Raw genomic sequence first — 72089 nt, 5'->3', positions numbered from 1 at the left:
GTCCATCCACAGGAGTGATCATTTAACCGGACTTAGCACTCATGCGATTCACCGGAGTCTCTGTCATCAAAGCTGACACTTGATTAGGATAAGAAGGAACGAAACTTGACATGGAAGAGATGATTTGGAGGAATATATGACTCTGCAGAGTTTGTACAAAATTTTTCCCACAGTCAACGGATTTCCGTAGTCACGAAGGACTAGTTCCGTTTACGGTATTTCAGAAGAAAACACAGCTAACCGGTACACACCCATCCTACCTCTCGATGCTAGGAATCACCCTAGTCATCGTCCAAGAAAAACTTTTGAGACGGGGAGATCACAATCTCGAATAGCATGGGATCAAATTTATATACGCGCGCTCTAAGGGGTGCCCCCCTCTCGGTCCCAACCGGAAACACCCATGCCCCCTGACCGGATGACTGGCTTTAATCCAGGGCCATGGAACCATCATCACGGCCTCTCCTCTTTGGTGTGTACCATGAAAGCGGTTTGGAACTTACTAAACCATATTCCTTGCGGAAAACATGTGGTAGTACAAGGAAGGAAATGATAGGTACTGGACCGATATGGTTTGACACTGAAGTCACATAGTCTGGCGTAAGACTGGCATGCTACAACACTGCCGTCGTACCCATCCTCATGCCAACACATGGCCATTCATATTCACATTCATCCACGTATGGATCATCGAACTCACTTACCTCATTATCACATAAAATAACGTTCATCGGTATACTCACCGGCATGCCATGAAACTAACTAAATGCAAAACATGCCAAGACACTCATCATATCAAAAGTTCAAACATGCTTGCCTGGTTCAGAGTAGTCGGAGCCTAGCTCGGTGAAGTTCGCGGCTCCGTCACCTCCTTCGGTATCTACGTTTAAAGAAGATATATGCGCTAACGTAAATACCAAGGAGAGCACAGAAGGTAAACCAAATATTTTTCAAATAAATCTGATAAAAAACTAGACAAAATTTTAAAGAGAACAGAAAAAGAATCAATCAAAAATACTTTTCTGATTAAAAGTTATAAGGGTTTTTGTCCAGGGACTTATCTGTAATGAAACAGAAGATTTCCAGGGGCTAGTTTATAAAAGCAGAAAACGCTTCGGTAGCGATTACGCCAGCCCGAAGAGAAAACGTATTTGGCAGAAGGCGTTTTCAGATAACGCTTCGTTTAGAAAGGACAGAGAGGCTGACAGCGGGTCCCACTTGTCATGTTTAAATTTTCAAATGGGAGGGACGAGGCTCGTCGGCGCCCGAGAGCTGCTGTGGTCGCCGGCGGCGATCCACGGCGAGGCATGGGGATCAGAGGTTACCAATGTGCTCACCGTGTCCTTCCGCAACGGTGGGTGGTGGTGTTGGTCGCCGGTGAGCAGCACGTCGACGGCGGTCTCAACTCCGGCGGACGGTGGTTCGGGCGTGGATGGAGCTCGTCGGAGAGGGCTGCAAAGATTAAATTGAGGTGGGGGTTAGACTACTGGGTGCAAGAGAGGGCTACGGACGAGGTTTGGGCGCCGGAGGTGGCCTCACCGAAGTGAATCGAGCTGGAGGCCGAGGCGGGGCGAGGCGGCCGGAGCTGGGGGAGGAGACCTCCTCGAGGTCCCCCTAGTGGCCTGGCGGGGTGTTGGTGAGTAGTGGAGGTGCTGCGTGCACGAGAGTGAGCTCGGGACCCCTTTATATAGGCGGTCCGAGGCGGTTGCCGTGAACGAGGATCACCGGCGAGCGATTACGGTGGCGCAGTGCTCGGTCGGGGTGGTTAGGGGGTCGAGCATCATCACGGAGGTCCAACGGGTCCGTTTTGGTGTTGAACTGGCCGGGGTTTGGGTGTTAAGGGCGAGCTCGACGGAACGGTGATGGTGCGGGCCCGTCGGCGGCGGAGAGCGCGTTCCGTGCTTGCCGGCCACGGTGGCTGTGCTACGGGCGTGCGCTGGCGTGCATGAGGCCACGCGGAGAGCCAGGGAGCGATGGGCGGCGCGGAACGGCGTTCTGCCGTGGTGTGCCTCCTGTCGGCCGCCACGGGAGGTCCCGACGCCGCAGAAGACGCCGGCGAGGGCGAGCCAGCGCGCTACCGACGCCAGGAAGGCTCCACGCACGCGTGTGCAGCTTCGGACAAGAGGAAGAGGCGGCGAGGAACGTGCCAAGGGCACTGTGGCCGCGTGACTGAAACTGACGGACTGAAGATGACACTGAAAACTGAATTTTCTGAACTATGAACAGTAACAGTGCCCACCAGGTGTTCGACCGAATGAAATTGGCCTCTGGTGATTTTTCCTTGAGCTGATTTTTGGTGGAGTGGCTTCTCCTTGCTCAAATAGGCTGCCTGAATTTTGGTGGAATTTTTGGAGGAGTGTAGATATGAATTTCACCAAATTTGGCAAATCTGGTCCAAACTTGCAGAGACTGAATTTTGAAAAATTTGAAAAGAGGAGGAGTGGATCAAGATGGTTCTGGGTTGTGGGTTCAAAGGACAATCCAGGAGAATTGGTTTGAGGTCAAAACTCAAATGCAATAGGGCACTTGCTTTGAAAATCTCTCAGGCTCCAAATAATTTTCAGAATTGAATTGAGGGAAAAATAATTGGAATAAAAATCCAAAACCAGTTTGGATTAGTTGGGACAGAGAATTTAGGTTGATCACAAGTTGTAGGGGAGGTTTTGGAGGGGTTTTACCACATGGGCAAGAATGCCAAGTCATGGTGGTTCCAAGATATGAAAATCCCAAATTTCATGGAGTTTCTTTTTAAAAGAAAAAGATTAAACTCCCAAAAATAATTTTGAGAGAGAACCAACAGAGAAGAAGTTTCAAAAGGTCAAACACCAAAGTTTGAAGCCAGAATAAAAACCTTGCCAAAGAAAAGAAAGTTTCTTAAGAGGAAGGTTTTCTGGAAAAAATTTAAATGGCCTCTTTTCAAAAACCACAAAGTTTTTGCTGAAAACCAAAGTAAAAATTTTGGAGTGTCACAACACCTACCCCCTTAGGAAAAATCTCGTCCCCGAGATTTCAGCTGATCCTTAAATAAGTGTGGATGCTCTGTCCGAAGAAAATCCTCGCTTTCCCAGGTTGCTTCACTGTCGGTGTGATTGCTCCACTGGACTTTGAAAAACTTGATGGTTTTCTGTCGGGTCCTCCTTTCAGACTCCTCTAATATTCTTATGGGACGTTCTCGATAAGTGAGGTCTGGCTGTATGTCAATGTTCTCATGAGATACTTGTTTCTCTGGGTTGCTTACGCACTTCCTTAATTGAGAGACGTGGAACACGTCGTGAATGTCGGACAAGTCTTCGGGTAAGTCTAGCTGGTAGGCTACAGTGCCTCTTCGTGCCACTATGCAAAATGGTCCAATGAATCTTGGTGCTAATTTTCCTTTAATCTTAAACCGTTGCAATCCTCTCATCGGGGATACTCTCAAGTATACGAATTCACCGGGTTCGAAGCTGACCCTACGATGTTTCTGATCATAATAACTTTTCTGTCGACTTTGAGCGGTCTTAAGTCGGTCCCTGATTAGCTTGACTTTTTCCTCGGCTTCTCTGAGCATATCTGGTCCGAAGATGCGGCTGTCTCCGGTCTCTGACCAATTTAACGGGGTACGACATCTCCTTCCGTATAGGGCTTCGAAAGGAGCCATTTGCAGGCTGGCCTGGTAACTGTTGTTGTATGCGAACTCGGCATATGGCAGGCTGTCCTCCCAACTGGTTCCATAGGTGAGGACACATGCTCTCAGCATGTCTTCTAAAACTTGGTTTACGCGTTCTGTTTGTCCATCAGTCTGAGGATGGTATGCGGTACTGAAGGCTAGTTGGGTTCCCAGAGCCTGTTGTAATTGCTCCCAAAATCTTGAGACGAACTGAGTGCCTCTGTCGGAAATTATAGTCTTCGGGACACCGTGCAGACAGACTATGCGGGAAAGATAAATCCTGGCAAGCCTCTGAGTGGTGTAGGTTGTCTTTACTGGAATAAAGTGTGCTACTTTGGTCAACCTGTCAGTGATGACCCATATGGCATCATTCCCGTGTCGTGACCGAGGTAATCCGACAATAAAATCCATCCCTATTTCATCCCATTTCCACTCAGGTATTTTGTTAGGTTGCAGTAGTCCGGCTGGTCTCTGATGTTCAGCTTTTATGCGTTGACACGAGTCGCAGCATGCAATGAAAGCGGCTATGTCCCTCTTCATACCGTGCCACCAAAATCTTTCCTGAATATCCTTATACATTTTGGTTCCTCCAGGGTGGATCGAATATGGAGTGGTGTGTGCTTCAGTTAAAACTTGCTGTTTAAGGTCTTCTATGTTTGGCACGCATAGCCTTTCTCCGTACCATAATATTCCTTCATTGTCTATGACGAATTCCGAGGCCTTGCCCATACTCAACTTCCTTTTAATTCCTTCAATGCTGGGGTGACCGGACTGAGCCTCTTTAATTTTCTCCACAAGGTGTGGTTGTATTTCCAAGTTTGATATGGTGCCTTCTGCTACCATTATCAAGTTGAGCTTGACAAATTCTTGATGGAATTCGGGCCTCAAGCTGTGCAGATAGTTCCCGTCGGAGCTGGGGTTCCGACTCAGGGCATCGGCCACTACGTTTGCTTTCCCTGGATGGTAATGGATACCAACATCATAATCCTTTACCAATTCTAACCAGCGGCGTTGCCGTAAATTTAGTTCTGGCTGCGTAAAAATGTATTTGAGGCTTTTGTGATCCGTATATATCTCACATCGATTCCCAAGTAGAAAATGCCTCCATTCCTTGAGTGCATGAATAACTGCTGCCATTTCTAAATCATGAGTGGGATAATTTTCCTCGTGTTTGCGAAGTTGCCTTGAAGCGTAGGCGACAACCTTGCCTTCTTGCATCAACACGCATCCGAGACCCTTTCTGGATGCGTCACAAAATACTTCAAAATTCTTGTGTATATCGGGTACAATTAATACTGGTGCTGTTGTTAATTTCCGCTTTAGCTCTTGGAAACTTTTCTCGCAGGCTTCTGTCCATTCAAACTTCTTATCTTTCTTGAGTAACTGTGTCATAGGCTTGGATATGGTGGAAAATCCTTCAATAAATCTGCGGTAATACCCTGCCATTCCCAAGAAACTTCGTATGTCTGTTACGCTGGCTGGTGACTTCCAGTCAAGTACGGCCTTGACTTTCTCTGGGTCCACTGCTATACCGTCTTGAGTCAGCACGTGGCCTAGAAAACCTACTTGTCTTAGCCAAAATTCGCACTTGCTGAACTTGGCATACAATTGGTGTTTCCTTAGCTCTCCTAGTACAATCCTGAGATGTTCTGCGTGCTCTTCTGGTGTTTTGGAGTATACCAGAATATCGTCGATGAATACTACGACGAATTTGTCCATAAACTTCATAAATACTTTGTTCATGAGGTGAACAAAATATGCCGGGGCGTTAGTTAATCCAAATGGCATCACTGTGAACTCGTACAGTCCATATCTGGAGGTGAAGGCTGTTTTGGGGATATCTTCCGTTCGTACCTTCAATTGATGGTATCCTGACCTTAAGTCAATCTTTGAGAATACCTTGGCCTGAGCAAGTTGATCAAACAAATCATTTATCCTTGGCATCGGGTATTTGTTTTTGACTGTGACCATGTTAAGTGCTCGATAGTCGATACACAATCTCAGCGTTCCATCCTTCTTCTTGGCAAATAAAATTGGTGATCCCCAAGGTGAGGAGCTGGCCCGAATGTACCCTTTATCCAGTAATTCCTTTATCTGCTTCTTCAATTCGATCAACTCGGATGGTGCCATTCTGTATGGTTTCTTGTATATGGGGGTGGTTCCTGGTGCTAGCTCAATGCGGAATTCTATTTCTCGATCTGGTGGCATGCCTGGCAGCTCTTCAGGGAATACATCTGGAAATTCACACACTACTGGAACCTTGTTTAGCTCAGAAACGTCCACCTTATTTAATCTCGGTTGCCGGGGTCTTTTTCCTTCCTTGGCTGATACTCTTATTGTCTTCCCTTGGTGGTGTGTGAGAATCACGGTCCTGTTGAAACAGTCTATAAAACCTTTATTGGTGGTTAGCCAATCCATCCCTAGGATGACATCCAGTCCTTTATTTTCCAATACAATAAGATTTGCGTAAAACTCCAATCCTTCAAACTCAATGACCACATTCTGACAGTAATTCTGAGAAACTTGCTGAATCCCGGGGGACTTGATTATTATGGATTTCTCCAAAGGAAGCATCGAAAAATTATTTTGCAAAGCAAAACTTTTCGAGATGAAAGAGTGAGAAGCTCCAGAATCAAACAAAACCATTGCAGGTATTGTGTTGACAGGAAACGTACCGAGTACGATATCCGAAGCATTTTGTGCCTCCTCTTTGGTTACGTGGTTCAGATGACCCTTCCTGTGGTTATTGTTGGGATTGAAATTGTTTCGTTTGGGCGCTGAATTATTGCTGTCGTTGTTCGGCTTTGGGGTTGAATTCCTTGGCTTGGGGCACTGTTTGGCATAGTGCCCTTCTTCTCCACAAGCGTAACAAGTAACGCCGGGGCGATAGGTGAATTCCTTGTCCCTTGCATGAAAATTCTTGATTGGGCGTGAGACATTGGATGAGAATTTGGGTGTCCCACCCTTTTTAAAATCTATCTTGCTTCGGTGATTGCGAGTGTGGTTAGTCTGGTCCCTTTTTCGCTTGCGGATATCTTCCAGACTGCGTCTCTCATTTTCCAGAGTAATGGCCTTGTCCACCAGCGTTTTAAAATCAGGAAAAGTGTGCACGACCAGTTGGCATTTAAGTGCGGGCGCCAGACCGTCAAGGAATTTCTCCATCTTCTTGATTTCAGTCATACGCTCCTCATTGGCGTAGCGGGATAATAGGGTAAATTGACTGTTGTAATCTGACACTGTCATGTTCCTTTGTTTGAGGTCATCAAATTCTCTCTTCTTGATTTTCATAATACTCTTAGGAATATGTGCACCACGGAAACCTTCCTTGAAATCATCCCAGGTTATGTCATTTTCGTTGGGATGCATGTGCAGAAAATTCTCCCACCACGATGCGGCTGCTCCTGTGAGATAGTGTGGAGCATATAGTACTTTCTCGAGATCTGAACACTTTGCAATAATTAATTTCCTCTCCATATCTCGAAGCCAGTCCTCGGCTTCAAGAGGCTTGTCAGTGTGAGAAAATGTTTGAGGACGTGTCTTCTGTAGCTCAGATAACTTGGAATGTTGCTGATACTGTCCATGGTGATTTCCCATGTTGATGACTTGGTTCATTATTTCACGATGTTGTTGCTGACTCTGTTCATAAAGGCGGCACATTTGTGAAAGTGCCGATTCATTTCCCGGTTGGCTTGACTGTCCCTGAGTGAACTCGTTGCTGGGTTGTGCATCATAATTTTCCTCTGATGGAATTGGCATGGAGCGAGTCCAAGGACGAGACATTTTTCACTCTGGGGATATATTTTGTAAAACCCATAAGAAAAGCGGAAAGAGTCGCAAAAACAAATCCATAAAATGCATAAAGCTGGCAAATAGAATTAAATAACTCAGCTTACTTAAGAAAAATAAAACGACTTGCGCACGGAGAAGGACTGCTCATTACACATCTTACACGCGGGCGGTAATTATACAGTACATCACTCAGGATATGCGTACCTAATCCTGACATGTTATTAAGGCTAGTGCACTTCTCCAGATCCTACATGATGCGAAAACAGGCTACTTCTCCCAGCCTATGCACATATCTTACAAAGCGGTACAACACACGGCAGCTAAGCGTACTCAGGCAGAAATGTTGACGACCTCCCTTGCCCTGCCGAGGGCGAGGCGTAGCGAGGTTGGGGACTCGACCTCCTCCTCGCTAATGGGCTCCATACGTGTAGTGTTGCGCAGAGCGGGCGGAGCGGTCGCCAGGGGCGGAGCAACACGTACAGGAGTGGGCGCGAAGGTTGGTGTAGTGCGCGCTGGAGTGGGTGCAATGACTTGGTTAAATTCTTCGGTAGAAGGCAGGCGACGAGTAGGCGTAAAAGATGCTGATGACGAGACAAAAGTCGGTGGCGGAGCGATGGGTAGGAGCTCCCTCCTGTTGGCAGCACAGCCATGGACTGAGTCCATGCGGGTAGCTACGAAGTCGTCCACCAGGTTGTCGAAGGCTGCCTCCAGGGCCCGGAGATACTCAATGAGCATCTCAAAAGCCTCGTCTCGTTCTCCTCTGGGGCAGGAGTATGCGTAGTGACAGGTGTAAGGCACATGGCACGGAAGATAACGGTAACGACGAGTCTTCATCACGGGAAGGACATCCCTGAGACGAGCTATCGCCTCGCGGGCTGCCATCTGCATAGCATGCCTCTCCGTAGGCATGGCTCTTCCCACGAACCGGAAGCGGCGTAACTCACCACGCCCTCCCCTGAACTGCACCGCGGCCTGGTGCATGGTCAGACTGTCGTTGACTCGGTGCTGGTAGAGTGTGAAGACTGGGCGCACGGATGGCCCCATCGCGACCTGAACGATGGAAGAAAGAAGCTTGACGAACCCATCGGGTACGTTGGCGAAGGTCTGAGACTCGCAGCTGACGTCGGCCATCTACAAAAGTAGGCAAAATTCTGCAGGGTCAGATCATAAATTTATGCTGACTGACAGAAAATGACTACCATTGCAAAAATATAAATTAGCTCTATCAGGCTAATAACCAATTAGCGATCGCACCTAGTGGCTTCCTACAGTCAGCCTGGCTCTGGTACCAAGCTTGTCACGACCGGTTTTCCAATAAAAATATTTATTGAAAAGCCAATCTTTTAAGTCCAGTATGAGAGAAATCCTCCACACTGGCAGACAAATTCTTGATACAATAAGCCAGTAGCATAAAATATATTACAGGGTCGAACTACGGTTGCTCAACCAAATTATTACAAGCACGCCAATAATCATACATAATGGCGGACAGAACACAGTGGTGTGGAGACATACTACTGACTCAAGGATAGGCTGGTGGTGGAAAAACACAGCGGGGAGAGAAATACAAGACTCTACGTCTGTCATCTCATCGAGCGTCGAGGAGAGGCTCGATGAATTTATTTGGTAGCGGAAGCGGATATAAAACAGTGGCCAAATCCAGGGTCGCACAAGACTGACTGGGACTCCTCTAAGTGTCGGGCTCGCTATCGAACTCTTCATCCATGAGATCGCCTTCGTCAGCATCTGGCCAAATCAACAAGCCAGTGAGTACTTTGAAAGTACTCGCAAGACAGTTCGGACGTAAGATATAACAAATGCATGCATGGATGCAACATGATTAATTCCTTAATGCACAATAAATAAAACTGGCATAACGGGTAAGTAAAAAGGGAAAACGGCGGTAGTCCGCCTGAAATTCCACAGAACATAAATAAGGACCGATCGGGTGTCTGAAGCGACGCCTCGAAAGGTGAACAAATAAAAATAAGGAAAATGATGCCACAGTCGGGCATCTTAGCGACACCACATAAAGGGCTTTTAAAAGAAATGCCACGGTCGGACGTCTGAGCGACATCGCAGAAAGGGCTTTAAAAGAAATGCCACAGTCGGACGTCTGAGCGACATCGCAGAAAGGGCTTTAAAAGAAATGCCACAGTCGGACGTCTGAGCGACATCACATAAAGGGCTTTAAAAGAAATGCCACAGTCGGACGTCTGAGCGACATCGCAGAAAGGGCTTTAAAAGAAATGCCACAGTCGGACGTCTGAGCGACATCACATAAAGGGCTTTAAAAGAAATGCCACAGTCGGACGTCTGAGCGACATCACAGAAAGGGCTTTAAAAGAAATGCCACAGTCGGACGTCTGAGCGACATCACAGAAAGGGCTTTAAAAAGAAATGCCACAGTCGGACGTCTGAGCGACATCACATAAAGGGCTTTTATTCACAAGTAAATAATACTCATAATAAACATTCAATTCATGAAAACAAACGGGTTAGTCCATCCACAGGAGTGATCATTTAACCGGACTTAGCACTCATGCGATTCACCGGAGTCTCTGTCATCAAAGCTGACAATTGATTAGGATAAGAAGGAACGAAACTTGACATGGAAGAGATGATTTGGAGGAATATATGACTCTGCAGAGTTTGTACAAAATTTTTCCCACAGTCAACGGATTTCCGTAGTCACGAAGGACTAGTTCCGTTTACGGTATTTCAGAAGAAAACACAGCTAACCGGTACACACCCATCCTACCTCTCGATGCTAGGAATCACCCTAGTCATCGTCCAAGAAAAACTTTTGAGACGGGGAGATCACAATCTCGAATAGCATGGGATCAAATTTATATACGCGCGCTCTAAGGGGTGCCCCCCTCTCGGTCCCAACCGGAAACACCCATGCCCCCTGACCGGATGACTGGCTTTAATCCAGGGCCATGGAACCATCATCACGGCCTCTCCTCTTTGGTGTGTACCATGAAAGCGGTTTGGAACTTACTAAACCATATTCCTTGCGGAAAACATGTGGTAGTACAAGGAAGGAAATGATAGGTACTGGACCGATATGGTTTGACACTGAAGTCACATAGTCTGGCGTAAGACTGGCATGCTACAACACTGCCGTCGTACCCATCCTCATGCCAACACATGGCCATTCATATTCACATTCATCCACGTATGGATCATCGAACTCACTTACCTCATTATCACATAAAATAACGTTCATCGGTATACTCACCGGCATGCCATGAAACTAACTAAATGCAAAACATGCCAAGACACTCATCATATCAAAAGTTCAAACATGCTTGCCTGGTTCAGAGTAGTCGGAGCCTAGCTCGGTGAAGTTCGCGGCTCCGTCACCTCCTTCGGTATCTACGTTTAAAGAAGATATATGCGCTAACGTAAATACCAAGGAGAGCACAGAAGGTAAACCAAATATTTTTCAAATAAATCTGATAAAAAACTAGACAAAATTTTAAAGAGAACAGAAAAAGAATCAATCAAAAATACTTTTCTGATTAAAAGTTATAAGGGTTTTTGTCCAGGGACTTATCTGTAATGAAACAGAAGATTTCCAGGGGCTAGTTTATAAAAGCAGAAAACGCTTCGGTAGCGATTACGCCAGCCCGAAGAGAAAACGTATTTGGCAGAAGGCGTTTTCAGATAACGCTTCGTTTAGAAAGGACAGAGAGGCTGACAGCGGGTCCCACTTGTCATGTTTAAATTTTCAAATGGGAGGGACGAGGCTCGTCGGCGCCCGAGAGCTGCTGTGGTCGCCGGCGGCGATCCACGGCGAGGCATGGGGATCAGAGGTTACCAATGTGCTCACCGTGTCCTTCCGCAACGGTGGGTGGTGGTGTTGGTCGCCGGTGAGCAGCACGTCGACGGCGGTCTCAACTCCGGCGGACGGTGGTTCGGGCGTGGATGGAGCTCGTCGGAGAGGGCTGCAAAGATTAAATTGAGGTGGGGGTTAGACTACTGGGTGCAAGAGAGGGCTACGGACGAGGTTTGGGCGCCGGAGGTGGCCTCACCGAAGTGAATCGAGCTGGAGGCCGAGGCGGGGCGAGGCGGCCGGAGCTGGGGGAGGAGACCTCCTCGAGGTCCCCCTAGTGGCCTGGCGGGGTGTTGGTGAGTAGTGGAGGTGCTGCGTGCACGAGAGTGAGCTCGGGACCCCTTTATATAGGCGGTCCGAGGCGGTTGCCGTGAACGAGGATCACCGGCGAGCGATTACGGTGGCGCAGTGCTCGGTCGGGGTGGTTAGGGGGTCGAGCATCATCACGGAGGTCCAACGGGTCCGTTTTGGTGTTGAACTGGCCGGGGTTTGGGTGTTAAGGGCGAGCTCGACGGAACGGTGATGGTGCGGGCCCGTCGGCGGCGGAGAGCGCGTTCCGTGCTTGCCGGCCACGGTGGCTGTGCTACGGGCGTGCGCTGGCGTGCATGAGGCCACGCGGAGAGCCAGGGAGCGATGGGCGGCGCGGAACGGCGTTCTGCCGTGGTGTGCCTCCTGTCGGCCGCCACGGGAGGTCCCGACGCCGCAGAAGACGCCGGCGAGGGCGAGCCAGCGCGCTACCGACGCCAGGAAGGCTCCACGCACGCGTGTGCAGCTTCGGACAAGAGGAAGAGGCGGCGAGGAACGTGCCAAGGGCACTGTGGCCGCGTGACTGAAACTGACGGACTGAAGATGACACTGAAAACTGAATTTTCTGAACTATGAACAGTAACAGTGCCCACCAGGTGTTCGACCGAATGAAATTGGCCTCTGGTGATTTTTCCTTGAGCTGATTTTTGGTGGAGTGGCTTCTCCTTGCTCAAATAGGCTGCCTGAATTTTGGTGGAATTTTTGGAGGAGTGTAGATATGAATTTCACCAAATTTGGCAAATCTGGTCCAAACTTGCAGAGACTGAATTTTGAAAAATTTGAAAAGAGGAGGAGTGGATCAAGATGGTTCTGGGTTGTGGGTTCAAAGGACAATCCAGGAGAATTGGTTTGAGGTCAAAACTCAAATGCAATAGGGCACTTGCTTTGAAAATCTCTCAGGCTCCAAATAATTTTCAGAATTGAATTGAGGGAAAAATAATTGGAATAAAAATCCAAAACCAGTTTGGATTAGTTGGGACAGAGAATTTAGGTTGATCACAAGTTGTAGGGGAGGTTTTGGAGGGGTTTTACCACATGGGCAAGAATGCCAAGTCATGGTGGTTCCAAGATATGAAAATCCCAAATTTCATGGAGTTTCTTTTTAAAAGAAAAAGATTAAACTCCCAAAAATAATTTTGAGAGAGAACCAACAGAGAAGAAGTTTCAAAAGGTCAAACACCAAAGTTTGAAGCCAGAATAAAAACCTTGCCAAAGAAAAGAAAGTTTTTTTTAAGAGGAAGGTTTTCTGAAAAAAATTTAAATGGCCTCTTTTCAAAAACCACAAAGTTTTTGCTGAAAACCAAAGTAAAATTTTTGGAGTGTCACACTTGGTAGCAGTCAGAGAGGAGCGCTGGATCAGAACCACGGTAGCAGCCGGGATAAGGCGGAACAGGGACAAGGAAGGTCCACAGGAACCACCATCATGACTAAGGAGGATCAGCCGCCGCAGAGGGGTGCACCAGAGGCGGAAGAGGCCCCTCTTCTAGATGGCCAGTCTCAGGAGGCCCCATTGCCTCAAGGGGCGCCGCGGTCTCCGAAGGGGGCCACTAGCACTGACGCACTCCACCTCGTTGAGCACCCAGTGTACTTCGTCAGCACAGTGCTGCGGGATGCAAGAGCACGGTACCCCATGCGTCAAAAACTCCTCCTCGCGCTATTGGTGGCTTCACGCAAACTGCGGCATTATTTTCAGGGTCACCCCATCAAGGTCGTCTCGTCATACCCCCTCGAGAGGGTGCTCAGGAGCCCCAATTCAGCTGGAAGGGTCACTGAGTGGAACATAGAGCTGCAAGCGTTTCAGCTCGAATTCAGCACGACCAGAGTCATCAAGGGAGCAGCGTTGGCAGATTTTGTGGCGGAATGGGCGGAGACGCCAGGCCTCAAGGCCGACGAGGATCGGTCCTTGTCCCCAGGAAGCGAGGCGCCAGAAGGCTGGGTCATGTACTTCGATGGGGCATTCTCCAGACACGGCGCAGGGGCTGGGGTGGTGCTTATATCGCCCACCCAAGACAAGCTCTATTACGCCGTGCAGCTTTGTTTCTAGCAAGGCGAAAAGGTCTCCAACAACATAGCTGTGGTCACCACGCCGGTTCAAAGTCTCTGGTGGCTAAAGTGTTTCGCCATGGTTTCTATTGGTTAACTGCTCATGCTGATGCGAAGGATCTGGTCAGACGATGTGATGGTTGCCAAAGGTTTTCAAGACGTGCTCATGTACCGGCTCAAGAATTGAGGATGATTCCAATTACTTGGCCGTTTGCGACTTGGGGGCTGGATATGGTTGGGCCTTTCAAAAGGTCCAAAGATAAGAAGACCCACCTCCTGGTGGCGGTGGACAAGTTTACAAAGTGGGTGGAGGCAGAACCTGTTAGCAAGTGTGATGCGGCCACGACGGTTCAGTTCATCAAAAAGGTGATTTTCCGGTTTGGCTTTCCGCATAGTATTATCACAGATAATGGTACCAATTTATCCAAAGGTGCTATGAAGGAGTTCTGCGAACGGGAGCACATCCGGCTCGATGTTTCATCAGTGGCACATCCACAGTCCAATGGTCAAGCAGAAAGAGCTAATCAAGAGATCTTGAGAGGCATCAAGCCCCGGCTCATGGATCCTTTGCAGAGAATGCCGGGTCGTTGGGTAGAAGAATTACCATCCGTGTTATGGAGCATCAATACAACACCCAACAGATCAACAGGATACACACCGTTCTTCATGGTTTATGGAGCGGAGGCGGTTCTCCCCAGCGATATCCGTCATGACTCACCTCGTGTCACGGCTTATGTTGAAGCGGACAACGAGACAGCACGGCAAGATGCTTTGGACTGGTTGGATGAAGAGCGTGACATCGCAGCCGCCCGGTCGGTGATTTACCAGCAGGATCTTCATCGTTATCACAGTCGCCGAGTCAGAACCAGAGCCTTCCAGGAAGGAGATTTGGTGCTTCGGCTCATCCAAGATCAGACTGATATGCATAAGCTATCCCCACCTTGGGAGGGGCCTTTCGTGGTCAGCAAGAATCTGCACAATGGGTCGTACTATCTGATCGATATTCGAGAGCATAAGGACTCACGTACATCAGAGGAAGAGACTAACAGGCCGTGGAATATAGCTCATCTTCGGCCTTACTATACCTGAGCCATTGGCTATACTTATGTACATACAATGTATATATATTATGATTAAGTATAATAAACCGGAATCTCAGCTAAAGCGGGGTATCTGTTCTTTTACATCATGTGAGGTTACACGGAGTTGCTCTAAAGCGGCCTCCGGTTTACCCCTTGAGTTCGCTTTGCTAAAAGCATCATGTTATATCACTTGGAGGATTGGTCGTGTCCGAACCAATACCATGCCTCTTGATAGGCGAAAGCCACCAGATCACTTGGGGACTTGGTCATGTCTGAACCAGTCATGCCTCTTGATCGGCCTAAGGCCACAGAATCACTTGGGGGCTTGGTCGAACCCGAACCATGACCACGCCATTTGGTCGGCATAAATGCCACAAGAATCACTTGGGGACCTGGCTAACTAGAACCATAGTTACACCTAACGGGAGCTTGGTCATGTTTGGCCATGGTTACGCCATTTGATCAGCTTAAATAAATCTTTTTTGGCAAACGTTTTTGTCATTGCTTTTGCTTCATACTTCCCTTTGAAGGTTTTTTTTTGCTTTTTATTGTGTTCTTTAAACCGACAAAGTTTTTTAACCAATCAATTGACGGAACACAGTTCACGTCAATCCGGAGATTATTTGTCCGGTTTGATCCTTGTTGTTAACATCCTCTTATGGAGTAACACGGTGTTCACTATAACCCGACACGGTTTACATGGTAACCAATGTCATATACATATACAGGAGTTGTTATTTCCTCCAACAGTGTGGGTTTGCAAAAGCTCCGCTTCAAGGTTGGCCAAGCCAACTTCACACTCAATGGTGGCAGGTATTATGTATCTCAATTTTTTTTATCATATACTTAAAATTTTGTTTTGGATGTTTTGACTGTATATATACAAACATCATATTCCACCTGACGGTACAACCGCGGTGGCACTTAACGAATTTCTTATTTCAGAAAGTATTTTGGAAAGTTCATTACCACAGGAAGAACAAGTTATGCGCGAAGGCATATCAACATCAAAGGTATCAGCTAGCCTATTACAAGGCAACATGGTGCCCATAATAACGTAATTGTTTTTCACAAAGGAGAGACAGTTTTAAAACCGGCTTCCGGTTTAAGCTTGGCCACCAGCCTGGCCTGATGGTTGTGGGTCATCCTGCGCCGCTTCAGCTTACGTTTCTCTACCCAGTGGTTGGAATCCACAGTTGTCCAGTCGATTCCCATCAATGCTTGAAAAAACAGCTTCGTCATGGATTAGCGAAGACGGGTCAATATCGGGAGCGTAAGTATGCTTACGGATTGGAGGGATCAGGTTTTCTGATTCATGGATTGGTGCAGCTATTCGCTTGTTCTGCCTATCATATTGGGCTTGATAATGAGACAAATCTGCTTCCTCAGCCAGTTGACAAGCTAACGGACGTACCTCCCGGTTTATGGCTCGCAGATCCGCTTCACCAAATTCTGACCCGTCTTCCTTCAAACTGGGATAACCCTGAGCCGCTTCAATAGGATCAAAATCCGGCACCCAGGCTTTTGCCCAAATTAAAGCATTGATTGCACCAGTTCGAGCAACAGATTTCTTCAGCTCTTCAACCCGGGCAGGAACCACTCACAGTTTCATCAAAGTATCTTGAATCAAAGTGGGCGCCGGTTTGTTATGAGACGCGGTACAGATGATCCACTGGGCACCAGTATACAATTGTTCAACCAAGGTATAGGCGGCTTTCAATTTCTTCCGCACATCTGACCCCAAGTGACCAATGCGTGCCCCTGAAATACCATAAAAGGTTAATAAACCGGCGACTCTGTAAGAAGGCAGAACCGATTCAGAAGGCAAGCTGGCTTACCAAAGATAGTAGTGGTCATGGCATGAACGTGCCGCTTTATGCTGGACAGTTCATCCGTCACTGGTTTCAATGCAGCCTCGGCATCCTCTGCTCGTTTGATCAAAGCAGACTTTTCAGTGGCCCAATCCGCCCGTTTCTTCTTGAAGTTCTCCTTAAGTTGTTCCATGGCGCTTAAGGCACTGGCCAATTCCTCTTTTGCCTTGGAGGTTTTAGCCTGTTGGGTTTTCAGGTTTTCTCACAGATCGATGACGTGGCTTTCTTTCGCCTTCAACTCCGCCTGCAGGCATACAGATATATGTTTCAACAAATCGGTAGAAGGATTCAAGTACCAACCACATAACAAGTTATGCGCTTAGCACTTGGGGGCTAATGCATATTCGATCTTCATCTTTCAATTGTTTACAAAGTCCCAAGCTCAATACAAGTATTCAACTTGGCACTTGGGGGCTAATGGCTATTTGATCATATGTATTCTGATGCGGCAGTTTCAATTACTTAAAGTACCGGTTTAACTACGCTAAGTTGAACCGGCCCTTGGGGACTACATCAGCAAATTTCAAAGCATCAAGATTCATATTATTAAGTCCCGGTTTGAAAGAATATTTCAAATCGGCCCTTAGGGGCTAGGAGAGTCAGCAAGAATGAAAGCATACAAGCAGGAAGGAGCATATGGAAGTTACCTCATATTTATCCTTCATCATGTTAACCAGACCAGCTTCATAGTCACGGCTGGTATACAGCCGGTTCAGATAGCCGGAATGGATATCTTGGGCGTTCAGAGCAGCGTAAGCCGTCAGATCAGCATTCCACTTGCCTTTGCCAAAAGCAGCTAATTCTTCCTTGGCAGAATGTTTGGATAAAGCGACAGGATTGCTTGGCTCAGTATGGCCAGTGCCAGTAATGACCACTTCATCATCATTGGTACCGCCGGTTTGCACTAGAGCTGTTGGCTTGTCAGTAGGTTTTGCGGGACCGGTGGAGCTTTCAACCCGGAGGGAACCTGTGGGCTGATGGATACGACCTGAGGTATCAGTAGGTATTTCCTCAGCAGTAAGATCATCATCTGGCTGCGGTGGATCATTGGGAATATCCTCAGGAATAGCCGCTTCAAGATTGGGTGTGGTGCCTAGTTCAAGAATGACATCTTCTTCGGCCGCTTTATCCAGGCGGGCCTTCTTGCTCGGCCTAGGTTTGGCCCTGAGAAGAATAACAAAATTAAATACAACATATGTTCTAAGGCAATATACTACAAACATCACAATAAATATAGCTTACCCAAGCACCGTTTTGAGCGGTGGGAGCTGAGTAGCCGACGACTCGCCAAAAGATGAGTGGGAAATAACCTGATAATCGGAGTCAGATGGATTAAGAGGTTGACAAAAGTAGCCCGCTTTAGGACAAGCACTGACAAGCGAATTAGAGACCTCAGAATGACGTTTCCGAACCGGACTGTTCGGTAAACCGGCGGAGGTAACTACCTGGCCGCTGTGCCGGGTGGTGCGGCGAGCTTCATGTTGTTGAGTCTTCATAAGAAGTTTAGGATCCAAATAAGCAAGAGGATGAGAAAATTTAACTTTCTGGTTTGCCTGACGGATTTTTTGTGAAGGAAAAGTTTCTGAATCGGAAGAGAGAATAATCACCTCTGCAACATCCGCATGGCTGGCTTCGGCATCATCCTGACAAATATCATCATCAATAAGATGCATGAAAAATAAACCAAGTGAGTCAAGCTCTACCTCAAAGTCCGGATTATCCACCTCGTCATCAGGGGCCGGATGAGAAGATGCAGTGGTTCTTTTTCGGTGGGCAATCTTCTTCACAGCTTTAGTTTTTTGCCGGGTTGCTCTTTCCGGTTTATCTGTTTTCTCTGGTTTCTCCTGCGGCAGCTTTTTGCTCCAAAACGGATCATCGCCCTGGTTATGCAGACACTGATATTAAAAACAATGACCAGACATATCAATAACAGATTCAACAAAGAGAAAAATCAACGTCTTACAGCTGGCGGTTTGTTGGTGGCATAGAAGGGAAGCAGGCCGGTTCTAGCGTAGGTGTGCTCCAGTTCATTCAGTATCTTACGCACAACCTCTGTGATTTCTTCACCGGAGAGCTGGAGTCTTGAATGTCGCAGTGGGTCATCCACACTATTAGTATATTCGCACATCAAACTGGAGCGCTGACTAAGGGGTAGTATGATCCATGATATCCAACAGCGAGCAAGGTCAACCCCTGTTAAACCGTTGGCCATAAAGGCCCTGAGCTTTGACAGCTGAGGAGCATATTTTCTTCTCTCCTGGGTAGTCAACCGTTGAGGAAAAGGATGGGTATTGCTGAGCCGCTCCGGACGAAAGCCAGGCAAGGGATTCTCACCAGCAGGGGAGGTGTCTTTGCAGTAGAACCATGTCTGATTCCACTCCTTGGGGTGACTGTGCAGCTTGGCGTGAGGGTATGTGACCTCTTTCCTTTTTTGAATCGCCATGCCACCCAACTCCATATTAGAGCCATCAGTAAACTCAGTACGGTGGTTTAGATGGAAAAGATCTCTGAATAATTCCACTGTGGGCTCCTCTTGAAAGAACACCTCACAGAGCACTTGGAAGTGGCACATATTTGTTACAGAGTTGGGGACAGTGTCTTGCGGATGGAGTTGGAAATCAGCTAGAACATCCCGGTAGAATTTAGAACCGGGCAGTTTAAAACCCCGGGCTAAGTGGTCTACGAAAACAACAACCTCTCCTTCTCGAGGTGTGAGGGGCATTCTTTGCCAGGAGCCCTCCAATGGACGGTGTCTTTGCTGCCCAAGGCGCCAATCAGGACTAAATCGTCTAGTTGATCCTCTGTGACACGAGAAGGGACCCAATTGCACTCATACACTTGCTTGGCCATGATGAAATCTACAAAGTACATTGATATGTGCAATGTTAAACCGGAAGCAGATCTATCTAAACCGGAGTTTATGAAGCAACAGCATCCCGGCGGTTCAACAAGGGGACTAATGATATATGATAGATTGCTTTTTCAAAGGTGATCCGCCTATGTGGTAAAAAGGATACAGATCTAAGGCAAGAATGACTAAGGAAGGTAAAAACAGATTTCATAAGGTCGCAGTGAAATTTTGGATCTACCGTAAGACAGGAAAATAAAAGGATTTAGACCTAAGGTTGATCTCAAAGCAATTCACAAGGGACCAGATCAGTGTTTTATGTGCATAAAGGTTTGCTTTGGTAACAGAAGATAAGCCATTACAGAGAATACATCAGGTTTGAAGTTTTATTCATGGGCTAAAGAAGAAACAAAGGAAGAACAGCGCCAGAGTCTCGATGAACTTCGACGAACGAGGAAACCCTAGAACAGATCTGCGGGGGAAAGGAAAGAAGATTTACCAGAGCTGAGGAAGAAGCGGAAGGTCGCCGCGATGCTCTGGTGTGCTCAGGTTGATGCAGCGGCCAAGGTTGATGCAGAGGTCGACGGTGGGGGCGGAGCTCCGAAGCTGGGCGACGCGAGGAAGATGAAGCAGAAGGGGTCGGAGGGAGAGAAAGGAAATGACCCTTCGGTCCTATTTATAAAGAAAGGGATATGTCAGGCGCGAGAATCAAGGAGCCGCGAGGTTGGAAACAAAGCTGCGGCCTTAATTGTCGCAGGCTTGTTAACAGGATAAGGTTCTTTATAACCAGTGACGTCACACCAGTCTACCGCGAGCAAAGAAGATGACATCACGGCGGTTCAACAAAATACAAGAAGATGTTGAAGATGAAGGTTTTTGCTAAGGATTGACATGAACCTGTTCAAATCAATTTGGGGCCTAATGTTGGGGATATTACTACTGGGCGTAAACCGGCCAGGACAAGCCGGGTTAACTTCATTAGTAGTTGAGTGTGATAAAAGCCCATGAGGGCAGATGAGGGCTAAAGGCCCATAATCGGTTTAAGGCCTATAGCTATAAACCGGCGTCGGTATGTAACTTGTGTTATAAGTTAGGAATAGTGGAGACCAAACCGGACGCATCTATGAGCCGGTATCGGGACTCTGTAAACCGACGGGCATCCCCATGTATATAAGGGGACGACCCGGCGGCGGTTCAAGGACAGACAACAACTCGAGACATAGGCGAAGCTTATTTGCTCCCTAGTCATCGAAACACCCATCAATTCCGTCACAACTAGACGTAGGCTTTTACCTTCATTGAAGGGGCCGAACTAGTATAAACTCTCTTGCGTCCTTGTGTCCGCTTTAACCCCTTCAAGCTAACCCGTAGCGATGGCTCCACGACTAAGTCCTTTCTCTAGGACATCTGCCGTGACAAAACCACGACAATAGCGGAGTATGAAGGTTTAATAGCAGGCATGAAGGCCGCAGCTGCCCTAGGGGTGAAACGCCTCACCATCAAGGGCAATTTGCAGCTCCTTGTCAATTTCTCCAATAAAGTGTACGAGCCGAAGGATGAGCACATGGAGGCCTACCTTGCAGAGGTCCGCAGGATGGAGAAGCAGTTCTGGGGGTTGGAGTTGCAGCATGTGCCCCGTGGCACCAATCAGGAAGCCGATGACATCGCCAAACGCGCATCTAGGCGGTTACCTCAGGAGCCTGGTGTTTTCGAGGAGCGGCTCTTCAAGCCTTCAGCCTTACCGTCATTATCAAACACGGCTCAGCCCAGGGAGGAGCTCCCTCAGCCACCTGCCTCAGGAGCTCCGGCTTGTGGCCCGGCCTCGGGAGCACGCCTGCTCCTGACGATGGAACCTCAGGAGGGATGTTGGATCACGGAGCTCCGGAGCTACCTAACACAAGGGACCCTGCCGGAGAAGGAGGAGGAAGCAGAGCAAGTGGCGCGCCAGGCCACGGCATACTGCATCAAAGATGGAGAGCTCTACCAGAAGCGGCCAAACGACGTATCCCTGCGCTGCATCTCCAGGGAGCAAGGGAAGGAACTACTAGAAGATATACACGACGGAGACTGCGGACATCATTCGTTATCACGGACCCTCGTTGGCAAGGCATTTCGCAGTGGGTTTTACTGGCCCACCACACTCAATGATGCCGTTGAACTAGTGAAGGCTTGTGAGGTCTGCCAGTTCCACGCCAAGCAGATCCATCAGCCGGCAGGGGGCTTGCAGACTATCCCCCTTTCATGGCCATTCGCAGTCTGGGGGCTCGACATCTTTGGTCCGTTTCCTCGGGCGCCAGGGGGCTACCGCTACCTTTACGTTGTCGTGGACAAGTTCACCAAGTGGGCTGAAGTGGAGGCTGTCCGCACCATTCCCGCGGGTTCCACAGTCAAGTTCATCAAGGGCATCGTGAGCCGGTTTGGGGTGCCGAATCGCATCATCACGGACAACGGTTTGGAGTTCACCAGTAACCTCTTCAAAACATACTGTGCTAACCTTGGAACGCAGATATGCTACGCTTCAGTGGCGCACCCCCGAAGCAACGGCCAGGCCGAGTGAACCAACGCGGAGGTCCTGAGGGGCCTCAAGACCAGGACGTTCAAGAAGAAGCTGGAGGCTTGTGGCAGAGGTTGGTATGACGAACTGCAGTCCATGTTGTGGTCCATCCGCACCACCGCGACCAAGCCGACTGGAGAGACCCCGTTCTTCCTGGTCTACGGAGCAGAAGCAGTCCTCACTCACGAGGTCAGACGTCGTTCCGCGCGCGTCCTGGCGTTCGACGAGGCGCAGCAGGATGCCATGCGGGGGACGAACCTCGTGCTGGGGGAGGAGCGTCGCCGGGAAGCCCTCGCTGCGAGCGGCGAGGTACCAACAAGCACTGCGGCGATATCACTGCCGCAACATCCGCCCCAGGACTCTTGAGGTAGGAGACCTCGTGCTCAGGCGGGTTCTCTCCAGGGAGGGATTGCACAAGCTCTCTCCCATGTGGGAGGGCCCATTCAAGGTCGTTCATGTTTCCAGGCCCGCCTCCGCGCGCTTGGAGACTCAAGAGGGAGTGCCGGTCCAGAATGCATGGAACATCCAGCACCTCTGGAGGTTCTACCCCTGAAAAGGCCCGGAGCCTGTGAAGCAAGGCGAGTACTTGTGAAGCTATCGCGTTTTGGAAAAGGCCCAGAGCCTATGAAGCAAGGCGAGTGCCTGTGAAGCTATCGCGTTTTGGAAAAGGCCCGGAGCCTGTGAAGCAAGGCGAGTGCCTGTGAAGCTATCGCGTTTTGGAAAAGGCCCGGGGCCTGTGAAGCAAGGCGAGTGCCTGTGAAGCTATCGCGCTTTGGAAAAGGCCCGGAGCCTATGAAGCAAGGCGAGTGCCTGTGAAGATATCGCGTTTTGGAAAAGGCCCGGAGCCTGTGAAGAAGGCCAACGCCTATGAAGCTCGCCGCCGTGACACTCTCACGTAATAATGAGTTGGGCTTGTACACGCCCCGGAGTCTCAGGAGCGCCGGCCTCAGGCCCTGGGGCTCCCTCCCACGCCCAGTGGCAGCACTTAGCTCCGCGCTAGTGAGAAGACGTCGAAAACTAGACTAGGTGCCGGACGCGGCTTTTCATTTGCTTTCCGCAGTTAGCTTGTTCCTCTTCGTTTGGAGTTTTATTGAAGTTGTTGCCGTCTTTGGCTTGTGGTTCTTCGGCCTTTCGCTCTCCTGCCTTGGTTTTTCTTGTGCAAGGCCTCGCGAGGGGGAGAGCCGAGCGCCCTCATGAGTGTTCCTATCCTAGTCACTCAAAGAGTTCACGACATGGGCCCCTTACAGGAGCACCCCTCCAGTCCGTGCCCCACGGGCACCGCGACATAGACAAAGGGCCTGGGTCGGTCGCCCCCCCCACGGCCGGGGCCGGGAACTATCCACGCTCGGGCACATAGCCGGAAGGTACGGTAACGAAAGCAAAACGATGATTAACAAGCAATAACCCAAACACGCCCCCGCGGGGCTCCGCACTATTGTCTTTGTTACGCAGGAAAAAGGGAAAAGGAAGAACAAATCCGGCACAGCTCGCCTCACACCGGCCCGCAGGGAAGGCCCGAGCTGCCTTCTGAGCTCAGGCGGACTCCCTCTCGCGCTTCACCAGGGCGCGGCGGCGGGCGGACATGTTGCCACCCCCCAAGCAGATACGATGATGTGGAGGCTGATCGCGGCCACCGCTAGAGGAGTCGCCGCGTGAAGAAGAACCGGAGAAGCTTGGGGAACCCCAAACGCCGCCAGCCGTGCGAGCGCTGCTCTCTCCATCATCACCGGAGCTGGGTTCCCAGCCGCGGTCGTCACCCTCGGGGCAACACCCTGCGCGGCGACCATCTTCCCCAAACACCCTCACCTAGAGGGTGGCGTCGCTGTCGAACTTGAAGTGTAGTGGGCACCGACGGCTTAGGCCACGCACGCGGGAAAACTTCTGCCAACCGCGGGCCAGGGACAGGCTCCCGGCCGCAGAGACCTCCAGAGAGACCCATGAGGCCCGGCTGCAGCAGCCGTCGGCCTGGAGCCAGAGGTCGCCCGGGGCGCCGACCGCGAGCTCGCCGAGGAGGAAGCGAGGAAGCGGAAGCCGGGTGCTAGCCGGCTCCGCCGACCACATGATGAACGCCGGCATCACTTCAGCAGCATGAACGCGTGACCTGGGGGGACGCGCACCCGGAGCGCGCCCCCCGGCTGCAGCAATCCGCCCGTCGTCGTGCTGAAGGTCGCCTCCACGGCCGCGGGGAGCCACCGTGGTGGCCATAGGATGCTTGCGAGGGTGCCTGTCGGTGTCAAAACCGGCGGATCTCGGGTAGGGGGTCTCGAACTGTGCGTCTAGGACGGATGGTAACAGGAGGCAGGGGACACGATGTTTTACCCAGGTTCGGGCCCTCTTGATGGAGGTAAAACCCTACGTCCTGCTTGATTAATATTGATGATATGGGTAGTACAAGAGTAGATCTACCACGAGATCGGAGAGGCTAAACCCTAGAAGCTAGCCTATGGTATGATTGTATGTATATGATCTATCGACTAGCCTAGCCTCAGTTTATATAATGCACCAGAGGCCTAGGATAACAAGAGTCCTAGCCAAATACGCCGGTGGGGAGGAGTCCTTGTCTTGATCGCCAAGTCTCGTGGAATATTCCTTGTATGCGACAGCTGTCCGAACTGGCCCATGAGTATACGGCCATGGGGGTCCTCGGCCCAATCTAATAGATCGGGAGATGACGTGGTGAGTACCCCGTAGTCCAGGACACCGTCAGTAGCCCCCTGAACTGGTCTTCAAGTTAGGGATGCTCCTCGATTCTTCCGAACTATTCTTCATCTTCGGTTGAAGGTCTTGAAAACTGGTTCAACAAATCTTCTCATCTTCGATCTTGAGGATCACCGAAATGCATTCGGCGAATTTACACGTCGGGTATCCGAGGAGCCCCTTTAAGTTTCTGGCCTTTATCAATGCCTTGTTATTTTTATGCCACACCTCGGGTTTGAAATTGTTCCCGGGCGTCAGCGTCCTCTTGCGTCCGAGCTCCAACACCGGACCGCATTCGAGGTATCTTTTGCAGCCGAGCACTAACGCCGGACCACTTCCCAGCTTTAACGCCGGAATGTATCCGAGCTCCAACGTCGGACTATGTATCCGAGCTCCAACGCCGGACTATATCCGAGCTCCAACGCCGGACAGTGTCCCAGCTCCAACGCCGGACTATATCCGAGGTGTCATATCACCTTGGTTCAAAAAAGTTGAAGGAGTTTAGCCGAGCTTAATGCCGGAAATGCCCTCTATGGAGCCAGCCACTAGCGCCCGAGCTTTATGCCGGACTGCTTCCGAGGTGGTGCACCACCCCGACTGTGGGCCGATTTTTTGTCAATATTTTTTAATATTGCAATTTATTCTCTGCCGAGATATATGGCCAGTAGCCCTCAAGGTGTGTATCGGTCTAAAACCCGAGATGCACCTGAAGGATGACGTAAGACTGCTGATCCCAGTAGCCGCTGAGACTCAGGTTGATTTGCAAAATCGGCCTGAGGATCAAGTCCTAGCTCGGCAGAATACTTCAGGACACAAAAAGCGGCGTGCTTAGTCCTCGAGACTCAGGTTGGGTGCGGCCAACCAACCCGAGGATCAAAATCTCCTCGGCAACTGTATTGCACTTAAAATTTTCTGCATTGAACAGGCAATGCAGTAGCCCCCGAGACACTAGTCGGGTGGCAACACCAGATCAGGGGATCGATGTGCCCCTTTAATATTTGTAATAATAAGGCCGAAGCCCAGTAGCCCCCGAGCCTTAATGCGGGCACGGGTGGCCTAATTAAGGATCGATATCCATAGTAAAATCACAAATTATGTGTAATGACTCTATGTATCCAAGTACTTTACGTCATTAATGCTTGGATCCGCATTGTACAAAACTTTGTTGACCGACCATCGGCTTCCGCCTCCTCGGCTAGTAGCCGAGGAGTGTTTGTCCTACTTTATAAAGCCTTTATGAGGGCAAAGATTTACGACAAACAAGGCAATCTGGCCATACGGTTTTATGAACAAAGGTACGCAGAGAGATATGTTATATTACTGTTTAACATAAGAAAATGTCTTCCAAAGAAAATAGTCCCGCTATCGGTTCCTTTCTTTGGGTTGTCATGCTAAGCATGATCATGCAGCCTCAGCTCTAATGTAAGAGCATAATATCGAGGATTTAGTTTGGGAGGCCAGTTAATAGCCCCCGGTAGTGTTCGGCGACAGTCGGGGTCAAGCCGTAAACACTTCGGCCAATGTTATGAAGGGCCCATCATTTAACATAGTCATCGGATCGCTGACCAGTTTACGCTTATTTGTGAAAGTCAGTTTTCGGCTTTCTCCACTGAGGTGCTTAACCATGTGAGCTGGAAGCATAATCGCAGTGGTTCTCCCTTTGCACGCCTAGCCGAACAAAACAGAACGTAGGAAGCAAGTGCACGAGCCGGGCAACCCAACTATTGACCGAAGACACAATTCGAAACCGATGCATATATAGCAATATCTGAGAATGTTTTTGCCGAATCCCTAAAGGTGTCCGGCGTTGCACTGCGAGACTAATGCTGGAAAAGCACAAATAGTTTAAAAGTGCCAAAAAGCTTGGAAAACCAAGAAACGTCAGTAAAAACATGACGTCCGAACAATATCAAGTGTTCGGTGCCAATCCGAAAGTTGGTCTTAGAAAAAAGAAGTGCTTCTGTCGTGCTTTAACATGATATATCCTATCTCAAGACTTCGAGCGGGCCAGCCTACGGCTTCAACCTCCTATCCCGAGGGCGGAGTACTTCTCATCAGGCCAGTTTAGCAAACTAAACTCTAGCGGCTTTGAGAGAGAAATTAGGCTCCCCGGCTAGTGACCGCACACTCGTGTCAAAAAAGGAGTGATAAATAATAATAATAAAACTTTGCAACGACTAAGAAGAAGAACACTTATTATAAAATGGCTCAAATAAACTTAAGAGCCCCCAAGTGACTTGAGTAAAATAATGATTCCATGTACCGAAGTACTTATATCATATCTATGTTCAACCGAACTTTAAACGCGTCTTAACCGACCGTCGGCTTCTCCCTCTTCGGTCAAGGATCGAAAAGTGTTATGTACTCCATCTGTCGAGAATATCAACGGTGTTTCCAATAACCAGGCAATCAGGCCATAAGGCTGTAACAGACAAAGCGCGCTCAAGGAACTTATGCTATATTACTGCAAAGTGTAAGAAGCATCTTCGAAGAAAATAGTACCCCCACTGATACCTTTCTTCGGCGCTCATTGTTATTATGAGACTTGTGCAATAGATTTTTTGTACTCATGAGTTCCGTTGTGTGCCGACCATCATTGAAAACTATAAGAGCGCTATTTTTCGGCTTCACCCAGTCTGAGGTCCGGCTCGGTTAACCCGATCGTGACAATCGCAGAGGTGCTCCCTTTACTCCCTAGCCGAACAATCGGGAACGTAGGCGTAAACACAGGAGCGAGGCAACCCAGCTTGCAAATCGCTTAAGTCAATATGGTGCATATTGTGGCGTAATACACGAACAAGGAACGAAGCCATACAAGTATAATCATATGTAACAGGAAAAGCTTCATAAAGGAAGCCCCCAAGTAAACGGGGTATTTGAATTTATGCGTCACAAACAAAGTTTGGACAAGGAAAAAATTTTACAAGCAACTTTTTTCCGAAAAAGTATAATGCTTGGTCGAACCGAGCACAAGTTAGAAATTAAAGCTTTGAGCATGAAAGCGACTTAGCTGGTTAATGTGTTCGGTATTGATGACGCGGTCCGAGCTTGATGCGGGGCAAGGTTCCATCCCCCAGCTGGTCCCGAGGTGGCGGAGCGAAGAGCTCGACACGCCGAAGTGGTGACATAGAACGATCAATGCAGACCGACAGAGTGACGCCGAAGTCCCCGGATCATTTTCCCGTGCACAAAAAATAGTGCAAGCCGGAGATAATAGTAATAATGATAATTAAAAAAATGTTGCATAATAAATAATTTATGCAAAGTGAGGAATAGAAGAAATATGGCCTGGCGCTGAAGCCAATGTCGATGCAGGACGTCGGCGTGATGTAGTAAAGGCGTGGCAAAGCCTGAATTCACAGGTCGGTCCGAGCTCCGGATGCGGCGTTCGCCGGACTATGTACGGAAACTGATCGAACGACCACGCGACCGTCGTTAATGCGGTCACCATTTGATAGACCTGTGTACATATCATGGACCAACCAGAGTAATAATTCCTTGGGAAAAATGAACCCAAACAAGTAAAAAAATACTGGGATTAATAACACCTGGTTTATTTGTTGTAGCAATCCGAAGGAAGGTGATTCCCAAAATTGGGACTCGCTCCGCACACCCATTGCCTGATGGGCGATAAAACGACGGCATGGCAATGCTGGTAAAGGTTGGCTCGCCGAGGCAAAGCCCTCGGTCCAGCTAACGTGACGGAGCTGGTCAGCTAGTGACACCAAAGTGTCCAGAGTAGGTTGATGAAGAGATGGCGAAGCCCCCGATCCAGCCGAGATGTTGAAGTAGGTCGGCGTGATGGACACCAGCTTGAAGAAGCAATAGTGCGGCCCTGTCGATGCAGGTCGTGACGTGGTCGACGCCGGCTTGATGAAGCGACCGTGCGTCGATGCCGGTATGCCCGCTCCGTGTAATCCGTGGGGCGGCGATGTTGATGATGATTTATCCTTCGCGATGCCGGACTCTTGTTCGGCTTGCCGAGATGATGATCCAAATAAGTTGAGCTCGGCTAAAGTGACGACGTGTCTAGCGCAGGTCGGCAGCCGTGGAGTAATATTGCCGGACTGGTTTGACACCAGCATGATGTTGAAGATCATGTTCAAAAGATCTTAAAGTTAGTGGGGTGTGTTCGGGAACAAAACACAATACCCCATACAAAACTTCCTTCAAAAGGGATGTCCGAAATCCCGTTCATAAAAAAGATGAACTTGGGTCAGATTCGTTTTCACGCAGAAAATAGATCCGAAAAGTGATGCATTAATCGGAAGGTTCCCGGAGTTTGGACGGTCGGATCAAGCTGAAATTTTGAGAGGTGGTAGATATAGGAATTCCGCAGCCGATCAACGGTTGGATCTTCTAAAGGACGTCCGAGGTAGAAGCTGGACACCACGCCCTAAACTCATCCAAATTCCCATCCAGATTTGACACGGCTCCGGTATATCGTGGATTGCCAGAGATTCCTCCATCGGAACTCGACGAAATTTTCCAGGGTTGTTAGACTCAATTCCGCACAATTCCACCAAAGCGATCGTCAAAGCGATACTTGAGGAGGTGGTGGCGGCAGATACGAGTTCGCTGTCCAAAAAAATCAGCACGGTCGCTTGAGGGCAATGTTGACGTTGAGCCCCCGAGCTCCATAGATGATTCCTCCGTGATATTGATAGAGATCGGAGTTGATGTTTGACGAAGACCCTCGTATGAACATGGTGATCCGAACACGGGGCGCAATTCTTGGTCGAACCAAGGTGACCAGTCGAACTGGTGACAAAGACGCCGAAGTCGCAGTTGATCTGCAGGCAAGCCATCGGTCCTTTTGTCGATCACACAGCGGAACTCTCAATGAAAGCACCAATGTCGGTGTCAAAACTGGCGGATCTCGGGTAGGGGGTCCCGAACTATGCGTCTAGGCCGGATGGTAACAGGAGGCAGGGGACACGATGTTTTACCTATGTTCGGGCCCTCTTGATGGAGGTAAAATCCTACGTCCTGCTTGATTAATATTGATGATATGGGTAGTACAAGAGTAGATCTACCACGAGATCGGAGAGGCTAAACCCTAGATGCTAGCCTATGGTATGATTGTATGTATATGATCTATCGACTAGCCTAGCCTCGGTTTAGATAATGCACCAGAGGCCTAGGATAACAAGAGTCCTAGCCGAATACGCCGGTGGGGAGGAGTCCTTGTCTTGATCGCCAAGTCTCGTGGAATATTCCTTGTATGCGGCAGCTGTCCGAACTGGCCCATGAGTATACGGACATGGGGGTCCTCGGCCCAATCTGATAGATCGGGAGATGACGTGGTGAGTACCCCCTAGTCCAGGACACCGTCAGCGCCCTCGGCCGCGCTTGGGTGGGGGAGACACGGGCTCAACCCGGCAAGCCTTCCCCTTCTCGGCGGTTGAGAACCTCCTCGACGGGGCCATGAAGAAAAAGGAGAAGCAAGGGGGGATGAACTGGAAGGGCGCGCGCCGGTCCATACTTATGGCTAGCGATGGCCAACCAACGGCCCCCATGATCGCAGGTAATTATGACCCGCTTTGCATGCAGGGACTTGTCCAATCCATGCAGTTGCTGAGGCGTCGTGAGGAAGTGGAGACGCCCACGTCCAATCAACCGCCATGCGGCGCCCAAGGCCGCAGGCTGTTAGGGCCCGCGGCGCTTCGCTCTTGCCCTTCCGCCTCCCTACACGGCCAAGTCCGGGCGCGCCTTGGGCCCGGGGGCTACTGTCGGCGTTCTGGGAACGGGGGTCTCCAGACTTGTCTGCCTGCGGCCTGCGGCGTGGCTCAAAGGGGGGCCCAGCACGGCCCATCTTCACCAACACAAACTCAAGACCCTCGCGAGGGGCCAAGCCTCGCGGGGCAGACGACACGGAGCATCCTCAGGCACGGCCTCGTCAGGCTGGCTCACGAGGAGGCGGAGAGATCAAGGCGGGGTACCTCACGAGGTGCCCGTGATGCAAGCCATGACGACTCAGGGTGCCAGGCGGGTGCCAGCCCGCGCAGCGTCCTCCTTTCCTCTTTGGTGCAAAGGGGGCAAGCGCAGCTGCGGAGTACCGAGGCATCAGGCAAAGGTTGCCATTTCGTTGCAACGAGACCAAGACCAGGAGGACTACAAGATGGAGGTCACCGTGGAGCCCAGGACAGTGTCATCACCAGAGCTTTGCGCAGGCGAAGACTACTTTTGTCAGGATAGTTGATACTTGCGGTCCCCCTTTAAATTAGCCCGCCATTGTTGGCTCCCTTCCCGCTCAATATTTGGGGAGAGGACCAGGGCCACTATAAATAGGACCGGCCCCCCGCATAGCAAGGGGTTCGGCTGAGTCTCCTTCAAGGGCTCGAGAAGTAGAGAGGTGGTAAGCAGAGAGAGAGAGAGATAGAGAAAGGTGGCTGAACTCCCCCCAGCAGTTCATCGCCCCAGCCAAGAATAGACCCTCGCGAGGCTGTTCTTCCTTGTACTGTCCATCATCATCAGCCCAAGAGGCAATCCACCACACCACACACTGGAGTAGGGTATTACACCACAACGGTGGCCCGAACCAGTATAAACCCTGTGTCCCTTGTGTTGTTCTTTTCATAGCTTTGATCCTAGCGTGGCGGAGGGGTGCAGGAAGGTAGGAGGCGAAATCTCCGCGCGCACCCCAGTGTTCGAACCTCAAGGGTCTGCCGGAACCCGGAATCCGACAGTCTATTTGATGAAACACAAGTCTGAAACCTTTGAAAAGTTCAAGGAATTTCAGAATGAGGTAGAGAATCAACGTGACCGAAAGATAAAATTCTTACAATCAGATCGTGGGGGAGAATATTTAAGTCACGAATTTGGTACGCACTTAAGGAAATGTGGAATCGTTTCACAACTCACGCCGCCTGGAACACCTCAGCGTAACGGTGTGTCCGAACGTCGTAATCGCACTCTATTGGATATGGTGCGATCTATGATGTCACTCACTGATTTACCGCTATCATTTTGGGGATACGCTCTAGAGACAGCTACATTCACTTTAAATAGGGCACCGTCTAAATCCGTTGAGATGACACCATATGAATTATGGTTTGGGAAAAAACCTAAGCTATCGTTTCTAAAAGTTTGGGGATGCGACGCTTATCTCAAGAAACTTCAACCTGAAAAGCTCGAACCCAAGTCGGAAAAATGTGTATTCATAGGATACCCTAAGGAAACCATTGGGTATATCTTCTACCTCAGATCCGAAGGCAAGATCTTTGTTGCCAAGAACGGGTCCTTTCTGGAGAAAGAGTTTCTCTCGAGAGAAGTAAGTGGGAGGAAAGTAGAACTCGATGAAGTACTGCCTCTTGAACCGGAAAGTAGTGAAGCTCAGGAAGATGTTCCTGTGGTGCCTGCACCGACTAGAGAGGAAGTTAATGATAATGATCAAAGTACTTCGGATCAAGTTGCTACTGAACTTCGAAGGTCCACAAGGACACGTTCCACACCAGAATGGTATGGCAACCCTGTCCTGGAAATCATGTTATTAGACAACAGTGAACCTTCGAACTATGAAGAAGCAATGGTGGGCCCAGATTCCAACAAATGGCTTGAAGCCATGCAATCCAAGATAGGATCCATGTATGAAAACAAAGAATGGACTTTGACAGACTTGCCCGATGATCGGCGAGCGATAGAGAATAAATGGATCTTTAAGAAGAAGACGGGCATGGATGGTAATGTTACCATCTATAAGGCTCAACTTCTCGCTAAGGGTTATCGACAAGTTCAAGGGGTTGACTAAGATGAGACCTTCTCACCCGTAGCGAAGCTGAAGTCCGTCCAAATCATGTTAGCAATTGCCGCATACTATGATTATGAGATATGGCAAATGGAAGTCAAAACGGCATTCTTTAATGGCTTTCTTAAGGAAGAATTGTATATGATGCAGCTGGAAGGTTTTGTCGATCCTAAGAATGCTAACAAGGTATGCAAGCTCCAGCGCTCCATCTATGGGCTGGTGCAAACATCTTGGAGTTGGAACATTCGCTTTAATAAAATGATCAAAGCGTTTGGGTTTATGCAGACTTATGGAGAAGCCTGCATTTACAAGAAAGTGAGTGGGAGCTCTTTCTCATATTATATGTGGATGACATACTTTTGATGGGAAATGATATAGAACTTTTGGACAATATTAAGGCCTACTTGAATAAGTGTTTTTCAATGAAGGACCTTGGAGAAGCTGCTTACATATTAGGCATCAAGATCTATAGAGATAGATCGAGATGCCTCATAGGTCTTTCACAAAGCAGATACCTTGATAAGATATTGAAGAAGTTCAATATGGATCAGTCCAAGAAGGGGTTCTTGCCTGTGTTGCAAGGTGTGAAATTGAGCTCAGCTCAATGTCCGACCACGGCAGAAGATAGAGAAAAGATGAGTGTCATCCCCTATGCCTCAGCCATAGGGTCTATCATGTATGCCATGCTGTGTACCAGACCTGATGTAAATCTTGCCGTAAGTTTGGTAGGAAGGTACCAAAGTAATCCCGACATGGAACACTGGACAGCGGTCAAGAACAACCTGAAGTACCTGAAAAGGACTAAGGATATGTTTCTCGTATATGGAGGTGACAAGGAGCTCGTCGTAAAGGGTTACGTCGACGCTAGCTTCGACACAGATCTGGATGACTCTAAGTCACAAACCGGATACATATATATTTTGAATGGTGAGGCAGTAAGCTGGTGAAGTTGCAAGCAAAGCGTCGTGGTGGGATCTACATGTGAAGCGGAGTACATGGCAGCCTCGGAGGCAACGCATGAAGCAATCTGGATGAAGGAGTTCATCACCGACCTAGGAGTCATACCCAATGCGTCGGGGCCGATCACTCTCTTCTGTGATAACACTGGAGCTATTGCCCTTGCCAAGGAGCCCAGGTTTCACAAGAAGACCAGGCACATCAAGCGTCGCTTCAACTCCATTCGTGAAAATGTTCAAGATGGAGACATAGATATTTGCAAAGTACATACGGATCTGAATGTCGCAGATCCGTTGACTAAACCTCTTCCACGAGCAAAACATGATCAACACCAGAACTCTATGGGTGTTCGATTCATCACAATGTAACTAGATTATTGACTCTAGTGCAAGTGGGAGACTGTTGGAAATATGCCCTAGAGGCAATAATAAAATGATTATTATTATATTTCCTTGTTCATGATGATTGTCTATTATTCATGATATAATTGTGTTATCTGGAAATCATAATACATGTGTGAATACATAGACCATAACATGTGCCTAGTGAGCCTCTAGTTAACTAGCTCATTGATCAATAGATAGTCATGGTTTCCTGACTATGGACATTGGATGTCATTGATAACGGGATCACATAATTAGGAGAATGATGTGATGGACAAGACACAATCCTAAGCATAGCACAAGATCGTGTAGTTCGTTTTGCTAGAGCTTTTCCAATGTCAAGTATCATTTCCTTAGACCATGAGATCGTGTAACTCCAGGATGCCCTAGGAGTGCTTTAGGTGTACCAAACGTCACAACGTAACTGGTGACTATAAAGTTATACTACAGGTATCCCTGAAAGCATCTTTTGGGTTGACACGGATCGAGACTGAGATGTGTCACTCCGTATGACGGAGAGGTATCACTAGGCCCACTCGGTAATGCATCATCATAATGAGCTCAATGTGACCAAGTGTTTGGTCACGGGATCATGCATTACAGTACGAGTAAAGTGACTTGCCGATAACGAGATTGAACGAGGTATTGGGATACCGACGATCGAATCTCGGGCAAGTAACATACCGATTGACAAAGGGAATTAAATATGGGATTGATTGAATCCTTGACATCGTGGTTCATTCGATGAGATCATCAAGGAGCATGTGGGAGCCAACATGGGTATCCAGATCCTGCTGTTGGTTATTGACCGGAGAGTCGTCTCGGTCATGTCTGCGTGTCTCCCGAACCCGTAGGGTCTACACACTTAAGGTTCGGTGACGCTAGGGTTGTAGAGATATTAGTATGCGGTAACCCGAAAGTTGTCCGGACTCCCGGATGATATCCCGGACGTCGCAAGGAGTTCCGGAATGGTCCGGAGGTAAAGATTTATATATAGGAAGTCCAGTTTCGGCCACCGGGAAAGTTTCGGGGGTAATCGGTATTGTACCGGGACCACCGAAAGGGTCCCGGGGGTCCACCGGGTGGGGCCACCTATCCCGGAGGGCCCGATGGGATGAAGTGGGAGGGGAACCAGCCCCTGGTGGGCTGGTGTGCCCCCCATGGGCCTCCCCCTGCGCCTAGGGTTGGAAACCCTAGGGGTGGGGGCGCCCCACTTGGCTTGGGGGGCAAGTCCCCCTTGGCTGCCGCCCCCCCTTGGAGATCCCATCTCCTAGGTCCGGCGCCCCACTAGGGGTCCTATATATAGTGGGGAGGAGGGAGGTCAGCCGCACCAAGTCCCTGGCCCCTCCCTATCCCCTCGTAACACCTCTCTCTCTCTCGTTGGAGCTTAGCGAAGCCCTACCGAGATCATCGCTGCTTCCACCACCACGCCGTCGTGCTGCTGGATCTCCATCAACCTCTCCTTCCCCTTGCTGGATCAAGAAGGAGGAGACGTCTTCCCAACCGTACGTGTGTTGAACGCGGAGGTGTCATCCGTTCGGCACTTGGTCATCGGTGATTTGGATCACGACGAGTACGCCTCCATCAACCCCGTTCTCTTGAACGTTTCCGCTCGCGATCTACAAGGGTATGTAGATGCACTCCCCTTTCCCTCATTGCTAGATGACTCCATAGATTGATCTTGGTGATGCGTAGAAAATTTTAGAGTTCTCCTACGTTCCCCAACAGAATCATGTGATGGACAAGACCCAATCCTAAGCAAAGCGCAAGATCGTGTAGTTCGTCTGCTAAAAGCTTTTCTAATGTCAAGTATCTTTTCCTTAGACAATGAGATTGTGCAACTCCCGGATACTGTAGGAATACTTTGGGTGTGCCAAACATCACAACGTAACTGGGTGACTATAAAGGTGCACTACGGGTATCTCTGACAGTGTCTGTTGGGTTTGCACGAATCAAGACTGGGATTTGTCACTCCGTATGACAGAGAGGTATCTCTGGGCCCACTCGGTAAGACAGCATCATAATGAGCTCAATGTGACTAAGGGTTGGTCACAAGATGATGTGTTACGGAACGAGTAAAGTGACTTGCCGGTAACGAGATTGAACGAGGCATTGGGATACCGATGATCGAATCTCGGGCAAGTACCGTACCGGTTGACAAAGGGAATTGTATATGGGATTGCTTGAATCCTCGACATCATGGTTCATCCGATGAGATCATCGTGGAACATGTGGGAGCCAACATGGGTATCCAGATCCCGTTGTTGGTTATTGGCCGGAGAGTTGTCTCGGTCATGTCTGCATGGTTCCCGAACCCGTAGGGTCTACACACTTAAGGTTTGATGACGCTAGGGTTATTAGGAAGACTTGTATGTGATTACCGAATGTTCTTCGGAGTCCCAGATGAGATCCCGGATGGCACGAGGAGTTCCGGAATGGTCCGGAGGTGAAGATTTATATGTGGGGAGTTGTCATACGGTCACCAGAAAGGTTCGGGGGCGTATCGGTATTATACCGGGGCCACCGGAGGGGTTTCGGGGGTCCACCGGGAGCGGCCACCTCTCTCGGAGCGCATCCCCCCTTGGGCCCATGTGCCTAGGGTTGGGGGGGGAACCCTAGAGGGGGCACCACCCTTGCTTGGGGGGCAAGCCACCCCCCTTGGCCGCCGCCCCCCTCTAGATCTCATCTAGAGGGGGCCGGCCCCCTTCCCCCTTCCCCTATAAATAGAGGGGCAAGGGGAGGGTTGCACACCACATCAAAGGCGCAGCCCCTCCCCTCCCCAACACCTCTCCTCCTCCGTTAAGAGCTCGGCGAAGCCCTGCCGGAGTACTGCCGCTCCACCACCACCACACCGTCGTGCTGCTGTTGGAGCTCTCTTCCTCAATCTCTCCCTCCTCCTTACTGGATCAAGGCGCGGGAGACGTCTCCGCTCTGTACGTGTGTTGAACGCGGAGGTGCCGTCCGTTCGGTGCTAGGATCATCGGTGATTTGGATCACGTCGAGTACGACTCCATCAACCCCGTTCTCTTGAACGCTTCCGCTCGCGGTCTACAAGGGTATGTAGATGCACTCCTCTCCCTCTCGTTGCTAGATAACTCCATAGATTGATCTTGGTGACCCATAGAAAATTTTAAATTTCTGCTACGATCCCCAACAGTGGCATCATGAGCTAGGTCTATGTGTAGTTTCTATGCACGAGTATAACACAAGTTGTTGTGGGCGTCGATTTTGTCAATTTACTTGCCGTTACTAGTCTTATCTTGATTCGGCGGCATCGTGGGATGAAGCGGCCCGGACTGACCTTACACGTACGCTTACGTGAGACTGGTTCCAGCGACTGACATGAAGTAGTTGCATAAGGTGGCTAGCGGGTGTCTGTCTCTCCCACTTTAGTCGGATCGGACTCGATGAAAAGGGTCCTTATGAAGGGTAAATAGAAATTGGCATATCACGTTGTGGTTTTGGCGTAGGTAAGAAACGTTCTTGTAACATCCCAAAAATTTCGATTTGGAATGTTATACATAGTCATCCATGCATATCATATTTTATTTGCTTTTCATCTAGCGATCCTCGAAATCCTAAGCAACTCAAGGACCCTCGGAGAGAGTTGGGGATTTTCCAGGTTTCCAAATTTGATTTTATCAGATTTTGAAACGAGGATTTTGGTTTTAATTATTTTTTCTCCGAAAATATTTCATACTAAAATATATGAGAGGAGATAATATGACTTCTCCAAGATAATTGAAATATTGGAGGAAAAATATTAAAATCAAATATTTGTTTCATTTTGATTTTATTGCGATTTTGTTTGCATTTGAGAAATTGCACGTTCTTCAAAATTGCATTTTAGGGCCAAGAAAATGTTCATCTCGTTCTAAATATTTTATTTAGACGGTGAAAATTTGTTTTGGCATTTTTAGATTTTTATTTCTTTTTCTAGGATTTATTTCCATCGGCGGAATTATTTAAAAAAAAGAGTTCCGCCAGGCCGCCGCCGCCGCCTCCTGCGCGCGCGCTACCGCCGCCGCTCGGACCGGAGTCCGAGTCGGACTCCGCCTGCCGCCGTGCCATGCCCCCTCCTCCAAGTCGCGCCGCCGACCCGCCCTTTATATACGCCCGCCCAGAGCCCCAACACCACACCGCCACTGCCACCGCCGCCCGCGCCACCGCCGCCGCAGCCCCGCGCCGCCGCCGCCGCTTGCCGCCGCTGCCCCCGCCTCGCCGGAGCCCCCTTGCCGGAGGTAGCCGCAGGACCCGCCGCCGGTTTTTTCAAACCGTTCGGTTTTTTGAGAAAACCCTATATCCGTTTTTTTGGATTCGCCGATTTTTTTCGGTTCTTCTAGTTAGCGGACGTTCGTCCGTACGTTCATTTTAACGAACGGTTTTCGCCTGTCAAATCCAGCTAACAAACGCTCGTCCGTTAGTCTGTTCGTCAGTTTTCTTTTATTGGATTTATTCCGTGATTTTTCTGATCGTGATTTTTGATCCGATCTTAGTTTCTATTTTTCTTTTCGCTCGTTAGTCGGAATCAGGCGATTCAAGCGCCTAGTGTTTCATCTCGAAACCCTCTTACCGTTTAAACAATTCAAATAAGTTTTTGCTACTGTAAAATTTGACCTAGGTTCAGATTAGCAAACAAAGCTTCTTTCTTTCGCTGTTTGAGTTTCGTTGCTCCGTTTGATTTGATTCTTTTTGCGAACCGGAGTTCTTAAGTTGAACCTTCTGGTCAACCCCTCTTATTTAAGTTTTACCCGTGCTTCTTTGCTAGTTGCTTATGTAAGTTATTGTTTGTTTGCGATAGAACACCCGAAGTGCGAAGCGTGCTACTACGAGTCCCTAGGTTTCGCAGACCGTCAGCAAGGCAAGTAACACTTTGATCATATCCCTTTTATCACCCAGTTTTTATGCGTTAGTTCCAATCCTCAAACATTGCATGATTAGGATGTCATTAACATGTGGGTTGGGAAGTAGTTGATGAGGTAGAACCTATTACCCTGTTACATTCAAACCCTTGGGAGTTACTTCTACGCGTTGCTTATATTGCTATGCTAGCTATGCTATGCTCGTAGACGTGGTTCGGGTTTGAGTGAAATCCATGACAGATGTGAGATTGTTAATTAATGGTTCAACTTAAGATGGCAACTTAAATTAACATCTGGGTGGATTGAGGCACCTGGAGTACCCAGTGTTGCCTGTATTTTTTTGGAAATCCCGGAGTACCCGTGTGATCTTCCTATGGACCGCCACCCAGGCTCAAAGGGAACTGAGATGATTCATGCTAGAAACTTCCGTGTGCAGCCACAAGCTATTATGAGCTCTAGCATAGTTGAGTAAGTTACGTGAAGCTCTTGAAGAGGCAGATCAGCAGGTAGTGGGATGTAGGTTTGGTATGGTCTGTCCGGAGTAGAGAGTTAATGTTTCTGAAAGACTATGTCTCGGTCATCCGTTTCCCAAACACCTTGTAGTATGGGAAATCCAGCAGAGGCGATCGAGTCTTGTGGGGAAAAGTGCGCAAACCTCTGCAGAGTGTATAATCTAATCATGGTTAGTCGTGTCCCCGGTTATGGACAATTCTTGAGTATCTAGTATTTGAGTTATCACATGTATCTCATCATTTATTAAATAATATTGTTCGGATGTTAATCACTTTAATTGGGATTGAGTTGGAGGAACCTTCTCAATGTTGTTTCAACTACCATGATAGAAAAATTAAAATCTATTCCTTTGTTGTAGGGAAAAATTGGCTTTACGCAAAAACTATAACCGTAGAGCTTTCCACCAGCCAAATATGCATGTAGTGATAGCATTATTCTGTTCTTGCTCTACTGTGTTATTTTGCCAGCATATTCCATGTGCTGACCCGTTTTCCGGCTGCAACGTATTATATTGCAGACTTTTCAGACAAGGAGTAAGGTCGTTAGGTCGTTGTCGTGCAGCTCAGTTATGCCATTGGAGTTGATGGACTCACTTTATCTTCCAAGCCTTCCGCTATTATCGTATTAGATGGCCTTAAGCCATGTTATTGTATTAAGTTCTCTCTTGAGACATTCGATGTAATAAGTGTGTCATTGCCACTCTGTTATAAATCCTTCGAGTATTGTGTGTGTCAGCATTACCGATCCAGGGATGACACTGAAGCATAGAGACTTGACCATCTGAGGTCAGGTCGCTACAAGATGGTATCAGAGCACACGCTGAGTGTAGGACACGACCACTAAGATAAACCCTAGGTCACACTTCTCTTCTCATTTCTGACTTCTCTCCATTTTCTACCCTTTTGGATGGCGGAGATGACGAACAAGTTTGCACAACCGGATGAAGACACACCTTTTGGACGCCACTTGCAGGAAGTCACTAGGTACTTGAACATTGGAATACCAAGCTTCACCGGAACGTACAACGCCACTTTACCTGAAGAGGAGCGTTGGATGGTTCAAGTACAAGTTCCAGGAAAGACGTTCTCGCCAACTTCTAAACCCATAGAGTTTTCTTTTGAACCACCCACCTGGAGTCTAGGCAAGAGCATGGCCGCCCACATTACCATGGGACGCATTGGAGAGGTCTACAACAGGGAGCTTAAGGACACTATCTACCAAATACGTGGGCGCCGAGACGAGCAATGGGAAGTAATCAGCACCAGGAAGGATAGATCCATTGCAGCTTTCATCCAGGAGTTAAACCAGCACATTCGACGTCAGGAGAACTAGACGTGTGCGGACATGATGGACTTGAAGAAGGCGAAGGCTAGAATCATCGAGCTGGAGGAAGAACTCAAGTTTACACGCGATGGATATGAGGAGGAAATCAAGACACTACTGGAGAAGAATGACGACTTAGTCAATGTTGGAAATATGCCCTAGAGGCAATAATAAATTAGTTATTATTATATTATATTTCATTGTTCATGATAATCGTTTATTATCCATGCTAGAATTGTATTGATAGGAAACTCAGATACATGTGTGGATACATAGACAACACCATGTCCCTAGTAAGCCTCTAGTTGACTAGCTCGTTGATCAATAGATGGTTACGGTTTCCTGACCATGGACATTGGATGTCGTTGATAACGGGATCACATCATTAGGAGAATGATGTGATGGACAAGACCCAATCCTAAGCCTAGCACAAGATCGTGTAGTTCGTATGCTAAAGCTTTTCTAATGTCAAGTATCATTTCCTTAGACCATGAGATTGTGCACCTCCCGGATACCGTAGGAGTGCTTTGGGTGTGACAAACATCACAACGTAATTGGGTGGCTATAAAGGTGCACTACGGGTATCTCCGAAAGTGTCTATTGGGTTGGCACGAATCGAGACTGGGATTTGTCACTCCGTGTAACGGAGAGGTATCTCTGGGCCCACTCGGTAGGACATCATCATAATGTGCACAATGTGACCAAGGAGTTGATCACGGGATGATGTGTTATGGAACGAGTAAAGAGACTTGCCGGTAACGAGATTGAACAAGGTATCGGGATACCGATGATCGAATCTCGGGAAAGTATCGTACCGATAGACAAAGGGAATTGTATACGGGATTGATTGAATCCTTGACATCATGGTTCATCCGATGAGATCATTGTGGAGCATGTGGGAACCAACATGGGTATCTAGATCCCACTGTTGGTTATTGACCGGAGAGTTGTCTCGGCCATGTCTGCATGACTCCCGAGCCCGTAGGGTCTACACACTTAAGGTTCGATGACGCTAGGGTTATAGGGAATAGATGTACGTGGTTACCGAATGTTGTTCGGAGTCCCGGATGAGATCCCAGACGTCACGAGGAGTTCCGGAATGGTCCGGAGGTAAAGATTTATATATGGGAAGTCATCATACGGTCACCGGAATAATTCGGGGGGTTACCGGTATTGTACCGGGACCACGGAAGGGGTTCCGGGGGTCCACTGGGAGGGTCTACATGCCCCGGAGGGCCCTATGGGCTGTGTGTGGAGAGGTATCAGCCCCTTAGTGGGCTGGGCGCGTCCCCCCTTAGGGCGCATGCGCCTAGGGTTTGGGGGAACCCTAAAGGGGGGCCGCCCCTTGCCTTGGGGGGTAAGGCAACCCCCCCTGGTCATCGCCCCCTCCTCAGATTGGATCTGAGGGGACCAGGCCCCCTCTCCCTTGCCCCTATATATATGTGGGGGGTCGGAGGGCAGCCGCACCCAAGTTCTGGCGCAGCCCTTCCCCTCTCCCAAGTCCTCCTCCTCTCTCGCGGTGCTTGGCAAAGCCCTGCAGGATTGCCACGCTCCTCCTTCACCACCATGCCGTCGTGCTGCTGCTGGATGGAGTCTTCCCCAACCTCTCCTTCTACCCTTGCTGGATCAAGGCATGGGAGACGTCACCGGGCTGCACGTATGTTGAACGTGGAGGCGCCGTTGTTCGACGCTTAGATCGGAATCAACCGCGATCTGAATCGCTGCGAGTACGACTCCTTCATCCACGTTCTTGCAACGCTTCCGCTTAGCGATCTACAAGGGTATGCAGATGCACTCCCCTTCCCCTCGTTGCTAGATTACTCCATAGATTGATCTTGGTGATGCGTAGAAAATTTTAAATTTCTGCTACGATCCCCAACAGTGGCATCATGAGCTATGTCTATGCGTAGTTTCTATGCACGAGTAGAACACAAGTTGTTGTGGGCGTCGATTCTGTCAATTTACTTGCCGTTACTAGTCTTATCTTGATTCGGCGGCATCGTGGGATGAAGCGGCCCGGACCGACCTTACATGTACTCTTATGTGAGACAGGTTCCACCGACTGACATGCACTAGTTGCATAAGGTGGCTAGCGGGTGTCTGTCTCTCCCATTTTAGTCGGATCGGATTCGATGAAAAGGGTCCTTATGAAGGGTAAATAGAAATTGGCATATCATGTTGTGGTTTTGGCGTAGGTAAGAAACATTCTTGCTAGAAACCTATAGCAGCCACGTAAAAATTTGCAACATCAATTAGAGGACGTCTAACTTGTTTTTGCAGCATATGCCTTGTGATGTGATATGGCTAAAAGGATGTGATGAATGATATATGTGATGTATGAGATTGATCATGTTCTTGTAATAGGAATCACGACTTGCATGTCGATGAATATGACAACCGGCAAGAGCCATAGGAGTTGTCTTAATTTATTTATGACCTGCGTGTCAACTTAAACGTCACGTAATTACTTTACTTTATTGCTAAACCGTTAGCCATAGTAGTAGAAGTAATAGTTGATGAGATGACTTCATGAAGACACGATGATGGAGATCATGATGATGGAGATCATGGTGTCATGCCGGTGACGATGATGATCATGGCGTCCCGAAGATGGAGATCAAAAGGAGCAGAATGATATTGGCCATATCATGTCACTATTTGATTGCATGTGATGTTTATCATGTTTTACATCTTATTTGCATAGAACGATGGTAGCTTAAATAAGATGATCCCTCGCAATAATTTCAAGAAAGTGTTCCCCCTAACTGTGCACCGTTGTGAAGGTTCGTTGTTTCAAAGCACCATGTGATGATCGGGTGTGATAGATTCTAACTTTCGAATACAACGGATGTAAGCCAGATTTACACACGCAATACACTTAGGTTGACTTGACGAGCCTAGCATGTACAGACATGGCCTCAGAACACGGAAGACCGAAAGGTCGAACATGAGTCTTATAGAAGATACGATCAACATGAAGATGTTCACCGATGATGACTAGTCCGTCTCACGTGATGATCGGACATGGCCTAGTTGACTCGGATCATGTATCACTTAGATGACTAGAGGGATGTCTATCTGAGTGGGAGTTCATTAAATAATTTGATTAGATGGACTTAATTATCATGAACATAGTCTAAATTGTCTTTGCAAATATGTTGTAGATAAATAGCTCGCGTTGTAGCTCCCTGTTTCAATACGTTCCTAGAGGAAGACTAAGTTGAAAGATATGGTAAGCAATGATGCGGACTGGGTCCGTAGTCCGAGGAGTGTCCTCGCTGCTACATAGAAGGCTTACGTCTTTGATGCATCGCTCGATGTGCAAACCCCTACAACGTCGTCTGTGGATGTTGTGAACACCTGACAGACACATCCTGATGACTACTTGATAGTTTAGTGCACCATACTTTACAGCTTAGAATCGGGATTCCAATGACATTTTGAACGCCATAAGACATATGAGATGTTCCAAGAGCTGAAATTGGGATTTTAGGCTCATGCTCGTGTTGAGAGGTATGAGACCTCTGACAAGTTCTTTTTCCAACAAGATGGAGGAGAATAGCTCAGCTAGTGAGCATGTGCTCAGAATGTCTGGGTGCTACAATCACTTAAATCAAGTGGGAGTTAAATTTCCAGATAAGATAATGATTGATAGAGTTCTCAAGCCACTATCACTAAGCTACTAGATCTTCGTGATGAACTATGACATGCAAGGGATGGAGTTGATCCCGGAGCTGTTCGCGGTGCTTAAGACCGCAAAAGGTAGAAATCAAGAAGGAGCATCAAGTGTTGATGGTTTAACAAGACCACTGGTTTCAAGAAGGGCAAGGGCTAGAAGGGAAACTTCATGGATGGCAAACCAGTTGCCGCTCCAGTGAAGGAACCCAAGGTTGAACCCAAACCCAAGACTAAGTGCTTCTATTGTAAGGGGAACGGTCACTGGTAGCGGAATTACCCCAAATGCATGGTAGATAAGAAGGCTGGCAACTTCAACAAAGTATATACGTATTATTAATGTGTACCTCACTAGTACTCCTGGTAGCACCTGGGTATTGGATACCGGTTCAGTTGCTATTATTGGTGACTTGAAGCAAAATCTACGGACTAAATGGAGACTGGCTAAGGGCGTGGTGACGATGTGTGTTGGAAGTGTTTCCAAAGTTGATGAGATCACCATCGCACGCTCCATATGCCTTCGGGATTAGTATTGAAGCTAGATAAATGTTATCAGGTGTCTACGTTGAGCATGAATATGATTAGATCATGTGCATTGCAATACGGTTATTCATTTAAGTTAGAGAATAGTGGTTATTCTGTTTACATGAATAATACCTTTCATGGTCATGCACCCTATGTGAATGGTTCAGTGAATCTCGGTCGTGGTAATACACATGTTCACGCCAAAAGATGTAGATAGTACCACTTTCTTGTGGCACTGCCACTTAGGTCATATTGGCGTAAGATGCATGAAGAAACTCTGTGTCGATGGATGTTTGGAGTCACTTGATTTTGAATCGCTTGACACATGCGAGCCATGCCTCATGGGCAGGATGACTAAGACCCCGTTTTCAGGTACAATGAAACGGGCAAGTGACTTGTTGGAAATCATACATGCTGATGCGTGTGATCCAATGAGAATTGAAGCGTGCGGTGGATATTGCTATTTTCTCATCTTCACTGACGATTTGAGTAGATATAGGTATATTTACTTAATGAAGCACAAGTCTGAAACATTTGAAAAGTTCAAGCAATTTCAGAGTGAAGTTAAGAACCATCATAACAAGAAGATCAAATTCCTATGATCTGATCGATGAGAATTTCTGAGTTATGAGTTTGGCAATCACTTAAGACATTGTGGAATTGTTTCACAGTTGAAGCCACCTGGAACACCATAGGGTAATGGTGTGTCCGGAAGTCGTAATTGAACCTTATGAGATATGGTGCTATCTATGATGTCTCTTACCGATCTACCATTTTCATTTTGAGGATATGCGTTAGAGACAGCTGCATTCACTTTAGATAGGACACCATCTAAGTCCGTTGAGATGACGTCGTATGAATATGGTTTGGCAAGAAACCAAAGTTGTCGTTTCTTAATGTTTGGGGCTGCGATGCTTAAGGCTTCAGCCGGAGAAGCTCGAACCCAAAAGCGGACAAACACATCTTCATAGGATACCCAAAGGTAACAGTTGGGTACACCTTCTATCTCAGATCCGAGGGCAAATTGTTTGTCGCTAAGAACGGGTCCTTTCTCGAGAAGGAGTTTCTCTCAAAAGAATTGAGTGGGAGGAAGATAGAACTTGATGAGGTTGTTGAACCTTTACTTCAACCAGAGAGTGATGCAACACAGAAAGATGTTTTATGTGGCGCCTACGTCTGTTGAATAGGAAGTTAATGATAGTGATCATGATGCTTCGGATCAAGTTGCTATCGAACCTCGTAGGTCGACAAGGATATGTACTACTCCTGAGTGGTACGGTAATCCTGTCTTAGATATCATGTTGTTAGACAACAATGAACCTACGAGCTATGGAGAAGCAACGGTGGTCCCGTATTCCGACAAATGGTTAGAAGCCATGAAATCCGAGATAGGATCCATGTATCAGAACAAAGTATGGACTTTGCAGGACTTGCCCGATGATCGGCAAGCCATTGAGATAAATGGATATTTAAGAAGAAGACGGACGTGGGCGGTAATGTTACCGTCTATGAAGCTCAACTTGTGGGAAAGAGTCTTTTCACAAGTTCAAGGAGTTGACTACGATGATAATTTCTCACCCGTAGCGATGCTTAAGTCCGTCGGAATCATGTTAGCATTAGCTGTATTTTTCGATTATGAAATCTGACAGATGGATGTCAAAAACAAGTTTTCTTACCAGTTTTTGTAAGAAAGAGTTGTATATGATACAATCAAAGTTTGTCGATCCTAAGGATGCTAAAAGGTATGCTGGCTCTAGCGATCCTTCTATGGACTAGAGCAAGCATCTCGGAGTCAGAATATATGCTTTGATGGAGTGATCAAAGCTTTTAGGTTTATACAATGTTTGCTAGAAACTTGTATTTACAAGAAATTGAGTGGGAGCACTACAACATTTCTGATAAGTATATGTGGATGACATATTGTTGATCCGAAATAATGTAGAATTTCTGGAAAGCATAAACGGTTGTTTGAAGAGTGTTTTTCAAAGGAAGACCTGGATAAAGCTGCTTACATATTGGGCATCAAGATCTATAGAGATAGATCAAGACGCCTGATGATACTTTCAAAGAACGCACACCTTGACATGATTTTGAAGGAGTTCAAAATAGATCAGTCAAAGAAGGGATTCTTACCTGAGTTGTAAGGTGTGAAGTTGAGTAAGACTCAAAGCTTGACCACGGCAGAAGAAAGAGGAAGGACGAAGGTCGTCCCCTATGCTTTTGTCATAGGCTCTATACGGTATGCCATGCTGAGTACCGCACCTGATGTGTGTCTTGCCACATGTCTGGCAAGAGGGTGCAAAGATGATCTAGGAGTGGATCACCAGATAGCGGTCAAAATTATCCTTAGAGGAAAAAGGAAATGTTTCTCGGTTATGCAGGTGATAAAGAGTTCGACCTAAAGAGTTACGTTGATGCAAGCTTAACACCTATCCAGATAGCTCTGAATAGAGATACCGGATACGTATAATGGAGCAACAATTTGGAATAGCTCCAAGTGGAACGTGGTAGCAGCATCTACGATATGACATAAAGTTTTGCAAAATACATAGGGATCTGAATATTGCAAACCCGTTGACTACAACCTCTCTCACAAGCATAACATGATCAAACCTAGAACTCATTGAGTGTTAATCACATAGTGATGTGAACTACATTATTGACTCTAGTAAACTCTTTGGATGTTGGTCACATGGCGATGTGACCTATGAGTGTTAATCACATGGCGATGTGAACTAGATTATTGACTCTAGTGCAAGTGGGAGACTGTTGGAAATATGCCCTAGAGGCAATAATAAATTAGTTATTATTATATTATATTTCATTGTCCATGATAATCGTTTATTATCCATGCTAGAATTGTATTGATAGGAAACTCAGATACATGTGTGGATACATAGACAACACCATGTCCCTAGTAAGCCTCTAGTTGACTAGCTCATTGATCAATAGATGGTTACCGTTTCCTGACCATGGACATTGGATGTCGTTGATAACGGGATCACATCATTAGGAGAATGATGTGATGGACAAGACCCAATCCTAAGCCTAGCACAAGATCGTGTAGTTTGTATGCTAAAGATTTTCTAATGTCAAGTATCATTTCCTTAGACCATGAGATTGTGCAACTCCCGGATACCGTAGGAGTGCTTTGGGTGTGCCAAACGTCACAACGTAACTGGGTGGCTATAAAGGTGCACTACGGGTATCTCCGAAAGTGTTTGTTGGGTTGGCACGAATCGAGACTAGGATTTGTCACTCTGTGTAACGGAGAGGTATCTCTGGGCCAACTCGGTAGGACATCATCATAATGTGCACAATGTGACCAAGGAGTTGATCACGGGATGATGTGTTACGGAATGAGTAAAGAGACTTGCCGGTAACAAGATTGAACAAGGTATCGGGATACCGACGATCGAATCTCGGGCAAGTATCGTACCGATAGACAAAGGGAATTATATACGGGATTGATTGAATCCTTGACATCGTGGTTCTTCTGATGAGATCATTGTGGAGCATGTGGGAGCCAACATGGGTATCCAGATCCCGTTGTTGGTTATTGACCGGAGAGTTGTCTCGGCCATGTCTGCATGACTCCCAAGCCCGTAGGGTCTACACACTTAAGGTTCGATGACGCTAGGGTTATAGGGAATAGATGTACGTGGTTACCGAATGTTGTTCGGAGTCCCGGATGAGATCCCAGACGTCACAAGGAGTTCCGGAATGGTCCGGAGGTAAAGATTTATATATGGGAAGTCATCATACGGTCACCGGAATAATTCGGGGGGGTTACCGGTATTGTACCGGGACCACCGAAGGGGTTCCGGGGGTCCACCGGGAGGGTCCACCTGCCCCGGAGGGCCCTATGGGCTGTGTGTGGAGAGGGATCAGCCCTTTAGTGGGCTGGGCGCGTCCCCCCTTAGGGCGCATGCGCCTAGGGTTTGGGGGAACCCTAAAGGGGGGGCGCCCCCCTTGCCTTGGGGGGTAAGGCAACCCCCCTGGTCGTCGCCCCCTCCTCAGATTGGATCTGAGGGGGCCGACCCCCCTCTCCCTTGCCCCTATATATATGTGGGGGGTGGGAGGGCAGCCGCACCCAAGTTCTGGCGCAGCCCTCCCCCTCTCCCAAGTCCTCCTCCTCTCTTGCGGTGTTTGGCGAAGCCCTGCAGGATTGCCACGCTCCTCCTTCACCACCACGCCGTTGTGCTGCTGCTGGATGGAGTCTTCCCCAACCTCTCCTTCTCCCCTTGCTGGATCAAGGCGTGGGAGACGTCACTGAGTTGCACGTGTGTTGAACGCGGAGGCGCCGTTGTTCGGCGCTTAGATCGGAATCAACCGCCATCTGAATCGCTGCGAGTACGACTCCTTCTTCAGCGTTCTTGCAACGCTTCTGCTTAGCAATCTACAAGGGTATGTAGATGCACTCCCCTTCCCCTTTGTCGGTGTCAAAACCGGCGGATGGTAACAGGAGACAAGGGACACGATGTTTTTACCCAGGTTCGGGCCCTCTCGATGGAGGTAAAACCCTACTCCTCCTTGGTTAATATTGATGATATGGGTAGTACAAGAGTAGATCTACCACGAGATCAAGGAGGCTAAACCCTAGAAGCTAGCCTATGGTATGATTGTTGTTCCTACGGACTAATGCCCTCTGGTTTATATAGACACCGGAGAGGGCTAGGGTTACACAGAGTTGGTTACAATGGTAGGAGATCTACTTATCCGTATCGCCAAGCTTGCCTTCCACGCCAAGGAAAGTCCCTTCCGGACACGGGACGAAGTCTTCAATCTTGTATCTTCATAGTCCAGGAGTCCGACCGAAGGTATAGTCCGGCTATCCAGACACCCCCTAATCCAGGACTCCCTCAGTAGCCCCCGAACTAGGCTTCAATGACGACGAGTCTGGCGCGCAGATTGTCTTCGGCATTGCAAGGCGGGTTCTCCTCCAAATACCGTGTACCTGTTGAATAATGTCCGGTTTCTTGTAAATGTAGCGCTCCTTTGCTTCTACGCCCAATAATGGTCGTCTTCCATGTGTCAAACGAATACGAAAAGTCAGGGTGTTTTTACATTTACACCCCTAGCCGCGTGACTGAGCCGCCTATTTAAGGGGACGAGGATTTAGATCCAAACCACACCTTCTCCCCTCCGCGAGTATTCATCAGAGCGTATCCGACAGAGGTCCATTCTATCATGGCCGGCCGCCGCAGCTCCTCCTCTCGCCCTTCCAGCCGTCAGCCTGGAGATTGGGAGAGATGCTCCATCCCGCACAGTGAGCTAGTGACGCTCCAGACCAAGGGATTTCTCCCCCGGCCTATATGGTCCCGGTTCAAGCTGGACTTGCCACCTATAATGGCGGAGAGCAAGCGGAGAGCGCCCCCAATCCCTCCAAAGGAGAGCGGGTGTGCCTTGTCCCTTACTTAATAAGCAGGCTCGGATTTCCAATTCATCCATTTCTCCGGGGGCTCCTGGAGTTCTATGGCCTCCAGCTGCACAACCTCACGCCTGCCTCCATATTACATATCGCGGGCTTCGTAGCCCTTTGCGAGCTGTTTTTGGTGTGCGAGGCTCATTTCGCGCTGTGGAAAAGACTATTCTGCTTTGTGCCCCGTTCTCAGAAGGGGTCAATATATCAAGTGGGCGGAGCCGAAGTGTGGCGCATCGCCGGGACCGGATATCTATCCGGAACCCCAAAGAAGGCGTCTGAGGACTGGCCTTCGGAATGGTTTTATATAGAGGACGTCCCGCTGCCGGATCCTGTCCGGACCAGCCTCCCTGAGTTCGACAGTGCTCCCCTAAAGAAGCACCTAAGCTGGTGTCCACGGAGCCCTAAGAGGGAAAGTGACCATGAGCCGGTCTTTACCTGATGGGCCGGATAAGATTGTTAGCTCATTCTGGACTGACCATGATCGGGGTCATAGCCGCATGCATCATGCGAGGGGTGCAGGCGCTTCAGTATAGAGGTCACCCCATGTGGGACTTCAACAGGGAGGACGACGCCACCCGCCACGGCCGTAAGGGGCCGGATTCGGCTGCCGCTCTAATAAAGATCTTGTCCGCTTTGTACAAGGAAGAAGAGGAGGAATTTCTCCGCGTCAACCCACAGGGTGGATTTTCTATGTACAATCCCCCAAGTTGGGTAAGTGGACACTTTTACTTGCCCATCCGTTTTATATTCCCATTGTTAAATATTCAGTGTAATGACTTCAACGCATGAACTGCGCCAGGCTGTTAAAGAAATAAACAGCCCTCCTCCACAACCCGAGGATCCGGGACGGTCCCTCAACCCGGCCTCTCAAGAGGATCCGGACTTATCTGTGGAGCTGATTGATGGGGTGTTTCATCAATTGAGCAAGGACAATGCCTTGGTGGCCATTACGGCCGATTACCCAGGGCTACTCCCAGCCTCACAGGTAACTGAGACCGAAGTCCCAGCACTTTGAAAAGGGATCTATCCTCGCGTGTTTTCGATTGCCGTATGACAACCGTGTTTTGCAGGGAAGGTCCTTGAGATGGGAGGCCAAGCCTGCGGCGACTAGCCAACGAGGGGTGGCAAGGCCCCGCGGGCTGAAAAGAAGTGTGGTCTGGACTGAGACGCCGGCGCAAAGGTATAGTGCGCCATCTTATTCCCAGGTGTTATTCCTTCAAGGCATATTAACGCTCGTGCTTTCTTCAGGACGAAGAGACCTCGCCGGACTATGTCCGGAGAGGTTGCCAATCGCGCCTCCACCAGCCAGGCTCCAAAGCCTGGTCCGGAAGCGGAGGCGAACACAAGGCGCGCACCGGACGCTCCTCCGACAAAGGATGCGGACAGGCTGTCTGCCACCAATTCCAAGGTGGAGAGTTCCATGAACCACAGGCGTCGCCGGACAGTTCTTCGTGACGCTTGTTTCTCCCAAGAGGCTTTGGATGCCTTCAATTCGGGAGATGCGTACCTCCGTGCCGCTCAAAATGGTCTAGCCAGAGCCACGGAGCAATATGTAAAAGACATACGGGTAAGAAAATTTTGGTAATTATATATACCAGTAGCCCCCGAGACTTGAAACAGTTAGAATAACTGATTTAAGGATCATTTGTTATGCAGGTTCTTACAGAAAAGAATACCCTACTATCCCAGGAGCTGGAAGAGTGCAAAGCCCAACTTGAGGCCGCACTAGCCGCGGCAGGGGAGCCCGAGGAGACCCCCTCTGGTAATATACGCTTCGAAAGATAAGTATTTTGCAAAGTGCAGCATGGGTGCAAATCTGACAAATGAAATTGCAGATGGCGCCGGATTAAATCCGTAAAAGCAACAACTCCTACACCAGCTGAAGGCTGGTGAGAGTGTGCTGACAAAGGTGAGGCGGGAGAAGAACGGTCTCCAAGATGCCAACACCAAGCTGGGCGTTGAACTGAAGGATGTTCGTGCCCAGCTGTTGGACTCCGTTAAGGAGAATCAACAGCTTCAATGCGGCATATTTAGTAAGTGCTTAAACAAACTTTGAAAAAAGAGTTCGGCGAGGAAGTCGACTAATAGAGTAATGTGTGTAGGTATGCTAACAGGTCGTCCTGCAGAGGAAATGCCCGGTTCTACGGGTGACCTTCTTCCCGAGCTCTCACAACTACACGAGCAAGTTCGACAGGTGATGCAAGGCGTCGCCCAGGCCTTGTGGCCATCCGTCTCCATGCCCGAAGGCCTTGGAGAGCTTGTAGTGAAGCTGAAGGGAGCGCGGCGGCACTTCCAATTGTGGAAGATGTCGGCCTGCCGTCAAGGCGCCAGGGAGGCCTAGGCCATGGTGAAGACACGATACACAAAGGCTGACCCAAACCACATGGCCGAGGTCGGACCCGTGGGGCCCGATGGGAAGGAGATCCCTGTGAGCTTAGTATACGGCCAAGTAGAATTGGCCGCAAAGTATTCCCAACAGGACTGTAAGCTAGACAGCCTGTTAGATGGTATTGAAGAGGAATACAATCAGTCAGATTGACTATGTAATTTTAATTGACATGTGTAATGCCTTCTAGCCGGATTGTAGATCGTTTGTCATGGCCGACCTTTTCGCTTCAACCTCGGGACCTGACGGTCTGGAGTGTGTCCGAATACCCTCGCGGTTATATAAGAACCGGGGTATGCATGGAGACCAGGCGTAGGGTCATTAGTGCTTGAACAGACAAGTGCCCAACTAGTTATGTTATATTACATGGTTAGTAAGAAACATCTTCCAGGGAGAATAGTTCCGTTAGGGGTTCCTTTCCCTGGGAGGCATGCCCTAAAGTGCATGTCCATTCTGCGAAAAGAGACACAGGAAAAACATCTGGGGGCGTATAGATAAATAAGTGAAAAAAAGATCATCTTTAGTTCACCGACCGAATATTCCTTTAAGAACGCTAAGTCTGAGGTACACATCCGGCTGACCCAGTAGTAACAATCGCAGAGGTGCTCCCTTTACCACCTAGCTGAACAATCGGGAACGTAGGGGTAAGCACAGGAGCCAGGCAACCCAGCTTGGCCAAAACTTAAGTCATATCGATGCATATAATGGTGAATAAAAGGTACATGCGGAAGTGTGACATATGTGTTGGGCGTGAAGCCCGTATAAATAAGCTTCTGTTTAAAGAAGGCCCCAGGTTTAATGAGCGCGGATAGCGCGTCACTTTATGAGCCTTTAAAGGCTATAAGAGAGAGGGAGGGGAGAAGGAGAGAAATGTAAGACAGAAAGTATATAAAAAATGTACAGAGGAAGGAGACGAACACAGAGTCTAGCGCTAGGCATAGAATCTTCGGAGATGGGCTGCGTTCCATGGGTTTGGCTCGAGTCGGTTATCCGATGCATCTCGCAGGCGGTATGCTCCACCAGTCAGGACTTGGTCAATTATGAAGGGACCTTCCCACTTGGGCTTGAGTTTGTCCTTTTTCTTGTCCGACACGCGTAGAACTAATTTGCCAATGTTGTAATTTTTGGCCCGTACTTCTCTGCTTTGGTATCTTCGAGCCTGCTGTTGATAGAATGTGGAACGGGCTTTTGCCACGTCACGCTCTTCCTCCAAGGCATCCAAACTGTCCTGCCGATCGAGCTCGGCTTCTCTTTCTTCGTACCTGTGCACTCGAGGTGAGTCATGAATTATGTCGCAGGGCAAAACTGCCTCTGTGCCGTACACCATGAAGAATGGTGTGTATCCGATGGTGCGATTCGGCGTGGTCCGCAGCCCCCAGAGTATGGAGTCGAGCTCCTCTACCCAGTGCGTATTAGATTCCTTAAGGGACCGCACTAATCTGGGTTTGATGCCGCTCATGATAAGACCATTTGCATGTTCGACCTGGCCGTTAGTTTGTGGGTGATAGACGGAAGCATAATCGAGCTTGATGCCCATGTTTTTGCACCAGAGTTTTACCTCGTCGGCCGTGAAGTTCGTGCCGTTATCAGTGATGATGCTGTGGGGGATGCCGTAACGGTGTACAACCCCGGATATAAAGTCTATCACCGGTCCGGATTCGGCCGTCTTAACAGGCTTGGCTTCTATCCATTTGGTGAACTTATCCACCATGACCAGTAAGTATTTTTTCTTGTGGGTTCCGCCTTTAAGGGGTCCAACCATGTCAAGCCCCCAGACCGCGAAGGGCCAAGTGATGGGGATAGTTTGGAGGGCGGTGGGTGGCATATGGCTTTGGTTTGCAAAAAGCTGGCAACCGACGCATCGTTGGACTAAGTCCTGGACGTCTGCCCGGGCCGTCGGCCAATAAAAGCCTGTACGGAAGGCCTTGCTTACAAGGGACCAAGCTGTAGCGTGATGACCGTCGAGTCCGGCATGAATTTCAGCCAGGAGATTCGCCCTTCCTCTTCGGAGATGCACCTTTGAAGGACTCCGGTAGTGCTTTTCTTATAAAGCTCTCCCTCATGGACTTTATAGGCTTTAGATCGCCGCACTATGCAGCGCGCTTCATTTTGGACCTTGAGGAGTTCCTGCCTAGTAAGGTAGGCGAGGAATGGTTCTGTCCATGGGGCGATCACGACCATTGTTACGTGGGCTGAAGGTGTTATTTCATTGGCAGAGCCTCCAATTATGTCAGATTGTTCGGTGTCGGGCAGTGCGGTTGGGTCCGGGCTGTTATTGCCGGGTTCCCCTTCCCATACTACGGATGGCTTGAACAGCCTTTCCAAGAAGATGTTGGGGGGCACTACATTGCGTTTTGCGCCGATGCATGCCAGGACATCTGCCGCCTGAATATTTTCCCGGGCTATATGGTGAAATTCGAGCCCTTCGAACTGAGCTGACATTTTTAGGACGGCGTTGCAATAAGCTGCCATTTTTGGATCCTTGGCATCAAAGTCTCCATTTATTTGGGATATTGCGGGTTTCGAGTCCCCGCGCACCTCTAGGCATTGAATGCCCAGGGATACTGCCATCCGGAGACCATGTAAAAGGGCCTCATATTCGGCTGCATTGTTGGAGTCTGTGTACATTATCTGGAGTACGTATTGAACTGTGTCTCCTGTGGGGGACGTCAAAATGATGCCAGCCCCTAGACTGGCCAACATTTTGGAGCCGTCAAAGTGCATGACCCAGTTTGAATATGTGCCGTACTCTTTAGGGAGTTCGGCCTCCGTCCATTCTGCAACGAAGTCAGCCAAAACTTGCGACTTGATAGCTCGCCGTGGCTTGTAAGTTATGTCGAACGGGAGGAGCTCAATGGCCCATTTTGCAATCCGGCCTGTCGCGTTGCGGTTGTTTATAATATCGTTAAGTGGCACTTCCGAGGCTACTGTTATTGAACACTCTTGAAAGTAGTGTCGCAGCTTCCGGGATGCCATAAATACCATGTACGCAATCTTTTGGTAATGTGGGTACCGTGACTTGCACGGAGTAAGGACAGTGGACACATAGTAGACCGGCTTTTGAAGGGGGAATTTGTGTCCGTCCGTTTCTCGTTCGACGATGAGCACTGCGCTTATGACCTGATGGGTTGCTGCAATGTATAATAGCATTGGTTCGCCAATGTTTGGTGCGGCCAGGACTGGGTTTGTTTCCAAGATGGCTTTTATTTTGTCGAGTCCGGCCGTGGCTGCATCCGTCCACTCGAAGTGTTCGGTGCACCAAAGGAGGCGGTAAAGGGGTAGGGCCTTTTCTCCCAAGCGGGAGATAAAGCGGCTTAGAGCCGCCACGCATCCGGTTAATTTTTGTATTTGTTTGAGGTCCTTTGGGATATCCAATTGTGACAGAGCTCGGATTTTGGCTGGATTTGCTTCAATTCCTCTACCGGATACAATGAAGCCCAAGAGCTTTCCGGCTGGAACGCCGAAAACGCATTTTTCCGGGTTGAGCTTGATGTCGTATGTTCGGAGGTTATCGAATGTTAGCCTCAAGTCGTCTACTAGAGATTCGACATGTCTTGTTTTAACGACCACATCATCTACGTATGCCTCCACTATTTTGCCGATCTGGTATGCCAGACATGTCTGAATCATGCGCTGATATGTTGCGCCGGCGTTTTTGAGCCTGAAGGGCATTGTGTTGAAGCAGAATGAGCCGTATGGTGTGATGAATGTCGTTGCGGCTTGGTCTGACTCTGCCATATTTATTTGATGGCAGTCGGAGTATGCGTCGAGGAAACACAATGAATCATGTCCTGCGGTAGCATCGATAATTTGATCGACGCGGGGGAGAGGGAAGGGATCCTTTGGGCAAGCCTTGTTAAGGTCTTTAAAATCAACGCACAGGCGCCAGGATTTGTCCTTCTTTGGTACCATCACCAGGTTTGCTAGCCAGTCTAGGTGTTTTATATCTTTGATGAATCCGGCCTCCAATAGCTTGGCTAGTTCCTCTCCCATGGCATGTCTCTTAGGTTCGGAAAAACGCCGAAGAGCCTGTTTGACTGGCTTGAATCCTTTTAGGATATTTAAGTTGTGTTCGGCCAGCCTGCGTGGGATTCCTAGCATGTGTGAAGGGTGCCAGGCAAAAATGTCCCAGTTCTCTCGTAGGAACTCTCGCAGTGCGGCGTCTACATCAGGGTTTAACTGTGCCCCGATGGAAGCTGTTTTATTGGGGTCCGTTGGATGGACCTGGAATTTGACTATTTTGTCCGCCGGTTTAAAGGAGGTGGACTTGGATCTTTTGTCGAGTATCACATCATCCCTATTCACCGTGGAGCGCAGCGCAGTCAGTTCCTCAGCCGCTAGGGCTTCGGATAGCGCCTCGAGGGCCAGTGCGGCTGTCTTGTTTTCGGCGCGGAGTGCTATGTCCGGATCACTAGCGAGAGTGATGATTCCGTTAGGCCCGGGCATCTTGAGCTTCATGTACCCGTAATGGGGTATTGCTTGGAAGATTTTAAACGCTTCCCGCCCTAGCAGAGCGTGATATCCGCTACTGAACAGGGCCACTTGGAACGTGACCTCTTCGGACCTGTAATTATCCGGCGTGCCGAACACCACATCTAGTGTGATTTTTCCTGTACAGCGCGCTTCCCGACTGGGGATTATTCCTCTAAAGGTTGTGCTGCTTCGCTCAATGCGGTTCCGGTTTATTTCCATTTTTTGAAGGGTTTCCTCATAAATGAGGTTCAATCCGCTGCCGCCATCCATGAGTACCTTGGTAAGACGAAAGCCGTCCACTATTGGACTGAGGACCAATGCGGCTGGTGCTTGGGCTGTTTGGAATTTAGATTCATCACTAGCGTTAAATGTAATAGCCGTGTCACTCCATGGGTTTATTGTTGCTACTTGGTAGACTTCGGCAAGGCTGCGGAGTGTTCTTTTTCGCATATTATTTGATGCGAAAGTCTCGAAGACTGTTAATACCGTACTGGTGTCTCTAGGGTGTCTTCTTCGCCAATTTTTGCTACCTGCCGGAGTATCCAACATGCTCTAAGGCTGTGAGTTGGTGTGGCACCCTCTGCACTGTGAATTTTACAGGGTCCATTAAGCCATCCTTCCAGTACGGTTCCGTGGCCTATAGAGGGCTTTTGCTTTTTGGTATTAAACCCAGGTGTCTGGCGATGATGCACCATTTTTTTCGGACTGGGTTTGTATTCAAGGCCGGATTGTCCCAAAATTTCAGTTTGGTTTTCCAGGCGCTTTCCATCGCACAGTACTTTCGTACTATGGACGCCAAGTCAGCGAAGCGTGTAATATCACGGCGACTTATGGCGTTGAGGATTCCCTTGTCCATGCAATTATTGCAGAAGAATGAAATTGCGTCTTCCTCGCGGCAGTCCTTTATCCTGTTCATAACCAGGAGGAATCTGGCCCGGTAATGATGTACTATTTCTTCGGGCTCTTGCCTAATTTGGGATAGATCGCTTATGTACGGGTGGGTGGGTGGAATCAAATCCAAAACCTCACCCAATCTGAGACCCAGGGGCCAAGGAGTTTCCGAACTCAGAAGTTTGGATTCTTGGATGATGTCCAATGAATCTAGCCCTTCGCCTGACTTTAAGTTCAGGTCTTGAGTGATGTCCTCCCCTCCGCGGGTATCCGGCTTGGAGGGATCGGGAATCCAGACATAGCTAGTCCTTAAGATAGATGAAGGGTCGCCGCACTATCCCTCTACCACGGCAACATGACGGGTGACCTGGGGAGAGTTAATCTCTCTCAGATCGGGTTTAGGCCCAATCTGGTCGTAATCCGTAGCGACTCCCAGGGCGGCGATGCAATCCAAGAGCTCGTTTAGGGAAGAGAGCTCCATTGGATCTAGCTGCTCGGCGAATTCCGAGCTGACGTGAAGATTGCTTTCGATGACCCAAGAGGTCATCATCGGCGCAGCAGCCGAACATGCGGTCATAACGAAACCACCTAGCTGGAGAGTTTGGCCGATAGCCAAAGCTCCCATAGCAACGGTGCCGTCTTTAAAGACGGGATGAGGCATCCTTCCTGATGGCGACGGCACAGAGGAACTCTCAATGAAAGCACCAATGTCGGTGTCAAAACCGGCGGATCTCGGGTAGGGGGTCTCGAACTGTGCGTCTAGGTGGATGGTAACAGGAGACAAGGGACACGATGTTTCTACCCAGGTTCGGGCCCTCTCGATGGAGGTAAAACCCTACTCCTGCTTGATTAATATTGATGATATGGGTAGTACAAGAGTAGATCTACCACGAGATCAAGGAGGCTAAACCCTAGAAGCTAGCCTATGGTATGATTGTTGTTCCTATGGACTAAAACCCTCCGGTTTATATAGACACCGAAGAGGGCTAGGGTTACACAGAGTCGGTTACAGTGGTAGGAGATCTACATATCCGTATCGCCAAGCTTGCCTTCCACGCCAAGGAAAGTCCCTTCCGGACACGGGACGAAGTCTTCAATCTTGTATCTTCATAGTCTAGGAGTCCGGTCGAAGGTATAGTCCGGCTATCTGGACACCCCCTAATCGAGGACTCCCTCACCCTCATTGCTAGATTACTCCATACATTGATCTTGGTGATGCGTAGAAAATTTTAAATTTCTGCTACGATCCCCAACAGTCAAGAAGATCGGAATATTCATGGGAGGACCAGCACCAATAGAAGAAGAAGAACCCAAGGAGATACGCCCCGAGGACTACATCATCATCGAAGACACTGAGTCTGAACCTAGTGATGACAACTTTGAATACGAAGCTGGAGCTGACATCATGGAGTCTTCCACCGATCAAAATTTCTAGATGACCACCAAATATTAGTAGTATTCCCCCATGTAGTTAGTATTAGATGAGCACTTTTGCGATAGTTCTAGACCGTTTGTATGCCCTTGCTTGATTGATTGAGTGAAATGTTTGTGTTTGTCTCACGTGCATATGGGTAGTGTTTTCTCATTAGACCCCCTTTCTATTCCGATCTCTTCCATCTAAAACCCATCATATGCCTCCGAGACGTGACCCCGGTTTTGTTTTCCCACCGGAGCTCACTCAGTTGATCCAGCAACAGAATACTTTGATGCAATTGCTAGTTCAGAACTAGGGCAACAACAACAACAACAATAACAACAACAACAACACCAACAACAACAACAACAACAACAACAACAACAACAACAACCCGCCGCCAGTGGACAACCTAGCCCTTTTTCTAAGGTTACAGCCGCCGGTGTTTTCCAGTAGCACCGAGCCTATACTTGCTGATGATTGGCTATGTTGTATTGGAAGGGAGTTGACCATCGCAGGTTGCACGGATGCTGAGAGGGTGCGTTTTGCCGCACATCAATTGGATGGACCTGCAGCCTCATGGTGGGAGAATTACACAGCCACTTTCCCCATAGCCAACGTCACTTGGCACCAGTTTCAGCAAGCTTTCCACACGACCCATGTCTCAACAGGAGCTATGCAGATGAATAAGCGGGAGTTCCACAACCTACGCCAGGGGAACCGTACTGTGGCACAGTACGTGAATGAGTTTAGCAAGTTATCTCGCTATGCCCCTGATGATGTGGCCATCGATGCCGCGAAGCAGGAGGAGTTTATGGAAGAGCTGAATGATGAGATGAGCATGCAGTTGATGGTAGCAACCTTCAACAACTACCAGGAGTTGGTAGATAAGGCTCTTATGATTGAAGGGAAGCAGCAGCAGATTGAGAGCCGCAAGAGAAAGTATGGACAAGGCTCAGCAGAGGCCTTGCCTAACCCCGAACTCGGGAGGACTTGTTCATAACCATGGAGGTCACAACCACACTGGAGGAGGATCTCATAATCACAATGGTTCTAAGAATGGGAATGGGAACGGAACCAACAATAATCAGAACCGTCCCAATCCAGCCACACCCACCAAAAGAGATCTAAGTCACATTACTTGCTTCAAGTGTGGGAAGACTAGACACTATGCCACGGAGTGCCCTGAAGGAAAGAATGGAAACGGAAATGGGAGCGCTGGGAAGAAGCCTAATCCATTCAACAAAGGACAAGTGAACCACGTTAACATGGAGGAGGTTGAAGAGCAGCCGGACACGGTAATAGGTAAGTTTTTGGTTAAGTCATTTACCGCTCTTGTTCTTTTCGATACTGGTGCATCGCATTCATACATATCAAGGGGATTTGTGGATAAGTTTAAGCTACCAACCCAAACCCTTAGGACACCTCTATTAGTAAGCTCGCCTGGAGCAGAATACATGGCTAGCCGATGGTGCGACCAGGTACCCTTAACCATTGGCACACATGTTTTTCCGTCCGACCTAATTATCTTGGAGTCACAAGGATTGGATGTGATATTAGGTATGGACTGGATGTCAAAGTTTGGAGGGAGTATTGATTGTGCTAGTAAGACGATTTTCCTTACCACCCCGGAGGGAAAAAGGATTAAGTATGTGTCTAGGCATGTGCCTAGGAGGAGCCAAGTGAATGCCCTTACGGGAGTTGTTCAGGAGGAAGTGCCTGTAGTGAAGGATTATCCGGATGTTTTTCCAGAGGAGTTACCGGGCATGCCACCCGATAGAGACATTGAGTTTCTGATAGAGCTGTTTCCAGGAACAGGACCAATATTCAAGAGGCCCTATCATATGCCCGCAAATGACCTGGAGGAAATTAAGAAACAGATCAAGGAGTTACTGGAAAAAGGATACATTCAAAGAAGTTCATCACCTTGGGGAGCCCCTGTTCTTTTGGTGGAGAAGAAGGACAAATCCCTAAGGATGGTTGTTGATTATCGAGCCTTGAATGAGGTGACGATTAAGAACAAGTACCCACTGCTGATGATCAACGATCAGTTTGATCAGTTGCAGGGAGCTAAGGTGTTTTCAAAGATCAATCTGCGATCAGGATACCATCAGTTGAATATACGTGAGAATGATATACCAAAGACAGCATTCACGACGCGTTATGGATTATACGAGTACATGGTCATGTCATTTGGACTGACTAATGCCCCTGCTTATTTCATGAGCATGATGAACAAGGTGTTCATGGAGTACTTGGACAAGTTTGTTGTGGTGTTTATTGATGATATTATGGTATACTCGAAGAACGAGGAGGAGCACAAGGAGCATTTGCGCTTAGTTCTCGAGAAACTCAGGGAACACCAGTTGTATGCTAAGTTTAGAAAATGCGAATTTTGGATGAAGGAAGTCGGATTCCTTGGACATGTTATATCAGGAGAAGGTATACCAGTAGACTCCAGCAAAATTCAGTCAGTCACTGAACTGTTGGCACCCACCTCAGTTAGCAAGATCCGCAGTTTCCTTGGACTCGCAGGTTACTATCGGAGATTCATTGAGAACTTTTCCAAGATTGCAAAGCCAATGACTAAACTATTAAAGAAGGATACTAAGTTTAAATGGACAGAAGATTGAGATGCAAGTTTCCAGGAGTTGAAGGAACGGTTGACTACAGCACCAGTGCTAACACTACCGGATATACATAAGGAATTCCAAGTGTATTGCGACGCCTCTCGCTTAGGACTTGGATGTGTACTTATGCAGGATGGAAGAGTTTTTTCGTATGCCTCACGACAACTAAAACCTCATGAGTTCAACTATGCCACGCATGATTTGGAGTTAGCAGCCGTAGTGCATGCATTGAAGACCTGGAGGCATTACCTTATTGGAAACCGATGTGATGTATACACAGACCATAAGAGTTTGAAGTACATCTTCACCCAGGAGGAACTGAACCTTAGACAGAGGAGATGGTTGGAGCTTATAAAGGATTATGATATGAAGCTACACTATCACCCAAGAAAGGCCAATGTTGTAGCAGACGCTTTGAGCAGGAAGGGTTATGCTAATATCCTTGAAAGTAAGGGACTGCCGAAGGAGTTAGCAGAGAATATCATGGAACTTCGATTGGAGATTGTTCCTAGAGGATTCGTTGCAACAATGGAAGTCCATTCAACATTGCTAGACAAGATTCGGGAAGCTCAGAAGGATGACAAGGAGATTGCCGAGATAAAGGAGAAGATGAGCAAAGGAAAGGCCAAAGGTTTTCGTGAAGACGAGCACGATACCTTATGGTTTGAGGATCGAGTTTATGTGCCCAATAACTAGGAGATCAGGAAGTTAATACTTCAAGAGGCTCATGACTCACCATACTCGATACACCCCAGAAACACCAAGATGTATCTGGATTTGAAGGAACGTTTCTGGTGGACCGGTATGAGAAAGGATATTGCCGAGTATGTAGCCATATGTGATGTATGTCAGCGAGTGAAGGCAGAACATCAAAAACCAGCAGGATTATTACAGCCTATGCCGATACCCGAATGGAAGTGGGATAAACATGGCATGGATTTTATTACCGGATTGCCAGGACTAAAGCAGGATATGATTCCATATGGGTAGTAGTTGATCGCTTGACCAAAGTGGCTCACTTCATCCCAGTGAAAACCACTTATACCAGTGCAAAGTTGGCCAAGATTTATATGTCCAGGATCGTATGTCTGCATGGATTTCCGAGGACCATCGTATCAAGTAGAAGAACACGGTTTACTTCAAAGTTCTGGCATCAGTTACATCAGACTTCGGGAACAAGGTTAGAGTTCAGTACAACTTTTCACCCGCAGACAGATGGACAGACCGAGAGAGTGAACCAAATTTTGGAGGACATGTTGAGAGCCTGTGCGCTAGATTATGGATCTAGTTGGGATGACAATTTGCCTTACGCAGAGTTCTCGTACAACAATAGCTACCAAGCCAGTTTGAAGATGGCACTGTTTGAAGCCCTATATGGACGCAGGTGCAGAACACCTTTGATGTGGGACGAGGTAGGAGACCGACAGTTGTTTGGACCAGACTTGATCAAAGAGTCTGAGGAGAAGGTTAAATTGATTCATGATAGATTGAAGATTGCTCAGTCCAGGCCGAAGAGTTATGCGAACTCCAACCACAAAGAGGTAACCTACGAAATTGGAGACAGAGTATATCTGCGAGTATCTCCCTTGCAAGGAGTGAAACGTTTTGGAGTTAAGGGGAAACTAGCTCCGAGATTTGTAGGACCGTATCGTGTTTTGGAACGAATGGGAGAAGTTGCCTACAAGTTGGAGTTACCCGAGGGATTGTCAGGAGTTCATGATGTGTTCCATGTTTCGTAGCTGAAGAAGTGTCATGCTGAGATGGCCGATATACCATTAAGAGATACAGTACCATAGGAGGCAATTCAGTTGGACAGTGATTTGACTTACGAGGAAAAGCCAGTAAATATTCTTGAGTTTGCCAGCAGAGTCACTCGCAGTAAAGTTATCAAGTTTTGCAAAGTTCAGTGGAGCCACCATACCGAGGACGAAGCCACCTGGAACGAGAGGATGATCTTCGCAAAGACCACCCACACCTATTTTCTAGCCAACCCGAATCTCGAGGGCGAGATTCATCTTAAGGGGGTAGGTTTGTGACATCCCAAGTTTTTCAATTTGGAATGTTATACATAGTCATCCATGCATATCATATTTTATTTGCATTTCGTCTAGCGATCCTCGAAATCCTAAGCAACTCAAGGACCCTCGGAGAGAGTTGGGGATTTTCCCGGTTTTCAAATTTGATTTTATCAAATTTTGAAACGAGGATTTTGGTTTTAATTATTTTGTCTCCGAAAATATTTCATACTAAAATATATGAGAGGAGGTAATATGACTTCTCCAAGATAATTGAAATATTGGAGGAAAAATATTAAAATCAAATAATTGTTTTATTTGGATTTTATTGCGATTTTGTTTGCATTAGAAAAATTGCACGTTTTTCAAAATTGCATTTTAGGGCCAAGAAAATGTTCATCTCGTTCTAAATATTTTATTTAGACGGTGAAAATTTGTTTTCGCATTTTTAGATTTTTATTTATTTTTCTAGGATTTTATTTCTGTCGGCGGAATTATTAAAAAAAGAGTTCCGCGCCCGACTGGGCCTAAGGCCCAGCCGAGCGAGGCCGCCGCGGCCGCCTCCTGCGCGCGTGCCACTGCCGCCGCACGGACCAGAGTCCGAGTCGGACTCCGCCTGCCGCCGCGCCTTGCCCCCTCCTCCAAGTCGCGCCGCTGCCCCGCCCTTTATATACGCCCGTCCCCGAGCCCCAACACCACACCACCACCGCCACCGCCGCCAGCCCCGCCACCGCCGCTTGCCGCCACAGCCCCGCTTGCTGCCGCCGCCCTCCCGCTGCCCCCGCCTCACCGGAGCCCCCTCGCCGAAGGTAGCTGTCGGTTTTTTTAACTGTTCGGTTTTTTTAGAAAACCCTAGATCCGTTTTTTTTGGATTCGCCGGTTTTTTTCGATTCTTCTAGTTAGCGGATGTTCGTCCGTACGTTCGTCTTAATGAACGGTTTTCGCCCGTTAGATCCAACTAACGAACGCTCGTCCGTTAGTCTGTTCGTCAGTTTTCTTTTATCGGATTTATTCCGCGATTTTTCTGATCGCGATTTCTGATCCGATCTTAGTTTCTATTTTTCTTTTCGCTCGTTAGTCGGAATCAGGCGATTCAAGATCCTAGAGTTTCGTCTCGAAACCCTCTTTCCGTTTAACCAACTCAAATAAGCTTTTGCTACTGTAAAATTTGACCTAGGTTCAGATTAGTAAATTAAGCTTCTTTCTTTCGCTGTTTGAGTTTCGTTGCTCCGTTTGATTTGATTCTTTTTGCGAACCAGAGTTCTTAAGTTGAACCTTCTGGTCAACCCCTCTTATTTGAGTTTTACCCGTGCTTCTTTGCTTGTTGCTTATGTAAGTTATTGTTTGTTTGCGATAGAACACCCGGAGTGTGAAGCGTGCTACTACGAGTCCCTGGGTTTCACAGACCGTCAGCAAGGCAAGTAACACTTTGATCATATCCCTTTTATCACCCGGTTTTTATGCATTAGTTCCAATCCTCAAACATTGCATGATTAGGATGTCATTAACATGTGGGTTGGGAAGTAGTTGATGAGGTAGAACCTATTACCCTGTTACATTCAAACCCTTGGGAGTTACTTCTACGTGTTGCTTATATTGCTATGCTATGCTATGCTCGTAGACGTGGTTTGGGTTTGAGTGAAATCCATGACAGATGTGAAATTGTTAATTAATGGTTCAACTTAAGGTGGCAACTTAAATTAATATCTGGGTGGATTGAGGCACCTGGAGTACCCAGTGTTGCCTGTATTTTTTGGGAAATCCCGGAATACCCGTGTGATCTTCCTATGGACAGCCACCCAGGCTCAAAGGGAACCGAGATGATTTATGCTAGAAACTTCCGTGTGCAGCCACAAGCTATTATGGCCTCTAGCATAGTTGAGTAAGTTACGTGAAGATCTTGAAGAGGCAAATCAGCAGGTAGTGGGATGTAGGTTTGGTATGGTCTGTCCGGAGTAGAGAGTTAATGTTTCTGAAAGACTATGTCTCGGTCATCCATTTCCCAAACACCTTGTAGTGCGGGAAATCCAGCGGAGGCGATCGAGTCTTGTGGGGAAAAGTGCGCAAACCTCTGCAGAATGTAGTGATAGCATTATTCTGTTCTTGCTCTACTGTGTTATTTTGCCAGCATATTCCATGTGCTGACCCGTTTTCGGGCTGCAGCGTATTATGTTGCAGACTTTTCAGACGAGGAGTAAGGTCGTTAGGTCGTTGCCGTGCAGCTCAGTTATGCCGTCGGAGTTGATGGACTCACTTTATCTTCCAGGCCTTCTATTGTTATCGTATTAGATGGCCTTAAGCCATGTTATTGTATTAAGTTCTCTCTTGAGACATTCGATGTAATAAGTGTGTGATTGCGACTCTGTTATAAATCCTTCGAGTACTGTGTGTGTCAGCATTACCGATCCAGGGATGACACTGAAGCACAGAGACTTGACCATCTGAGGTCGGGTCGCTACAGTTCTTGCTAGAAACCTATAGCATCCACGTAAAAACTTGCAACAACAACTAGAGGACGTCTAACTTGTTTTTGCAGCATATGCCGTGTGATGTGATATGGCCAAAAGGATGTGATGAATGATATATGTGATGTATGAGATTGATCATGTTCTTGTAATAGGAATCACGACTTGCATGTCGATGAGTATGACAACCGGCAGGAGCCATAGGAGTTGTCTTAATTTATTTATGACCTGCGTGTCAACATAAACGTCATGTAATTACTTTACTTTCTCGCTAACCGTTAGCCATAGTAGTAGAAGTAATAGTTGGCGAGACAACTTCATGAAGACACGATGATGGAGATCATGATGATGGAGTTCATGGTGTCATGCCGGTGACGTTGATGATCATGGCGACCCGAAGATGGAGATCAAAAGGAGCAAAATTATATTGGCCATATCATGTCACTATTTGATTGCATGTGATGTTTATCATGTTTTACATCTTATTTGCTTTGAACGACGGTAGCATAAATAAGATGATCCCTCACAATAATTTCAATAAAGTGTTCCCCCTAACTGTGCACCATTGCTAAGGTCCGTTGTTCCGAAGCACCACGTGATGATCGGGTGTGATAGGTTCTAACGTTCGCATACAACGGGTGTAAGCCAGATTTGCACACGCAATACACTTAGGTTAACTTGACGAGCCTAGCATGTACAGACATGGCCTCGGGACACGGAAGACCAAAAAAGGTCGAACATCAGTCGTATAGGAGATACGATCAACATGAAAATGTTCACCGGTGATGACTAGTACGTCTCACGTCATGATCAGACACGACCTAGTTGAATCGGATCATGTATCACTTAGATGACTAGAGGGATGTCTATCTGAGTGGGAGTTCATTAAATAATTTGATTAGATGAACTTAATTATCATGAACATAGTCTAAAATCTTTGCAATATGTAATGTAGATCAAATGGCCCACGCTAATGTTTCCCTCAACTTCAACGAGTTCCTAGAGAAAACCAAGCTGAAAGACAATGGCAGCAACTACACGGACTGGGTCCATAACCTAAGGATTATCCTCATAGCTGCCAGGAAAGCATATGTCCTTGATGCACTGCTAGGTGAAGCACCTGTTTTCCTAGCAGAACAAGATGTTATGAATGCTTGGCAGACGCGTAGTGATGATTACTCCCTGGTTCAGTGCGGCATGCTTTACAGCTTAGAACCGGGGCTCCAAAAGCGTTTTGAGCAACACGGAGCATATGAGATGTTCCAAGAGCTGAAAATGGTTTTCCAAGCTCATGCCCGGGTCGAGAGATATGAAGTCTCCGACAAGTTCTACAATTGTAAGATGGAGGAGAATAGTTCCATCAGCGAGCACATACTCAAAATGTCTGGGTTGCACAACCGCTTGTCTCAGCTGGGAGTTAATCTCCCGGATGATGCGGTCGTTGATAGAATCCTTCAGTCGCTCCCACCTAGCTACAAGAGCTTTGTGATGAACTTCAATATGCAGGGGATGGAAAAGACCATTCCTGCGGTATATTCAATGCTGAAATTAGTAGAGGTGGAAATCAAAAAGGAACATCAAGTGTTGATGGTGAATAAAACCACTAAGTTCAAGAAAGGCAAGGGTAAAAAGAACTTCAAGAAGGACGGCAAGGGAGTTGCCGCGCCCGGTAAGCAAGCTGCCAGGAAGAAGCCAAAGAATGGACCCAAGCCTGAGACTGAGTGCTTTTATTGCAAGGGAAACAGTCACTGGAAGCGGAACTGCCCCAAGTACTTAGCGGATAAGAAGGCCGGCAATGCAAAAGGTATATGTTATATACATGTTATTGATGTGTACCTAACCAGCGCTCGTAGTAGCTCCTGGGTATTTGATACCAGTGCAGTTGCTCATATTTGTAACTCAAAACAGGAACTGCGGAATAAACGGAGACTGGAGAAGGACGAGGTGACGATGCGCGTCGGGAATGGTTCCAAGGTCGATGTGATCGCCGTCGGCACGCTACCTCTAAATTTACCTACAGGATTAGTTTTAAACCTCAATAATTGTTATTTAGTACCAGCTTTGAGCATGAACATTGTATCTGGATCTCGTTTAATGCGAGATGGCTACTCATTTAAATCTGAGAATAATGGTTGTTCTATTTATATGAGAGACATGTTTTATGGCCATGCCCCGCTGGTCAATGGTTTATTCTTATTTAATCTCGAACGTGATGTTACACATATTCATAGTGTGAATGCCAAAAGGTGTAAGGTTGAGAATGATAGTCCCACATACTTGTGGCATTGCCGCCTTGGTCACATTGGTGTCAAACGCATGAAGAAACTCCATGCAGATGGACTTTTAGAGTCTCTTGATTATGAATCATTTGACACGTGCGAACCATGCCTCATGGGCAAAATGACCAAGACTCCGTTCTTCGGAACAATGGAGCGAGCAACCAACTTATTGGAAATCATACATAGTGATTTGTGTGGTCCAATGAGTGTTGAGGCTCGCGGTGGCTATCGTTATGTTCTCACCCTCACTGATGACTTGAGTAGATATGGGTATGTCTACTTAATGAAACACAAGTCTGAGACCTTTGAAAAGTTCAAGGAATTTCAGAGTGAGGTTGAGAATCAACGTGACAGGAAAATCAAGTTCTTACGATCAGATCGTGGGGGAGAATATTTGAGTCACGAATTTGGCACGCACTTAAGGAAATGTGGAATAGTTTCAAAACTCACGCCGCTTGGAACACCTCAGCATAATGGTGTGTCCGAACATCGTAATCGCACCCTATTGGATATGGTGCGATCTATGATGTCTCTTACCGATCTACGCTATCTTTTTGGGGTTATGCTATAGAGACTGCCGCATTCACTTTAAATAGGGCTCCATCGAAATCCGTTGAGACGACACCGTATGAATTGTGGTTTGGTAAGAAACCTAAGTTGTCGTTTATGAAAGTTTGGGGATGTGATGCTTATGTCAAGAAACTTCAACCTGAAAAGCTCGAACCCAAATCGGAAAAATGCGTCTTCATAGGATACCCTAAAGAAACTATTGGGTATACCTTCTACCTCAGATCCGAAGGCAAGATCTTTGTTGCCAAAAATGGATCCTTTCTAGAGAAAGACTTTCTCTCGAAAGAAGTAAGTGGGAGGAAAGTAGAACTTGATGAAGTATTGCCTCTTGAACCGGAGAGTGGCGCAGCTCAAGAAAATGTTTTTGAGGTGCCCGCACCAACTAGATAGGAAGTTAATGATGATGATCATGAAACTTCAGATCAAGTTGCTACTGAACTTCGTAGGTCAACAAGGACACGTTCCGCACCAGAGTGGTACGCCAACCCTGTCCTGGAAATCATGTTGTTAGACAATGGTGAACCTTCGAACTATGAAGAAGCAATGGCGGGCCCAGATTCCGAAAAATGGTTGGAAGCCATGAAATCCGAGATAGGATCCATGTATGAAAACAAAGTATGGACTTTGACTGACTTGCCAGATGATCGGCGAGCCATAGAAAATAAATGGATCTTTAAGAAGAAGACAGGCGCGGATGGTAATGTGACCATCTATAAGGCTCAACTTGTCGCTAATGGTTATCGACAAGTTCAAGGGGTTGACTACAATGAGACTTTGTCACCCATAGCGAAGCTGAAGTCCGTCCGAATCTTGTTAGCAATTGCCGCATTCTATGATTATGAGATATAGCAAATGGACGTCAAAACGACATTCCTTAATGGTTTCCTTAAGGAAGAATTGTATATGATGCAGCCGGAAGGTTTTGTCGATCCTAAGAATGCTGACAAGGTGTGCAAGCTCCAACGCTCAATCTATGGGCTGGTGCAAGCATCTCGGAGTTGGGACATTCGATTTGATGAGATGATCAAAGCGTTTGGGTTTACGCAGACTTATGGGGAAGCCTGTGTTTACAAGAAAGTGAGTGGGAGCTCTGTAGCATTTCTCATATTATATGTGGATGACATACTATTGATGGGAAATGATATAGAATTCTTGGAAAGCATAAAGGCCTACTTGAACAAGTGTTTTTCAATGAAGGACCTTGGAGAAGCTGCTTATATATTAGGCATCAAGATCTATAGAGATAGATCGATATGCCTCATTGGTCTTTCACAAAGTGCGTACCTTGACAAGATATTGAAGAAGTTCAATATGGATCAGTGCAAGAAGGGGTTCTTACTTGTATTCCAAGGTATGAGATTGAGCACGGCTCAATGCCCGACCACGGTAGAAGATAGAGAAAAGATGAGTGTCGTCCCCTATGCCTCGGCCATAGGGTCTATCATGTATGCCATGATGTGTACCAGACCTGATGTAAACCTTGCCGTAAGTTTGGTAGGAAGGTACCAAAGTAATCCCAGCATGGAACACTGGACAACGGTCAAGAATATCCTGAAGTACCTGAAGAGGACTAAGGATATGTTTCTCGTTTATGGAGGTGACGAAGAGCTCATCATAAAGGGTTACGTCGATGCTAGCTTCGACACAGATCTGGATGACTCTAAGTCACAAACCGGATACGTGTATATTTTGAATGGTGGGGCAGTCAGCTGGTGCAGTTGCAAGCAAAGCGTTGTGGCGGGATCTACATGTGAAGCGGAGTACATGGCAGCCTCGGAGGCAGCACAAGAAGCAATCTGGATAAAGGAGTTCATTACAGACCTAGGAGTTATTCCCAATGCGTCGGGCCCGATAACTCTCTTATGTGACAACACTGGAGCTATTGCCCTTGCCAAGGAGCCTAGGTTTCACAGGAAGACCAGGCATATCAAGCGTCGCTTCAACTCCATTCGTGAAAATGTTCAAAATGGAGACATAGATATTTGTAAAGTGCATACGGACCTGAATGTCACAGATCCGTTGACTAAACCTCTTCCTCGAGCAAAACATGATCAACAACAGAACTCTATGGGTGTTCGCTTCATCACAATGTAACTAGATTATTGACTCTAGTGCAAGTGGGAAACTGTTGGAAATATGCCCTAGAGGCAATAATAAAATGGTTATTATTATATTTCCTTGTTCATGATAATTGTCTATTGTTCATGCTATGATTGTGTTATTCGGAAATCGTAATACATGTGTGAATACATAGACCACAACATGTCCCTAGTGAGCCTCTAGTTGACTAGCTCGTTGATCAATAGATGGTTACGGTTTCCTGACCATGGACATTGGATATCATTGATAACGGGATCACATCATTAGGAGAATCATGTGATGGACAAGACCCAATCCTAAGCATAGCGCAAGATCGTGTAGTTCGTCTGCTAAAAGCTTTTCTAATGTCAAGTATCTTTTCCTTAGACCATGAGATTGTGCAACTCCCGGATACTGTAGGAATACTTTGGATGTGCCAAACGTCACAACGTAACTGGGTGACTATAAAGGTGCACCACGGGTATCTCCGAAAGTGTCTGTTGGGTTGGCACGAAACCAGACTGGGATTTGTCACTCCGTATGACGGAGAGGTATCTCTGGGCCCACTCAGTAAGACATCATCGTAATGAGCTCAATGTGACTAAGGGTTGGTCACGGGATGATGTGTTACGGAACGAGTAAAGTGACTTGCCGGTAATGAAATTGAACGAGGTATTGGGATACCGACGATCGAATCTCGGGCAAGTAACGTACCGATTGACAAAGGGAATTGTATACGGGATTGCTTGAATCCTCGACATCGTGGTTCATCCGATGAGATCATCATGGAACATGTGGGA

The sequence above is a fragment of the Triticum aestivum genome, chromosome 4A (assembly GCF_018294505.1).
Source record: "Triticum aestivum cultivar Chinese Spring chromosome 4A, IWGSC CS RefSeq v2.1, whole genome shotgun sequence".
In the NCBI taxonomy this organism is placed as follows: Eukaryota; Viridiplantae; Streptophyta; class Magnoliopsida; order Poales; family Poaceae; genus Triticum; species Triticum aestivum.
The sequence above is the reverse complement of the archived record's forward strand: the minus strand, read 5'-3'. Positions refer to the sequence as shown.